The sequence below is a fragment of the Eumetopias jubatus genome, unplaced genomic scaffold (assembly GCF_037043125.1).
Source record: "Eumetopias jubatus isolate StellerSeaLion01/CBP00866 unplaced genomic scaffold, mEumJub1_p1.0 scaffold_15, whole genome shotgun sequence".
In the NCBI taxonomy this organism is placed as follows: Eukaryota; Metazoa; Chordata; class Mammalia; order Carnivora; family Otariidae; genus Eumetopias; species Eumetopias jubatus.
The window spans coordinates 74,321,024-74,387,871 of NW_028274821.1; the positions used below are offsets into that span (position 1 = coordinate 74,321,024).

At 43.9% G+C, this 66,848-nt stretch overlaps 1 protein-coding gene, 1 long non-coding RNA gene and 1 pseudogene across 2 annotated transcripts; 1 reads left to right on the forward strand and 2 right to left on the reverse strand.

Moving 5' to 3' along the window:
- Positions 1–15,410: 15,410 nt before the first annotated feature.
- LOC114212856 (rho-related GTP-binding protein Rho6 pseudogene) lies at positions 15,411–16,109 on the reverse strand (annotated as a pseudogene).
- A 3,723-nt stretch (positions 16,110–19,832) lies between these two features.
- ZFP37 (ZFP37 zinc finger protein) lies at positions 19,833–32,530 on the reverse strand. The gene is made up of 4 exons (XM_028107866.2): positions 32,399–32,530; positions 26,953–27,079; positions 26,414–26,548; positions 19,833–21,455 (listed from the first exon to the last, which is right to left on the reverse strand). The coding sequence occupies exons 1-4, from the start codon at positions 32,528–32,530 to the stop codon at positions 19,903–19,905; spliced, it is 1,947 nt and encodes a 648-aa protein (XP_027963667.1). The 3' UTR covers positions 19,833–19,902.
- Positions 32,531–48,165: 15,635 nt separating this feature from the next.
- LOC148162445 (uncharacterized) lies at positions 48,166–51,009 on the forward strand. The gene is made up of 3 exons (XR_015766859.1): positions 48,166–48,251; positions 50,298–50,425; positions 50,524–51,009. It is a non-coding gene; the product is annotated as an uncharacterized LOC148162445 (long non-coding RNA).
- The last annotated feature ends 15,839 nt before the right edge of the window (positions 51,010–66,848 follow it).

The window sequence follows — 66,848 nt, forward strand, 5'->3', positions numbered from 1 at the left end:
TGGTTAAGCATCTGACTCTTGATCCCATCTCAGGTCTTGAACTCAAGGTCGTTAAGCTCAAGCCCCCACTGGGTTCCACACTGGGCATGGAGCCTACTTAAAAATGAAAAAAAATACAAACAAAAAACTCTAGAGAACAAATAAAGTGAGAGGGGAAAGACATAAGATTGGAAAAACACTGATAATTGCTGAAAATATAAGAAGAAACACAGGGGTTCATTAAATTGTTCTCTAAATTTTTGTGTATGTTGGCATTTTCCCTTAAAGAACTTATAAAAATTAAATACAACAAAACCATTGTTTTTAAAGTTTAAACTAAAATAAAAACAATAAAATGTAAGCAATATTTAATTTGGTCAATTTATTTTTTTAAATACCTACTTAGAAATAAGAAGAAGAATAGAGTAACTTATGATCAGTTAGTAATAAAGTATTACTTTGTTTTTACTTATTTTTCAAACCATGATTAGGTTCCACCTCAATAAGAGAATTCAATTTTTAAATTTGATGTTGATCAAATCCGACTAAGATGTATCCGAAAGACAGTGGGAAGATGAGAGAAGGAAAGTAATCAACTAAGAGTGCTTGGGTTTCGGGCTAAGCAACTGGCATCCCACTCAAGTCCAGAAAATAAGAGCGAGCAGGTTTGGGGGGAGGAGAGAGGTGGACTCTACTTGTCCAACAGTAAAAGGACAAATGATTTGATTTAAAAATGGGCAAAGGATTTCAATAAACATTTCTCCAAAGCAGATATGCAAATGGACAATAAGCACATGTAAAGATGCTCAACCTTACTAGTCAATAGGGAAATGCAAGTCAAAACCACAAGGAGATACAACTTTACACCTAATAGGATGGTTATAATCAACAAAATGGAAAATACAATTGTTACTGAGGATGTGGAGAAACTGGAACCCTCATAAGCTGCTGGTGGGAATGTAAAATGGTGCAGCTGCTACACAAAACACTTGGGCAGTTCTTCCAAAAGTTAAATGTAGAATTACCGTATAACCCAGCAATTCCACTACTAGGTGAAAAAAAAAGACCCCAATAATTGGACAACACCAGCTGAAAGATAAGATGGATTCCTTCATGTCAAGGGAGAGAAACTACAATTTTAACCAGCCCAAATGACCATGGGAAACAAAACCAGTTAGCATACCATGAGGTGACAAACCTGCACAAAAGTCAACAAAATCCATAAAATCCCGTGCAACACATCTTACCATGTTCTCCGTGGCTCTGCCACAGCCTGATGTTGCCACCAGGAATAGCAGGCTGTATCCTGTTTGTCATTCTACTCCTGAAGTTACAGCTTAGGACTGCAGTCTGACCAACCCAGTAAGGGCACAGAACTTGCAGTTTTTGCCTATTTAACCCCAAACATAAACCTTCCCCTTCAGAGCACACTTTTGGTTGTAGCTGAAGGCTGCGATCTCCCTGGTTTACACACTGTATGGCAAGAAAGCTTTCCCTTGCCTCTGACTAAATCTCTGCATTCCAGGAATTTTGGTTTACATAGGTATATACCCAGATTTGAAAACAGGTACTCAAAGAGATACTTGTAGGTAATTCACAGCAGCTTTATTTACAATAAAACCAAAAGGTAGAAACAACCCGAGTGTCCATCAGATGAAGGGATAAACAAAATGTGTTTATATAATGGAATATTACTCAGCCATAAAAAGGAATGAAGTTCTGATACATGCTACAGCATAGATAAACCTCAAAAACATGCGAAGTGAAGTAAGTTAGACACAAAAGGACAAATTTCATATGATTCCACTTCTATGAAATATCTAGAATAAGCAAATTCATAGAGCCAGAAAGTAGTTTTGAGTTTACCAAGGGCTGTGGGGGTAAGGGAAAAATGGGAGTTATTGCTCAATGGGTACAGAGTTTCTGTTCGGGATGATGAAAAAGTTTTGGAAACAGAGAGTGGTGATGGATTCACAAATTGCAAACATAATTAATACCACTGAATTGCACACTTAAAAATGGTTAAAATGGCAAATTTTATATTTCACCACAAAAATTCTATTGGCCCAAATTAACTTTAGTTAAAGTTTCCTTTGTGAGATAACTCCCCCTGGTGTAGTTTCTATCTGTGACTCACACCAGAGAGTAAACTCACGTTAGTTCGGTTATTGTACGAACAGTACCATAATGTGATTTAGAATGAGAAATACATATTTGGTCTTTGTAGTTCCTAGCATAGAGCTCCTAAAACCCTTGGAATTTCCTGTGATGAAGGTGATAAAGGTGCCTTTTGTTATGATAATGACATGGCTTTTGGAAAGCACCTAAGGAGGGGGTGGCTGGTCACCAGGGGCACCAACCAAGAGTAGACAGAACTTTCAGTCCCACTCCTGATTTTGCGGGAGGGAGGTGGGGCTGGAGGTTCAATCCATCACCAATGGCCAATGATTTAATTGATCATGCCCACATTATGAAGCCTCCAGAAAGACCCGAGAGAGTTCAGAGAGCTACCAGAATGTTTCCACGTGACAGATGCCAGGTGCCAAGCCTTGGACTCCATGCTTCTTTGTTCAGGACGTTGTCTTATGTAGCTCTTCCTTGGCTGTTGATTTGTATCCTTTAATATCCTTTGTAATCAACTGGCAATCGAGTGTTTAAATTGGTTTCCTGACTCCTAGGGGCCACACTAGCAAATTAATAGAACCAAAGGAGGGGGTTGTGGGAACCTCTGATTTATACCTAGTCAGTCCGAAGCAGAGGCAACAACTTGGACTTTTGATTGTCATCTGAAGTGAAGGGCAGTCTTGTGGGACCGAGCCCTTGACCTATAGGATCTGACACTATCTCCAAGTGGGTAGTGTCAAAATTGAGCCGAATTGCAGGACAGCCAGCTGGTGTCAGAGATTGATTGCCTGGTGGTACGGGGAAGAAACCCCACACATTGGAAATGGGTGCAGAATTACAGGTACATAACCCAGTATTCCCCAAACTTTCTTTTTTTTTTTAAAGATTTTATTTATTTGACAGAGAGACACAGTGAGAGAGGGAACACAAGCAGGGGGAGTGGGAGAGGGAGAAGCAGGCTTCCCGTGGAGCAGGGAGCCCGATGCAGGACTCGATCCCAGGACCCTGAGATCATGACCTGAGCCAAAGGCAGATGCTTAACGACTGAGCCACCCAGGCGCCCCCTCCCCAAACTTTTAAAAATCAGAGACTGGGTACTGTGATATGATAAGAAATACATATTTTGGTCTTCATCCCTGGCTCCTAGTCAGAATTCCTAAGACCCTTATAATTTCCCAAGGAATAAAGGTGTGGCGAGCATCTTTTGTTCTAATATTTGTTCTTTGACTCTGGTTCCTGACACAGAACTCCTAAAATCCTTAGAATTTCCTGGATGACAGGAGTGTCTTTTGTTCTAATGAGGTGACTCTTGAGGAGACATTTTTCAGTTAAAAAAAAAGTGCAAAGTATATATAATATATACCTTTTTAAAAAAACATAAATTATTTCAATACTGAGATATGGTCATTAAAAAGATATGTAGGTAGGGGCGCCTGGGTGGCTCAGTTGGTTGAGTGATTTCAACTCTTGATTTCAGCTCAGGTCATGATCTCAGGGTCATGAGATTGAGCCCTTCGTGTCAGGCTCTGCACTCAGCAGGGAGTCTGCTTGAGATTCCGTTTCTCCCTCTCCCTCTGCCCCTCCCCCCACCCATGCTCTCTCACTCATCTCTCTCTAAAATTTAAAAAAAAAAAAAAAAAAAAAGATATGTAGGTAGTTCTTTTCTCCCCATACCTCAGGGGATCACCTTGTACATCTAAGGAATGGATGCTCCCCGCTTTGAAGACTACTATACTGAAACTGTGTGCTACATAGTGGGTATAACCAATGGAACATGAGAGATAAAAATTAGATATATATCTTCAAATAAAAACATTTAAAACCATATGACAATCACAACCACTAAGATGCTTGCCAGCAATGTTTAGCTGAGTGATAAACCAACAGAAATGAGCAAATTCACTTGATTTCCACTATCCATGAAGCATACTCACTTGATATACACTTTGAGGCTCTCAACCTACTGCATTTTAAAAAAAATATTTTATTTATTTACTTGAGAGAGAGAAAGAGCGAGAGCACAGAGGGAGAGGGAGAAGCAGACTCCCCACTGAGCAGGGAGCCCGATGCAGGACTCGATCCCAGGACCCTGAGATCATGACCTGAGCTGAAGGCAGATGCTTAATCAACTGAGCCACCCAGGCGCCCCAACCCATTGCATTTTAAAGGAAAAATATTTCATTATTTATTGGTTAAAAACTGCAAATTAAAATTGATACTATTATGACCTTTAATAATATTAATTCCTTGGACGAATTTCACAAACTTTTATTCATGGATCAAGACAGATTTTTTGACAGCTATGTACCTGGGCCCCATGATTTTACTGGCTAGAAATTGAATTCTGCCTTGTTATGATGCCCTGTAGTTATTTTGAGAAATGACTTAAGAAACAGCTATAGGGAGGCCTCCTATGGAATTTATCATGGGTTGGTAAATGTTAAAGACCCTGGGGCGCCTGGGTGGCTCAGTTGGTTAAGCGACTGCCTTGGGCTCAGGTCATGATCCCGGAGTCTTGGGTTCGAGTCCCGCATCGGGCTCCCGGCTCAGCGGGGAGCCTGCTTCTCCCTCTGACCCTCTCCCCTCTCATGCTGTTTCTCTCTCTCTCAAATAAATAAATAAATAAATAATCTTAAAAAAAATGTTAAAGACACTGCCTACTACATCATATGTATGCATCAAGAGAATAATTTCAAGCCTAAATGCCAAAAATTCTTTACTTCCCTCAAGAAAATACCATATTTACTGTGTTATATAAATCCTATCATTGTAGATGATATGCTCAACTTTAATAACTATAAAAGACCCTATAACTTGTATGATTATATTTCACACATTATTTGGTCTAGATTTTCTATTTTATTTTCCCAGATCTCTATTTACATTTTTTCATTTAATTAATTCTTTTAAACTGCCTCAAATACAATGGAAAATAATATGGGATATAAATAACTCACCTGAGAATTGGTCATTTTCTGTTGCTCTTCAGAAGGTGCAGATATCTGTAAAGACAGAGCTGGGATAAAAAGAAGACCACCTTGAGAATCTAGGCCTGCCCTGTGATTCCCAGAATTAGGAGCCTAGAAATTCCTATAACCAACTACATAAAAGACTACCTTTCAGAAACTGCCCCTTTCAAAGTTTCCTTTGAGGGACCACAAAAGATTATGCTGGGATAACATCAACCTATTACAGTTCTGAAAGCGTCAGGCTATGGTATGTTTTATCTTTGTGGATGTGTATCCCATTGTATGTTTAAGAAGTTTCTCCTCCTTTGACCCCATAAATCTATAATTAGATATTTATCCTAAAAAAAAAGGCATGAATGTACATAAAGATATATCTGCAAGGATATTCATCACGATGCCGCTTGATCACTTAAAAAGTAGAAACCACCTAGATGTTCAACAATAGGGATTGGTTACAACAGTTATCAAAGTATAGAACACTCGACAGCCATTAAATTATCTTAGAAAAGTATTTACAGATTTGGAAAAAGGGTCTTGTTGTATTACAAAGCAAGAAAATAGGGTATAAAACAATAAGTATACTGAAAAGAAATATATTCGAAAGAAAAAAAAGTGTGTGAAAGGACATACATCAAAATGTTATGGTTACCTTTGGGTGGTAGAATTACAAGTGATTTCTATTGGGTTGTATTTAGCATTTTCATTTTCCAGTTTTCCTAGAATAAACTGTTACTTTTTAGCAGTTATTATTCTACTGACCTCTTAACCCAAACTCGTATCAAGGAAGTTCTAAAAGAGCACAATTCACTAGCTCAATAAATTAAATAAGCTGTAACAGTCACTCTCATCCACAGACTTATAGGACCACTTCAAATGTATAGACTCAGTTCAAATGTCACCTCCTCTAGAAAGCCTTTTCAAATGTCTCCTGGATAGACTCAGCCATTCCTTCCTCTGACTTGCCCATAGTGTCCAACACTCTGATACTGGGTTTTCCTGATAGAGGTTTAAGGCAAGGGATGATGAAGCCTGAACTAAGACCATGGCAGTGGGAATGGGGAGGACAAACTGGTGAGATGTCAGGGAGGCAAAATCACCAGGATGAGAAGATTGATCCAACCATGGGGAGAAGGGTGGGGAGAAAACTAGATGTCTCCAGGATTTATACTATGGCCATCTAGAAGAAGAGTGACGCTATTCATAACGATGAACATAGTAGGATGAGCAGGTGAAGTATGGAGAAGGAAGATGATATAGTCTATTTCCATCACGTTAAGGTTGAGATCCTGTGAGTAAACCTCACAGAGATGTGGAGACAGTTGACTACTGTGAATCTGGAGCATGTTAGTAACATCTGGGCTGGTGCTATAGACTGGCAAGTCATGCCTTTAAAGGCAGAAGCTGATAGAATGAGTGTGGTTGAAATTATCCAGAGAGAGCACATGGATAGAAAGACAGGCAAAGGGAAAAGGCACAGGTTTGAGAAAGGCTTTTTGAGAGACTTCGGCTTGAAGTACTTGGCTAGCTCCAAGGCAGTAGTAGGGAATATAAACTGCCTGAAGCCCATTCACCAGATAGATCCAAGGGTGGAAACAAAACCTCCGGGGGGAGGATGGGAACTCTCTCCTGACCCTAATATCCTTACATGCATAAAACCCATACAAGAAAACCCAGCCCACAATATGTGTGGAGTGCAGCCTGAATGCAGACTATTATTATTCAGGGCTGGAGCCCAATCACTGGTCGCAAGCCATCTGCTCCCCAAGCTACCAAATAGGCTCCTAACAGTAGCCCACTACAACCCCCACACACTGATCCAAAATAACCCTAAAGATGGATATCTGCCTTCAGGACCCAACCGTAGATTTCTATGTGACCCCAATCCGTGACTCTGAGAGACGCAGAATCACACAGACACGCCCAATCACTAGTCCCACAAATTCCCAATCAGCCGCTGAACCTCCTCTGAGTCCACTACCGGCAGCACCACTAAATACCGATCTCCACCTGGCGGCAATCACTATTTTGAGCGGGGCTGTTTAATTAATAACCACAATTAAGACGAAAATTACGGACCGCTAGAGATGCTCAGTCGCTGATCAAACATGATGCCCTTACTCCCAACACCGCAGCCAGTGACTGAAACTTCCTTTCTGAGAACCGGACCCCTCAACTCCCAGCCTCGCCTGAAGGGCCCTCAGCTGAGCGCTAGGGCCGCCCCCTCCCGTCGCCAGGGCTGCGGACTCTCCGGTGTTAACGGCGGAAGCAAGGGCAGCTCTCGACCTGCTTCTATCGCGATACTTACAGGGTGTTTAGTTCGCCAGAGCCGGGGGGATTAAAATGGCCGCGCCTAGTGAACGGAAACTGTGTCGGAGTGGGAGGCGCCATATTTCGAGTAGATGTTGGCGCCGTACAGCAGAGAATGCTAAGAGAAAGGGAAGTTAGAAGTGGGATACGGGAGCTGCTGAAAAGATGTACTGGGACCATGCGGGAGCAAAAACATAAAGTAGGAAAAAAATCCCAGGTCTTGGAGGATGGAGTCAGGGAATCTCTCCAGCTAAGATGTGTAGAAAATGGAAACTCAGCGCAAGGTGCAAAATAAAGGTGAGGAAGTAGGGTGGGGAAAGAGGAGCCGCTCCTGTTACTAAGCAAACGAGGAGCATGAGTCTCAGCCCGAGTCAGTTGATCTACAACACATTGCCTCACTTTCCCAATGTTAGGTATAGTAATGATAATAGTATGCGTACTGAGGTAGGTTATTTAATTTAGGTTTTAACTGAGGTGGAAAAGTCAGGACGGAGCAGTATTCTCCTTGAGAGATAGCACTGGGAGAGGGAAAGTCAGAATGCTTTCATCTGGTGACCTCCAACCCGCCATCCTGGAAAATGAAATTCACATGTCCTCTTCTGGGAATGCTTTCCCAGACTGGGATGGGCAGACTCTGCCCCTGCTGAAGACACATCAGATAGCAGCAGAGGGGAAATGATTGAGGATAAACTCTTGTAGGATGATTCAGAACCCCTAGGTGTTCTTCTCAACCTGGTCTTGAACTTGCTCTGTGGCTTTGGGCCAGCCCCTTGCCCTCAGGTCTCTCATTTGTAAAGTAGAAGAAGATCGTGAAATACTCGTTTGGGTATTTCAATGTTTGCTGACATAAAGAAGAAAATTTCAGCGTCAGTGTCAATGAAAAGCACTTCAGAACGCATGCAGTTTTTTAAAAATAATAAATACCATATAGTAGCATTATTAATGTAAAATTAAATAAGGAGGCTAATAGACTGAGGTGGTTCTAATGCCTTAGCAAACCCAAACCTAAGCCTGTAATGCCTCAAGGTTAAGAAATCAAAACCTAAGGACAACCACAAACGAGGCTTTCCCAAATAGTACAACTGCTTAAACTATAGGCAATCAAATAATTTCCTTGCTTTGCTTCTAGGTCTTTTCTATAAAAGTCTTGCCTCTAGCTCTTGTCAGTGGAGCACTTCTTACCACTTGTGGTTTGGTGCTGCCCAATTTGAGTCAGTTTTAAGCTCAAATAAGCTTAAAAATTTTAATATGTCTTAGTTTATCTTTGAACATTACTACAAAATATCCAGCCCTAACTGATGCTGAACGACACTATGAATTAATTCTCAGCGTTGACTCAGCTCTTTAAGTCGGATACAGTGGACGTCATGCTTCTGGAATGTCCTCCCCAACTTTATGTCAGGAAAAGTTCTATTTGTGCTTTAAAGTTGGGCTCCAATATCCTGTTCTAAGTTTTTGCCAGAGCCCCTTGGCATCTGTGCCTTCCTACAGGGACAGCTGTGTATGCTTTCCTGTGTCCCAATCATCACTGCCTGGTGCTGGGGTTTGCAGTGTTTGTGTCTTTTCTCCCCTGGGGTCTGACAGCTACTCAGGGCAAGACTGTCAGAATCAGCTTAGTTTCCCTTTTTTTGTTTAATACATATTCATGTCTACTGAGTCTTCCACCATAATGTAAAGCTCATTTCTTCCTTCACTCACACACATTCATTATTGTCATGTTTGGTAATGCAAGGAAGGAGCTCAGAGTCTGAGAGTGACAATGTAGTATGATGAATGATCTGACAGAAGCATGACTGGTGCTGTGGGCACAGTAAGAGGTAACTAGCTAGGTTAGGGACCAGGTGGTAGTGGTGGGGGTGTGGGAAAGGGCTCTCACGATACTAAGGACATGATTTTAAAACTTGAGTCTTGGGGGGCGCCTGGGTGGCTCAGTCAGTTAGGCATCTGCCTTCGGCTCAGGTCATGATCTCAGGGTCCTGGGATCAAGCCACGCGTCGGACTCTCTGCTCGGTGGGAAGCCTGCTTCTCCCTCTCCCTCTCCCGCTCCCCCTGCTTGTGTTCCCTCTCTTGCTGTCTCTCTCTCTCTCTCTGTCAAATAAATAAATAAAATCTTAAAAAAAAAAAGTTTAAAACCTGAGTCTTGGAAGGGGAGCAGGAGTTTGTCAGGAAAACAAGGTGAAGAAGGGCAGTCTCAACAGAAGAACAGCAGTTATATACCACTTCTTACATGCTTGATAGCAGACTAATCCCATCCCTACATCTTTGTTCAGGTGGTTCCTTCTTTTAGGAATTCCCACACACTCCTATTTTGGGGGTAAATCCCATGCCAAAACCAAGCGAGGTTCTTATGCTTTGTGAGGCCCCAAATTAATAGCTCTTTTACATGTATAATCTAATTCAGGAGTCTGCAATCTACAGCCCTGAGGCAAATCTGGCCTGCTGTCCGTTTTGATAAATAAAGTTTTACTGGAACACAGTCATGCTCATTCATTTACATATTGTCTGTGGTTGCTTTTGTGTTTTAATGGTAGAGTTGAGTAGTTGTGACAAAAACCATATGGTCTACCAAGTCTAAAAGACTTACTATCTATTCCTTTACAGAAAAAGTTTGCTGACCCCTGATCTAATTTAATGCTAAGGGAGAAACCATTATTATCCCTCTTATACAGAGAAGGAATCTGAGGCACCAAAAGGTCACATAGCAGGTTAGTGGTGTAGCCAAGATGTAAACTCCCAAAGTCTAACTCAGAGCTTATGCTCCTAGCCACTACACTACACTTCAATGAATGTCTTTTGAATATCAATTAATTTCTGTTGGTAAAGAGACAAAGATATCAATATAATCTGTCATCCAACCCAGGACAGCTTTGACAGTGAACAGAGGTGCTATTAATAACTATATCTGGACAAGGGGCACCAAACCTCTTCTGGGCAATCTGTGATGTGGGATCACCCTAGAGATAGGAACAGAGATACACAAGATAGAGCAAAATACATAGATAAAATAATGAAAGATGTTTTATTTCATAATCCAGATAAGTGTACTTTCTTGCTTTAGAGTTGTACACATCTACATTAAGAATACTTTCTGGTGAATTTTTATGTTACCCTCATTAGCTTATGATACTTCATCTTACTTAAGCAATGAAAATAATTCTTACTGTCCACATACTCCAGGTTAATCATGTTGTGTGGGGGGTGGGGTGGGGGGTGTTCTGTTTAATATTCCACTCTACTCTCAGCTGGCTTATAAGGTGAGAGGAAACATGGCCAGACAATCCATGAAAATGGTATAATGCACATCAGGAAAAAAAATGTGTAGAATCTTATGTGCAGCAGATGTGTGCAAATGTGTGATAGCTCTTTACTTTTATACAGATTTATAATATAAATACTGCCTTCAGTCAATCCAATATAATCAAAATTCATCTAAAACTGGTGGTTCTTATAGATTATTATAGAAAAGAGATGCAATCAATCAGGGAAAGCGCATACAATGGAAAAAACAAGACACCTAGGGTGGAGCCCTGGAAAATTTCAACTGGTGAGGGATAAAAGAAAGAGGAACTGATGATGGGAAAGGAAGAGAGAGGGAGGGAGCAGAAGATCAAGAAGAATGGTGTCAGAGGAACTAATGGTGAAATATTTCAAGGAAGAGGGAAGCATCAAATGTCAGATGCAACCAAACATCCACTAAGATAAGGACAAAAATGTCCCTTGGATTTAATAATTAGCAAGGCGGTTTTTTTTAGAAATTTTGTCACGGTAATGATGAAGACAGAGCGCTACCGAATTGCACTGAAGTATAAATGTGAACTGAGGAAGTAGAAACACCAAGGTAACACCAGTTTTCAAGAAGCTTGTATAGTAAGGGAGAGAAAGATGAGAATTCAGGTTACAAGCTGGTGTTTTTAACACACAAGAGAATTTAAGCAGGTCAAAGACTGAATTATTTCCAATGAAACACAGGTCTTCAGACAATTAAAAAGACACAGATCAAAAATCCAATGGAAAAAAGGACAGGTACCTCAATAATAATCAAAGATATGTTAATTAAACAATGAACTTTTCCATATTGATAAAATTTTTTAAATTGATCTTATCCAATATGAAGAAATCAAGTATGGAATTATTCGCACATACATGTAGATGGGTGGCAGACATTTGGCAATACTCTCAAAATATAATATGTGCCAAAACAACTTTAAAAAAGAAAAACAAAGTGGAAGGGATTACTCTCTTTACCTGGCTTCAAAACTTAGTATAAAGTTACAAGAATCAATTTAATGTAATATTGGCATCAGTTTAATGTAATAGATAAATAGATAAATGGAACAGAGAGTCCAGAAATAGACTCTCACATACATATTCAGCTGATGTTTATTTAACCCTTGGTACTGGTGGTATCAGTGGTGGGGAATGGACACCATGTGGAGTTCGTGGCAAGCCACAGTAGGAGAACAACATAGGCTCCTCAAATTTTGGAGCAAGGCCAGGCCATCTGCGGTGGAGGATTAGATGCTTTTGTAAAACATCTGCTGGCAGGCTATCGCACCCAGGTAAAGACAGAATGCATGACCATGCGACACTAAATGACTACTCCACCAGAACTACCCAGTATGGGGTAGAACCTGTCAAAACCATCAAGTCATGAATTAAGTGGGTTTAGAAAATATCCATTTTAGGATACAAGTGGAACATTCAGGAACAGCAGGTATAAGCAAGCACATGGCATCCACCACTGTTACATCAGCATCCCGTGCAGGAACTTCAGGTTGATGCCTAAGTACTCTGAGCTCTTTGTGTTCAGGAACCAGCAGGCAAGAGGAGGGAGGTATCACTATCTTAGAAGAGGTGAATAACCCTGACGTCAGTAGAAAGTGAGCTGCTATCACACAATGTGGACAGGGAAGAAAACACAGAACCCATTGATCCACTTGGTACCCTTGCCCGATTGTGCCGTAAATGTACAGGTTCAGGTCTGAGAAGGGCATAATGGCCAGTGTCTTATGTCAGCAGAGGTAGCTGAGAATGGAAAGTGGAGAAGTGAGATGATGAGTTATCTGTTATAACCTTGGGACCACTATAGCAGCTTGAGCTATAGTTTATCCCACTAATCTCTTCTGAGAGACCATGACCTGAGCTGAAATCAAGAGTCAGACACTCAACCGAGCTATCCAGGTGCCCCTATCTTAACTAATTTTTCTGTCTAGCTGTTCTATGAGCTGCCTAGAGCAGGATGTGAAAATCTCCAGTTATGACTGTGGAATTTTTTATATCTCTCTTCAGTTTTTTCAATTTCTGCTTCGTGTATTTTGGAGCTCTGTTTTAGGTGCATAAATGTTCATGAACCTTATGTCTTCCTGAGGAATTAATCCTTTAATCTTTTTATATTGGCCCTCTTTATCTCTGTTAATACTTTTATTGAGAAGTCTGTTTTGTCTGCTATTAACATAGCCATTCATGCCTTTGTATGTATTTGTATATCATTTCAGTCCATTTAATTTTAACTTCTTTGTGTCTTTTTAAAGTCTAGACTTTGTACAGAGCATAAAATTGGGTCTTGCTTTTTTTATCCCATTATGAAAATCTCTGCCTTTTCACTGGAGAGTTTAGTTCACTAACTTTTTTTTTTAAAGGATTTTCACGTGTTTTGTTTTTTTTTTAAGATTTATTTATTTATTTTGAGAGACTGAGAATGAGAGAGAGAGAGAGAGCACATGAGAGGGGGGAGGGTCAGAGGGAGAAGCAGACTCCCCGCCAAGCAGGGAGCCTGATGCAGGACTCGATCCCGGGACTCCAGGATCATGACCTGAGCCGAAGGCAGTCGCTTAACCGACTGAGCCACCCAGGCGCCCTAGTTCACTAACTTTTAAAGTAATTATTGCTGAGAATGGATTTAGGTCCACCATCTTACTATTTGTATGTTTGTCTCCTTTGATTTTCTTCTTCTGTATTTCCCTTCCTATTTCCATTATGAAAATTTTAAAATACTTTTTAGAGGTTCATAAATTTATCTGTTATATTTTTGACTATACCTCTTTGCTTTACTCTTCAGTGGTTTCTCTAGGGATTGCTCTATCATCTTTGACATTCATAGTCTACTTGAAGTTGCTATTGTACCAAATCACATAAAATTTAGACACATTCCTACATTATAGGCCTGCCCCCATTCTTCGTGCTAGCATTGTTACATGTATTGCATCTAAATGCCTTACAATCCACATAAGACAATGTTATAAGTTTTGTTTTAAACAACCCTAAGGGGGTGCCTGGGTGGCTCAGTCAGTTAAACGTCTGCCTTTGGCTCAGGTCATGATCCCAGGGTCCTGGAATCAAGCCTTGCTCAGTGGAGAGCCTGCTTCTCCTTCTCCCTCTGCTGCTCTCCTAGCTTGTTCCTCTGTCAGATAAATAAAACCTTTTTTAAAAAAATAAAAAATCCTAAATATTTTAAAGAAATAAAGAGGTTAAAATAGTCTTATATTTACTTACATATTTCCCATTTCTCATGCTCTTCAGTGCTTCCTGAAGAACTGAGTTTCCATTTGGTATCATTTTTTTCAACCTGAAAAACATTATGGTCTTCTGGGGATAAATTCTCTTAATTCTTTTATCTAAGATGTCATTACTTCACCTTCATTTTTGAAGGATACTTTTGTTGGATACAGAATTCAAGGTCAGAGGGTTTTGTTTTGTTTTTCCATACCACTTTAAGGATCTACTGATCTACTGTCTTCTGGCCTCCACAGTTTCTGATAGTAAGTCACCAATCATTAGAATTGTTTTCTATCACATATGGGTTGTTTTCCCGGGGCTTTCCAGATTTTATTTTTATCTTTAGGTTCTGGCAGCTTGTTTAGGATGTGTTTTCCTCACACTTAACCTGCTTAGAGTTCACTGAGCAGTGAATCATGGTTTTCTTCACACTTAACCTGCTTAGAGTTCACTGAGATTCTCAATGAGTACATGTATATCACTTACCAAATTTGGGGAAATTTCAACCATTATATCTTCAAACATTTTGTGTATCCCACTCTTTCCTTGCTCTCCTTTTGGGACTTCAGCTACACATATTCAAGACATTTTGTTATTGTCCTACAAGTCACTGAGGTTCTCTTCCTATCTTTTCAATCATTTCCCCCTCACTTTGTTTTTTTTTTTCTTTATATGTGTTATATTTTTCATTAATAAATAGGTTTTTCTTCTTTAAACACAGAACGTAGAACAGACTGAAACACTCCCCCCGCCCCCCCGTTCCAAAGACAAGAGTCTATATAAAACAAATGCCAGCTGTCGTGCCCTGAGGGCAGAAAAAGTCTGGTGACCCCCCCCACCCAGCCCTGCCCCCGGCAGCACCACCACCCCCACACTGCGAGAGAAGGGGGTCTGGGGCTTCTCCCTTGGACCCTGGGGACTTAGGTGAGAAGGTATGAATGTATGATGTCAGCTCTCCATGAGGCACGGGCTATGCAAAGATGAGGTTTCCTTCTCATTGGCTCTGACCAGCTCCCGGCCTTCTGACTCCCGTCATGAAGCACCTGGGCTCGGCTCCCACGGGAGCCGCCTCTTGGCTTCCCCACTCCACTCCTGCGCGGCTTCCTCAGACGGGACGGGAAGGGCTCGGGGACCCCGCCCCACCCCTGGCCCACACGGAAGCGCTGTGTGGAAGAGGCATGATGCTGAAGGTGAGGCTCCTGGAGGCCCCCAAGCCCATGAGGCCAGCATGCCCCCCGCACCCCCACACCTTTCCTTCCTCTGGAGTGGGGGCGGGGGCGTGGGGGTGACACCGGGGCAGCCGCCCCCACCACAACCGAGTGCCTGGCTTGGGGTGTGATGGTTCTTTCTCAGGGTCAGGTCCTCAAGCCGGGCCTGGCTCTTTCCTCGTGCCATTCCTGTCTCCTTTCAGGGCCTCCCCATGGCCGTCTGAAAAACGCACGTCCAGTGTCCTCAACTGTCCCATCCTCCCTCTCCCTGTGCCTCTGCCACCCAAGGGAGGAAGTGGGAGGTTGCCTCCCTTCTCCAACCCCCACTTCACAGAATGGAACAGCTTTTGGCCTTTTCCTTCTTGAAGGTAGAAGAGATGAGTTCGGAACGACTGGGGAGGTGAAGCAGTCGCGTGGAGAGGCTGCGGACAGGGCTCTTTGGGGGCACCGGGCTGGGCTTGTTCAGACACACCATGGACGCCGTCCGGAAGATGCTGTGGATACTCTTTTCTGAGGTGAAAGCCGAGCCTTCCAGGTAGGTTTCCGCACCCAGCGGCTTGGCTATGGCACAGCCCTGCTCATAGGAGAGAGGTGCCTGTTTCTGGTGGGACAGCTCCATCAGTGTGCTCAGGTCTGTTCGCAGGTCCGTCTTACAGCCAATAAGCAAAACACGGGCGCTAGGACAATAATCTAGGATTTCCGTCCTCCACTTCTTAAGTGCAGTATCCACTGTCTCCGGTCGGCTGAAATCAAAGCATAGTAATACTGCATCCGAATCACTGTAGCAGAGTGGACGGACATTGTCATAGTAGGGAGATCCTGCGGTGTCCCGGAGACCGAGCTCCACCCTTTGTTCCTCGGTCTCCAAGCAGGCTGTGTAATTCTCAAACACGGTGGGCACATACGTCTCGGGATAGCAGTCCTTCGCTAACACCCGTAACATCGCAGTCTCCCCGCACTGCACATCCCCCACCAGAACGAGCCCACATCTGGCCACGACTGGCTGCGGGGCGCGTCTCTCCTTCATGGCTGTAGCCTCCGCGGGACTTGGACTCAGATTATTCAGAGAGGAGAGGGTTGCGCCAGGTGCGTCGCAGCACAAAAAGTCCCTCCCCCTCACTTTGAATCATTTCTACTGAGCTATTTCAAGTTCAATCACCCCTTCCTCTGTCATTTTCATTCTGCTGGTAAACTTACCCAGTGAAATTTAAATTTAAGACATTGTATTTTTAAGTTCTAGAATTTTCTTTTTGTTTTTCTTCATAGTTTCTATTTCTTTGCTTAGTTTTAAAAAAATCTTTATTCACTGTGAGCATATATATCTTTATTTCATTAAGCACCATTATAATAATTATATTAATTATATTAATTAATTATAATAATTATATTAATATCCTAATATATGTTCATTCCAGCTTCGGGGTTCGTTGTCTCTTTTCTTGAAATGGGGTTGCAATTTAATTCTTTGACTGTCAAGTAAGTTTTTCTTATATCCTATATATCATGAATGATAAGTTGTGGAGAGTTTGGATTCTATTTCTCTGAAGAGTGTTAATATTTTGTTTTATCAAGTAATTAGCATGGTTGAGCTCAAACTTCAAACTAAGTCTGTGGGGCAGTAGCACAAATAAAAGCTCAGTTCTCTTGTTGAAGCGTTAGGCGTCTGTGCCAAATACGCATAGTTCAGGGGTCAGTCAGATATTTGGGCAGAATTTATTCACAGAATTTGGATTACCCCCTCTTTGAGTCGCTCTTTTCTGGGATTCTCCTCTCACTTTCCAAGTGGCTGTGGTTGCCCTGAAGTCAGTCCTGTGGTTTTTCATCTTAAAAAGACTGCATGTTTTCTATCAAATTACATCCCCTGCCCCTGCCACACCAACTTCAGTGTGTCCTCAGGCTAAAAGCTGTGATCTAACCTCCTATATTCCCTTCTTCCAAGTTTCAACTCTTTCCCATAATCTGCTTTTGTTCACTCTCCAATACCTTCAGGTCATTGGTTGTGTGTGTGTGTGTGTGTGTGTGTGTGTGTGTGTGTGTGTGCGCGCGCGCACGTGTGTGTGTATGTGGTTTTGTCAGGAGTTTATAACTGTTTTCTGTGGGAGGGTCAGGATTAGTAGGACTCTACTTGGCCATACCCCAGTAATGAAAATTCATTACAACAAAATAAATTCAGGAAAATAGAAAAATTATTTAGAAAAACATAAAACTTACTCTTAAACTGACAATCCTGAAAAAATCACTGTCCACATAATGATGGTGATATTATGCATTTTCTAACATATGTATTTGTGTATATAAACATTATCTTCATGTTAAAGAAATATCTCAGAAACATTTTTAAATACTTTTTAAATTCACTTCAACAATGATTTAAATCAGTTTCTCAAAGTGTGGTCCCCAGACCAGCAGCACCAGCGTCTCCCGGCAAGTTATTAAAAATGCAAAATCTCAGCCACCCCCCCACCCCGACCTGCACAGAATCAGAAACTCTGTGGGTGGGGCCCATTTCTAAAGTCTGTGTTTTAACAAACCCTCCCAGCAATTTTGATACATTTTATCATTGACTTAGACTCATTTCTGTATGTCTATTTTCTTTCATCCTTTGCCTCCAATAATCTTTTAGACATCACTTCCTCATTTATTGATGCTGACTTTTAATTCCTTTCTTACTGTACAGGATGACTTTCAGCATTCATTTCTACTACTCAGGCATACTGTCCAGGTATGGTACTATTATGGGTTCTCCAAGAGGTGTGGGGAATTTAACATAGCCATAACATGCAACTGTTTTATCCTTCTAAAAAGTGCAAATTTTCCACAGCTCTGGACAGTGAGGATTCATTCAGTGCATAGTACCAAACTTCCACGTGGTTATAAGTTACTGATGGAAAATGGCTTTCACATTGCTCTTTCCTTCTCTGAGAGTAAATAAGTTACTTGGAAATGAGGTTCTAACATCCATGAGTTGATTTTTCAATGCATGTGTGCACTACATGAATGCACACACACATAATTTCATTCTTAGTACTTACATCTGTTAATTCTCTGAAATGAGGAAATCAGGAAGGCAGGAACTTGAATGCGAAGTATTTGCAAGGATGGCACTTAATCACTTATTTGTTGAGGGTCCATCATTATGCTAGACTAGTATCCAGGTGAAATATTTATTGAGCAGAATTGACCACTAGAAAAGTCTTGCTTATTGACCCATATGTTTGTTCTGAAGAACAAACGAGGAAACGTAGTCAATGTGCTGTGAAAATGTAAAAGGTGACATGCATGCCCAATATTATTACCTTATATAACAAAACCATTTTTGTCCTTATGTCAGTTTTTGGTGTAACAATTTAAAAACAATTCAGTTGTATTTTTTTATTTATGACTTATGAGTAAAAAATAATAATAGTAAATAGGTATGCAGTAGAAAATAGGTCTCATGTGGAAACCCAAATTGATTCACAGTACCTTCTGGAATGCATGCTTAAGAATGACTCTGAGGCCAAGTCTAGGTTCACTCAGAAAAAGTGCAGTGATCCATTAACAATGTCTGCTATTGAGCAGAAACAGGAAGTAGTGGTATTTGTTGCAATACATTTGAAATCCCAGATTCAGGTGTTTGTATATAAGTGCTCTGAATATGTGATAAAATGGAGTGACTGTTCAGAAGATCACTTTCATTCACCTGCAATCACAATTTATCTTCAGTCTTTTAAAAATATGGCATATAGAAGAAACATGGTGCTAAATTATAGTTGTAAGTCATTATTTTAATAAAAAGATGTGTTTGATAGGAAAAGTCTTTGTGAATTCAATATCAAGTTTAATACCATATCCTCCGATTCATCACCCTTCATAATAGGCATAGACACTTTCACTTCATCAAACAACACCATGGAGTGAGCTCAGTGAAAATTTTAATCAGTGTTGATGTATGCATATTAAAAACATTTTAATTGTGAAAATAACACATGTACATTATTTAAAATTTCAAACAGTATATAATAAAAAGGAGGTCTCCTTCCCATCCTAGCCCCCATTCCTGTACTCCTCTGCTCATGACAACCACCATAAAGTTTCTTCTGTATTTTTTCAAACCAAGTCTATTCACATACAAATATATGTATATATACTTACACACACACACACACACACACACACACACAGGCAAACACACCCTTTTGTACATAAGTGGGAACATACTACACACACAGTTCAGCAACCTGCTTTTTTCACTTAACAATTTTATTCACTTAACAATACACAGGTGCTGGTAGGGAATGATGTCCCTATCCTTGGCTGCTTTATTTTATTTTTTTCTTAATTTTGTGTTAATATTTTTTACATAAATAACTTTTAGAAAGTATGCAGCTGATGTAGAAGCTAACAAAGACATTAAGGAAGAGCTAGGTGATAACATCAAAGATGAGCCTCATACCAGTGGCCAGACACACTTATATATGGAAATTAACAGGTATGCAAATTCAATTCTCAGATGTGGAGCTTAAGTGCACATACTCAAGCAACTCAGGAATTGTCAGCATATATAATTTGTTTCTCTTTTGCTCTGATTATTCAGCTCATTAACGATTTTTAAAGCTTTATATTTTGGTCTGAATATATAAATAATTAATAATTATTTTTAAAACAATATTTTCTATAAAAGGTTGGTATCATCCATTGCTTCTATGTAAGATTCACTTTCAAACTCTCTCATGTGTAATTAGGTATGACTTCTTATTAAAAGCCTTCTAACATCCTTGAAATTCAGAATCCTACTAAGGTTAAATAAAACCTTTAGTTGAATTAAAAGACTTCCCACATTAATTTGACTCATGAGATTTTTCTTCTGAATGAGTTTTCACATGTTTGGTAAGGGATGCGTTTTGTTTGAAAGCTTTTCCACATTCATTACATTCATAGGGTTTCTCTCCAGTGTGGGATCTCTGATGTATAACAAGTTGTGACTTCACATTGAAAGCCTTTCCACATTCATTACATTCAAAAGGCTTCTCCCCAGTATGAGTTCTCTGATGTACAATGAGGTGTGACTTTTGGCTAAAAGCTTTCCCACATTCATGACATTCATAGGGTTTCTCCCCAGTATGAACTCTCTGATGTTGAGTAAGGCCCTCAATTTGTTTGAAGGCCTTCCCACACTGATTACATTCAAAAGGACTTTCACCTGTATGAGTTCTCATGTGGTAAGTAAGAGAAGAGCTATGTCCAAATGCTTTTCCACATTCATTACATTTATAGGGCTTCTCCTTAGTATGAGTTCTTTGATGTATAATGAGGTGTGACTTCTTGCTGAAAGCTTTCCCACATTCATTACATTCAAAGGGTTTCTCACCTGTATGAACTCTCATATGTTTAGTAAGGGATGAGCTATACTTAAAGGCCTTTCCACATTCATTACATTCATATGGTATTTCACCTGTATGAGTTCTCACATGTTCAGTAAGAGATGAGTTATACCTAAAGGATTTTCCACATTCCTTACATTCATAGGGCTTCTCACCTGTATGAGATCTCACATGTTGAACAAGATTTGAGCTGTGTCTAAAGGTTTTCCCACATTCAGTACATTTATAGGGCTTTTCCCCAGTATGAACTCTCAGATGGTCGGTAAGGGCATGTTTATGACTGTGGGCTTTGCCACACTGCATACATTCATATGGTTTTTCTCCAGTGTGAGTTCTCTGATGTACAACGAGGTGTGACTTTTGGCTAAAGGCTATCCCACATTCATTACATTCATATGGTTTCTCTCCAGTATGAATTCTCTGATGGTCAACGAGTCCTTGTTTATGGCTGAGAACCTTCCCACATTGATTACATTCATAGGGTTTAGCTTTAGTTTGAGTTTTGTCACACTTAGTAGGAGACGGGCTATGGCTGGATGATTTCTCATGTTTCTCTCCAGTTTGAATTTTGTCCCGTTTAGTATCGGATGAGCTACGATGAGCTAATTTCTCATGTTTCTTGCCAGCTTGAGTTTTGTCATGCTTATTAGATAAGCTATGGTTGGATAATTTTTGTTTCTTTCCAGTTTGATTTTTGTCTTTCTTTGTATCAGGTAAGCTATGGCTGAATGATTTCTTGTGCTCTTTAGCTATGCTAGGTTTCTTTTTTGCATAGTTTCTTATACGACCAGGTAAGTCTGAATTCTGTTTCAAACTCTTTCCATGTGAATCGAATTTAAGCTTTTTTTTTGAAGGAACATGTTTTGTACTCACACTTTTTTCCCCCAGTGAACTACATTCATGGCCTTTCTTCTTAGTCAGACTTCTTTTCTTGAATGCAACTTCCTTAAGGAGTTTGTTTTGAGATTCCTGGTGGTTTGCTAGCTGGTCATTACCTTGCTGGACCTCGTCTAAAATGGAATTCAATAAGACATTCTTGTGAATCTTTGCCCTCTCATATTTTGGAACACAACTTATAAAAGAAATGTCCTATTGTGGGGGCTGAATCTTTACTCAAGCCTAGTATCCCAAAGTGAGTGAAATATCAAGTGCAAATGTCCCTAAGCTCTTGGGCTTGGGGGGAAAGTGCTGTAGGAAAAACAAGAAAAGTTAATTGACAATAGAAATTAGACAAAACTTTGCCTGTTTATAAATATGACCTTGCAACCTGGGATGGAAGATGAAATAAACACAAGGAGCAGCGACTAGGTAACAGATGAAGTTAGAGGAGCTTGTGATTGTAGTTGATATTTTTTGAGATTTCTCCTCAGCCCAAGCTTCCCAGCTTTTATAACAGCCAATCCATCCATAGCATTTGGCTCCCACAGCCTGTACTATATTAAGTCAACTCTCCATGGTGACAGTTGGAGACACACCTGGCCCAAGCCACGGTGTCCAATAAGAGTCTTCTTCCTAAAAATTTCAACTCTAGTTAGTCTCCCCTGGGTTTTACAAGGATATAAGACAAGAAATAGTAAAGTCATATCTTCCCTGTGTAAGCAGAAGGTTCATCAGTACAAAGAACGAAGCATATATCCACAGGGAAAGAGATGTAAGATCATGTGTCCTCAAAGAGACCATTTACATAACCCCAATTGCTGATGGCTTCCCAATTCTAGTTCTAGTCCCTGGTAGGGTCTGGCTGAAGTATCAGCTTTTAGGTTACAAGAGATAAACATATGTCCTTATAATAAATTCCTCTATTTACTTAGGCCAGCTCAGGTTATTGTTATTTGTCATTTGTTATTGCACTCCAAAGAGCCAAAATAGAGAAAATAAGGTAAGTCCATCAAGAAATACTGAACAGCTTATAGGCGACTAAGGGAATAAGCGGGAAAGTGTGTTACACTGCCACCACCAATGATCAATATAATAACAACATGCCTGTACTAAACAAAAACCCTCAAAACCAAAATAACAACCCCGCAATTTCTCTGTGTTCCCTGCTGCTTTTACCATGATAAAAGTAGTGCCATGATAGTAATGAGATTAGCAAACAAACTTTATAGCATTTGGATTTACAATGTACACGTGTGCTTGTTTTCCAACAGTTTGCTATGGAGCATGCCTTTGCTTCTGCCAGGTCACTCTACTAATTACCAGTTATAAATTTTAAGCTTATTCCCAGCTTTAAGTGATTGCTCACATCCTTTCCTTCACACATTATACAATGACATATTTTAAGCTATCTTCCCAGTGTGTGTTGCTTCTATGAAACCACCATCCACACTGACAAATGGAGGCAACCATGTTTGAACCATATGATCCAACCCTTGGGTGAAAACAATTGACTGGACAGTGGTAAACAGATGGCCCTACCTAGACCAATAATATTCTCGCTCCTAAGTATTTAGAATTGAAATCCAAAGAGTTCTTTTAGCTAGGTATGGATACTACATGTTTAAAAATTCAAAAACTTAAGAGTTGAGACTACCATTTTGAGGTGACTTTTTTCAGTTATGTGCATGGAAAAGCAGAAAGATCTTTAAGGTGGGAATTAAACAGACTCAAAGAGAAAAGCAGATATGAGTCTCTAAGAAAGGAAGAAATAGAAATTGAACAGCTGCCTTGGTTGTAAAGGAACATTACATGGATAAAGTGAAAACTGGGCTCAAACAGAAAAGAGTCATGGTATTCGAATATAAGCCAGGAAATACTATTCTTTTCATCAAGGATTCTTAAGAGATTAGTTCCCATGGAGTAAAAGATCAATTTTTGTAAGTAGAGATATAGCAGGGAGAAGTAGAGCTTCCAGCTGCTTTTTCATTTAGGAAATTTTAAGTGATACAAACATTTTGGGGGAAAGAATATAACAAGAGCATGACAAAGACAGATTCTTCCAATGCCCAAGGATGCTGAAAAGGATGGAGGCAAATCTCTTTCTGGGAAGAAAGGGATCAAAACTGAAAACTATTCACAGTGCTCACCATAGCACATACCGTTCCCAGTGTGAGTTGTGCAAGACTGATGAATCACATACCTGTACCTCTGAAACAAATAATACAATATATGTTAAAAAGAAGAAGAAGATAGCAGGAGGGGAAGAATGAAGGGGGGGGAATCGGAGGGGGAGACAAACCATGAGAGACGATGGACTCTGAAAAACAAACTGAGGGTTCTAGAGGGAAGGGGGTGGGCTGATGGGTTAGCCTGGTGATGGGTATTAAAGAGGGCACGTTCTGCATGGAGCACTGGGTGTGATGCACAAAAAATGAATCATGGAACAGTACATCAAAAACTAATGATGTAATGTATGGTGATTAACATAACAATAAAAAATTTTTTTAAAAAAGCTCAAAACTACACCCCTTGAGGTATAACATTATAGGAACCCCTTATGATGATGGAAATTGGCCAACAGGAAAAGATATAAAGCGCTATGAGAGAAATTTACCATGAGGGGGTGGAAAAGAAAAGAACCTGAACTAGTGAAATGGTATAATAATAAGGTAATACGAGGAGAGAGTTGGGTGTGACAGAGCATGTGATTAAAGCTGTAAGCTTGTCCTGAATCTGAGACAGTAACTAAAACATGAATTTTAAGCTAAAATGACTGTAACTTCAGGAACTGAAGTATACAGCTCACTACACTCAGCAAATCATTGGAGGGAATAGAACAGTCATTCCTTGAAGAAACTCCAAGTACTATATAAGAACCTGAACCAAGAAGAAAGTCACTGCAGCAATGACAAAGATGTATTAGATGACTCAGGACTATTTTTTAGTTGTAACACCAAGTATCAGAGAGAAAAGTAAACATAGCCAAAACTGGAGCCACTAGTGGATGAATCCAAAACTCCAGGAGGTCTCCTCATTTGTCATTTGAAGGACTAGTCCCTCTGGTTTCAGGAAATTCATGGAGTCTTGGAAAATTCAGAGGACACTTAAAAATACATTGTAAACATTCTGCTATTTGGGGGACTATAGGGATATAAATAATAACTGAATATTTTAGTGTTCGGTGGCAACATATAAGAGGAATCTAAGAAACAAAAAATGGAGCCAACAAATCAGCCTAAGAATTGGAGCAATTTAGGTATGAGATAATATACACCTCATTTGGGTGATGTCTGTGAGAACTGAAGAAAACAAACAAACAAACAAACCAGGAACTGAGGCAAGGACAGTAAAAGAGAAGGCAGAGAGCAGAGATTCACAGGAACTCCATGGTACACAGGCCTAAAATCAAAATAGACCCTGATAAAAATAGGGAGGGTGAAAGAAAGCTCTAATTTAGAAAGAAATGCAAAAAGACACAGCTTTCCATTTCTGACACTGTGAGATTGAACTTTCCTGGAAGCAGGTGAAATATGAGTGCAACATGAAGAAACTGGAGATTTATTTGGACAAGTTAAATTTACCTTAAAAGTCACCAGTATAGAATAAATAGCTTGATTCTTTCAAGGGCCCTACCTAGACCAATAATATCCTCGCTCCTAGGAATTTAGAATTGAAATCCAAAGAGTCTTCGAGGGAAATACGATAGAAAAAAAAAAAAAAAAAAGACCAGATAGTAGAAGACAAAACCTTAGGGACACTTCAGCAAAGTGAGAAGGAAGAGAATCTGGTGAAATAAATGTAAAGAAACACTTAGAAGAGAAGACCAGATTCAAGTGGTGTAATTCAAGCCAGGTAGGCAAGAATTTTATGCTGACCAAAACTATTAAAATATGCGCTGGAAGGGAAGCCAGAAATTTACATACAGGCATGAATTCTGTGGGATCTGACTGCATAGGGTAACAAGTAAATGGAAATAATGATGCACTATAGACCACAAGTTTAGAGCATTTCACAGTGAAAAGGAGGGAAATGGAAAATAATTAAAGGCAGGGGAACATCATGCCAAGAGATTTGGAAAGAGGATGGATCTAAGAAGGTTTGAACATATAAGGAGAGAAATGTGATACCATGGAGTCCCAGAGTTTGAGTGGATGAAGGGAAAAAACTGAGGATATTAGGAAAAAAGAAGATAATAAAAAACAGCACTGCTTCAAATAAGGTAAGCTGTAATGGGATTCTGAGAACAGCTAAGAGGGGTTACTGCTCCTTCCTGGAAGCTGAGCGATGGAGAGCATGGATGAGGAAAGACAATAAGGAAAGGTCAGCTAGGCATTTGAGGGGCTGGTACCAGAGGTTCAGAGCTCTGGTTTTCACCTTTTTTCCTACCACAATACTCATGGTGTGGCAGACTGTATTACTGTTCCTTGTGGAAAGATTGTACCTCCCAGACCCATTGCATGGTCCCTTGAATCCTCCCTGTGGAAGGATTACACATTCCTACCTGTTGAACTTAGGAGTAGCCAGGTGATCTACTCTAACCAATTAACCAATGAAATGTGAGCAGAAAGAGATATCTACCACTTCCAATCAGTGATGTTAAGAGTCATCAGTGGTTCTACTCATTCTTCTTTCCTTCTGCCACGAGACCAGAGTTTGCCAAATAGGGACTGCTCTTTCAGTATAGGTCCAAAGGGTAAGGTGGAATGGGGCTATAGCATGAGCAAGAAACAAATCTTTCTTGTTGGAAGCCACTAAGATTTAGGGGCATTCCTTAATAGAGCAGAACTTAGCCTAAGCTAACTGATACAAGTGGTATAAGCAAACTCCCATGAGTAACACTGGCTTACAACTATAATGACCCTCATATGAGAACCTCACACAATGAAGAGGTTCATAGACAGAAGAGAGATTAGAATCTCTAAGGTTAGAGAATCTTTGTAGTTTGAACTCCTCCTCCCCAAGAAATTCTGATATTTTTCAACTGCTACTCCTGGTTAAGAGAAAAGGGTCTAAGATCTTGAAGAAGATTTAAAAAATAAATTATTCATTGAAGAATTCCGAAGTTACCACGAAAAAATTAGAAACTTACTTCCATTCGTTCCTATTTGCTTGGGTCTTGCTATTTCACTGGGACCACATTGTCTGGGTCTTTTGCCCTTCCCCAACCATGGCTCTTCTCCTTTTTCCAACTTGGAGATCATGTCTGGTTTGGGAGCTTGATACCCTGCTCGTGAGAAATGGCAGAAATTGAGCGTTAGGAAAACAAACACCCCAGAAATCAAGCCCTAATATTTGGACTTCAGAGCCTTGAGAGGATAAGGAATAATGGCTTCTAAGGAGAAAGAGAGAGAGGGAGGGAGGGAGGGAGGAAGGAAGGGAGGGAGGGAGGGAGGGAAGAAAGAAAGAATATATGGCTTCTGAAATTTCACAATGTGCCTGCCCATGTACCCTAAGTAGACCTTCCATTTTGGAGACAGGGGCACAAGTATCCTGCCTCATACCCAAAGGGATAAAAACTCTTTGATTCATAATAGCCAAGGCCAAACTTATCAAGAACTTCAGAGAGATTATCACAGTGGACATGTATTACAGTGGACACATTTTGAATTATGAAAGAATTGTCCTTACCCATTGAGGCAAGGTTGCTGTAGTTCTCCAGCATCACATCCTTATACAGGTTCCTCTGAGCAGGATCTAGCTGCTCCCATTCCTTCTGGGTAAAGGCCATAGTCACATCTTTGAATGTTACTGATCCCTGTAATAGCAATATTCCTATTCAGTCTAATGTTATCCATATTATTGGGTGATTTGGACAAGATAATAAAGATTTGCTCTTACCTCAACCATTCAATGTTGATCATGATGTTATATAGGATACTAATTCTTTACCCAAGTCTGCATTTTTTTGAGAGACAAAAATCATATTAAAAAATGTCCCTGAGGGGTGCCTGGGTGCCTCAGTTGTTAAGTGGCTGCCTTCGGCTCAGGTCATGATCCCGGGGTCTTGGAATCGAGCCCCGCTTCAGGCTCCCTGCTCCGCGGGAAGCCTGCTTCTCCCTCTCCCACTCCCCCTGCTTGTGTTCCCTCTCTCGCTGTGTCTCTCTCTGTCAAATAAATAAATAAAATCTTTAAAAAAAAAAAAAGAAAGAAATGTCCCTGTTATGGATTGAATGTCTGTGTATCCCCAAAATTCATATGGTGAAACCCTACCCTCCAATGTGATAGCATTAGGAGAGAGGGCCTGTGGGAAGTAATTAGAATTGGATGAGTACATGCAGGTGGAGTCTCCATGAATGGGATTAATGCCCTTATAAGAGTCGTAAGACAGCTTGCTTCCTCTCTGCTCTCTCTGCCAGGTGAGGATATAAACAAGAGTCTGCAACCTGGCAGAAGGTCTCACCAGATCCCAACCATGTTGGCACCCTGATCTTGGGAGTTCTGGCCTCCAGAACTGTCAGAAATAAATTTCTGTTGTTTTTAAGCTACCCAGTCAATGGTACTTTGTTGTAGCAGCCCAAAATGACAGTCCCATTTGCAAATCTGTTTATTCAAGAGGATAAAAAAAAATCAGAGAGAAAGAAAATTACCAAAACCAAACAGAATCAGTCTATCTTTTCTTCTATAACAAAAGACGATGGAATAGAGTTTTGAGGTAGAAGAACTGAGACCCTTGATTTATATAACCAGTGAAAAGATCATTCATGTTTGGAAGCAAAAATAATGTATTTTAGGCATGTAAGGATGCAGAAAGTGTATCACCTATGTGCTTTAGAAATAAAGAGAAGGAAAGGGACAGGGAAAGAGGAGGAGAAGAAGAAAAGAAGTGATTTTTAAAAGAAGGAAATTGCATCAGAATAAAGATTCCAAGATTGGGAAAGATGTAATATACAAGAAAGGGCTATGAATAATAAAACCAGTCAAATGTCTAGTTACATCCAAGTAACTTGATAATGTTGTACAACTGTTATAAAAGTATCCCTTAAAATCAAGAGGTGTGTTGTAAGAAAAATAAGCAGGAACATAACTGGTAGGGTTGGGAGATGGGGGAGAAATTAAAGCATGTTCGAGAGTCTCCTCTTATTAGGCAGGTGAGAGGAGGATGACACAGCTACTGGAGAATTTTGCCACTAACGAACACACGTTCAAACATATTTGTTTCACATTGAAAAAAAACCCTTACCTCCACAAACCACCAATCAATTAGCTGCATGTGTCACTAATCTATAACCTCACAGACCTCCAGTCACTGATTTCTAATAAGCCCCATCACTGAGGGCCACTGGCCTCTCAATCACTGATGTAATTCCAAAATGACTGATCCCAACAAACTTCCCAATCACTAACAGCAACAGATTTCCCCAATTGCTCCCCAGACACTCCAATCACATATTCCCAGGGGTCCCTCCACTACTGATGCCCGTGGAACACATCAATCTCTATCTCTGCTACGACCCCAAATTCCTACCCTATCAATCCCCAATCACTGACACCAACAGAACTCCACCACCAGCAGCCTTTACAGAAACCCTAATCACTGCCAGCAAACTGCACTGTACCTTCAGCCTCTTTGGCCAGTCCCTTCCCCTGCTCCCTTTATCTGAAATCTACCAGTCTCCTGAGAATCCGGCCCCTTACCGTGCTCCCCGGAGGAGGTTGTTTGTTTCGGCCCAACCGAGACTCGGGTACCTCATGGTCTGACGATGAAGTGAATGATAACTTTCAACCCTTTTTCATACGTCCTTCAAAATCCCTATCATGTTTAGAATATCACGAGACTTTCAACCATGAACTCTCTGGTTCAATGATTCACTTGATAAACGCACAGGACTCAGCGTATAGTTGGACCCGTAGCTATGATTTAATACAGCTCAGGAACACACAGCAAAATCAGCTAAGGAAATGGTGTATATGGGGTAAAGTCTACAGAAACCAGGCACAAGTATCCAAGAGTCCTCTTCCAGTGGAATTAGGCAGGACATACTTGATTCCTCCAGAAATAAGTTGTGAGAATACGTGTGAAATGTTGTTTCCCAAGGAAGTGCATCAGAGACTCGGTGGCACTCATAGGCATCCTCTGCCTGGCACACACAAAGATCCTAGGTTCCCAGAAGGAAATCAGGAGCTCGGCATAAACCACATCGTTTACATAGTTTAGTCACAGTGAGCCACTTTTATCATTTCTGGAAATGATAGGAAGCCACCTGAAGTCTAAGTTCTCAGACATCAGCCAAAGGTCAACCTTGCAAGCAGGCTTTTCGAAGGATAGCTGTTTGGGGCCACTTAAGTCAACTTTTGTGCACATTCTGCCTCGTTCACTGAAAATTTGAACACCACGCTCCTCCTCACTCTAGCTCCTGCACTCTTGCTCCATCGACATAGAGGAGTCCACAGCCTGGCCCTTCTCTTTCCTGACTCCAACAATCTTTTCTCACACCCAAACTCAGCCACCTACTTATCACCCATCCTTTCCTTAGACCTTGCCACATGCCACAACAGCACCTCTCTACTTAAAACATTTTACCCTCCGACCACTGTTTCCTATGCTGTCAGCCTTTTTCCTCTAGCACTCCCATGCCAATAATTCTCCAGATGCATTCGGCCCCCATAGCATTGATCTGAATCACTTTTCTACAGTCTTCCATCACCACACGGCCTTACTTTTCTTCTATCTTGTTTAGATTCTTTGTTCTTAACACCATATGCACTCCACGGAAAACAGCTTTAACGTCCTTGCCCCTTTTCTTCTCCACTGCACTTACCTAGCAAAGCCTCAAACTTAATCAAACCCAACTCTCCTCTTCATCTCTGCCTGCAACTTTGTAGCTGAACATCCCAAGAGAGAAAAATCAAACAACTGTGTTGCCTGGACTCACTTTAGGTTTATAACACATATCGCAATTGGGCATCCAATACCAGGAGTTTCCTATTCCTCTTTCCAAGATGGTTATTCCAAACATTCTCCTTTTTATCTCGGAAATCTCCAGCATCTACTCCTTCCCCACTCTCAGCTGATAAATTCATCTATACTTTCAAAGAGAAAGTAAGTGCGGGGCACCTGGGTGGCTCAGTTGGTTAAGCGACTGCCTTCGGCTCAGGTCATGATCCTGGAGTCCTGGGATCGAGTCCCGCATCGGGCTCCCTGCTCAGCGGGGAGTCTGCTTCTCCCTCTGACCCTCCCCCCTCTCATGTGGTCTCTCTCTCTCATTCTCTCTCTCAAATAAATAAAATCTTTTAAAAAAAGAGAAAGTAAGTGTAAATGGACAAGAACTACCTTGCCTTGTTACCACCAATTCCACCAATCTGTTTCCAAAACCCCTATCATCTGTCTCTTTCTGTTAAAATGGAAGAAGTGTCCCTTTTCTCACCTAAGGCTAGTTTCTCCACTTAGGCTCTAGATCCCATCCTCAACGGCCTTCTCAAGGAATTCACCCCCTGCAATTAACCTCTTTCTCTTTTGTACCACCTATTTTTCCACTTCTACTCAATCATTTCTATTGACATACAAAGTTGCTTTAAAATCAATTCATCTAATGAAAACCATCTCTTAATCTCATGTCCCATCCAATGTCAATTTAATTGCTCCCTTTACCAGCAAAACTCTTGGTGTGGTCGATGCTTGCTGTCTCTACTTCATTACCTCCATTCTTTCAACCCATTCCAACAGGATTTTACTCTTATCACTCCACTACAAAGCTCTAATCAATCAAAATAATCATTGAGCTACATCTTGCCAAAGTCAAATTCTCTGCAGTCATGTGTCTGGGACTCACAAAAGCATATGACACAACTGTGACAACACAACTAGCATTGTCTTGAAAAGCTTTCTTCTTTATGCTTCTTTGACACCACCTTTACAATTTTCATCCTACCTCAGGGACTACGCCTCCTCATTCTCTTTTTTTTCCTGTCCTCTACCAAACCTCTAAATGTAAGAGTGACCGGGCACCTGGGTGGCTCAGCCGGTTGAGCGTGTGCCTTTGGCTCAGGTCATGGTCCCAGGGTCCTGGGATCGAGTCCCACATCGGGCTCCCTGCTCTGCGGGGGGCCTGCTTCTCCCTCTGCCCCTCCCCCTGCTCCTTCTCTCTCTCAAATAAATAAATCTTTAAAAAAATAAACGTAAGAGCGACCCAGAGCTTGGTCCCTCTTTTCTTCTCTATCTGCCTTCTCTCCCTAAGTGATCTCATCCAATCTTATAGCTTTAAATACCATCTGTACGCTGAAGCCTTTCACATATGGATTCTCTAGCCCAAACCTCTCCTAAGTTTTAGATTCACACATTTAACAACTACTCATTCTCTACTTGGACATGTAACGGGCATCTTGACGTGGCCAAAACAGAACCACTGTCATCCACTCTGGCTCCCATTTATATCCATCAAATCTGGTTGTCTCCAACACAGCCCTTTCTCAGAAAAGGGAAGCACCCTTTCTCCAGTGCCTCAAGCCAAAAGTCTAGGTGTAAATCTTGATTCTCCTCTTCCCTCATGTTTCTTATCAGTTCATCAGTAAGTCTTACTGGCTCATCTCCCGAAGTATTCTGAATCTGGTTTTGTATTTCCCTGCATTTCCCTATTCTAAACCATCATCATCTCTTCTCTTCAACTATTGTGATAAACCCCTATCGGACCTCCGGGCACCTCTGCACACACACACAAGGACAATCCAGTAACTCCCACAGGCACTATAATCGCTTGGCTCCCATAGATCACAAATTGTCACACACCTCCCCAGTCTTTGACACACCACAGAGCCCCTATACCTGATCCCCAGAGCCTTCCGGACTCTGGCTTTTCCGGGAGTGCCACTGACTCCCCGCCTCACTGTCACCGCACATCTCCCCAAACACGGATTTCCATAACCTGTAGCACCCGCGGACCCTGCAGGGCCCCCATCACTGCCCCACAGATCCCCCAGAACGCCGACACCCCTCCCCCCCCCGCCGCCAGAAGGCCCTCCAGCATCGCCTCCGATTCCCAAACCGCTCGTCTCAGAGCCTACAGTCACCCTCCAATCACGGACCCCCAATTAGACCACCTCGGACCACCACGCCGCCCCGCCCCGCCATCGCGCTCACCGCCGCGCTGCCCCCCGGCTCGGACACAGCCATCTCCGCTGGACGCCCGGCCCCCTCGGCCGTCCCCGCCCTCCTCCTCCGGCCCACGCTCTCCCGCTTTGTGAAGATCGGCTCGCAGGCGGAGGCCGACATGGCGGCGGCTCGAAGCGCGGCCTCAGCGGGTCCGGCGGCTGCCATGGCGGCGCCCCTGGGTATCGCGGCCGGGCGCGGCCATCTTGACCGAGGCTCCGCCGTACAGCGGGGGTCCGCGCTCCCGGCGGGCGCGCAGGGGGGTGGCCCGGGGGCTCGGTGGAGAGAGAGTCCTGAGAGGTGAGCTGCGAGCCGGCAGAAAGCGTGCTCAGTTCCTCACTGCACGGTGCCTCACGGTGTCCGACGCCCAGAGGCTCGGCCACGCGAAGGCAGAATTTGGAGTTGCCTTTCCGAATTGGTCACTGCAGCCTGCAGCCGGGAAACCCGCAAGCGTGAAGCCCAGCGAGGACTCCAGACAGCCAGGATAATAAGAGAGCTCGAGGGAGGAAAGAGAAAAAGCCCGATCACGGAGACACCACTGTTTTATAGGGAAAGAGCACTAATCGCTCAAATATATGTCTTTACATGTACGATATAAGAACAATGAGAAAAAAAGGAAGCAGCAGGTTCCATGAACACATCACTCCTCCGTGAAAACCCACGTCTAATGGAGATCAAACGGAACCCAATAATCAAACAATTGGAGCAGAAATTATTTCTCAATGAGCTGTTTGGTGTATTGACGCCGTTCATTTAACAATTATATGTTGAGCTTTTACTGTGTGCAGACTAGGTTGCTGCGCTGTGCTAGATAACGGGGAAAGAGTGGAGACCCACATAGACCCAGCCTGTGTTCGCCCTGCTGGAATTTACAATGGGGCAGTAGGCTTGTGAAGTTATTCTAAATATGCTGTTCCTTTTTCCAGAGTCAAACAAACCCTGTTTCGCACCTTCCACTTAGATGAATAAAAGGACTAGGTATCCCTCAGTCAGCAGCGGCTGCATCTGCGGCCTTTGTCCTCTCAGTCTTCAGTCTGAATACAATTCTCAGTATATCTTCACTGAGCTCAAGACTCCCTAGACCACCTAATTTCAAGACAGTTTTCTGCCTAGTCTCCCCAACCTATTATTGAAAATTTTTCCTAACAATTATTTTTTGCTGTTGCACAAATCACAGTGGTACATTTCTCATTTATTCTCAAACTATCCCAACAATGCTTTCCCTAGTCTTGTGACATCAATTCTAGAGCCTAGCAAAGTATGCTGTAAATATTATGACAAGCAGAATGCTAATATGGCCCCCATTATTTCTGCCCAGCCCCCCCACGCCCTGTGTTACACCATTATGATATTCCCCTCTCTTTCAGGAACCTGTGATATCATTCCCATGATAAGATCCCAAATCAATTGATTTTGAGTTCATAAAAGTGGAGATTATCCTGGGTGGACCTGACCTAATCAGGTGAGCCCTTAGAAGAGACTGGACCTTTCCTGAAGTCAGAAATTACAAATATGATGGCGCCTGGATGGCTCAGTCGGTTAAGCGGCTACCTTTGGCTCAGGTCATGATCTCAAGGCCCTGGGATTGGCCCTTTTCCTCTGCCTCCCACCCCTGCTCATGCTCTCTCTCTTTCAAATAGAATAATCTTTAAAAAAGAAAGAAGAGGGGCGCCTGGGTGGCTCAGTTGGTTGGGCGACTACTTTCAGCTCAGGTCATGATCCTGGAGTCCTGGGATCGAGTCCTGCATTGGGTTCCCTGCTCAGCAGGGAGTGTGCTTCTCCCTCTGACCCTCCTCCCTCTCATGCTCTCTGTTTCTCATTCTCTCTCTCTCTCTCCAATAAATAAATAAAATCTTTCAAAAAAAAAAAAAGAAATTACAATATGAACAGACCTGTGGAGGGGCCACGTGGCAAGCACCTGAAATCAGCCTCTGGGAGCTCAGTCCTCAACAGCAAGGAAATGATTTCTGCCAACAATCTGAGGGAGCTTGGAAGCATACCTTTCTCTAGTGGAGCCTCTAGATTAGTACACAACCCAGCCAATACCTTGATTTCAGCTTCGTGTGACCCTGAGCAGGGAATCCAGCCATGCCACGGTCAGAATCATGACCTACTGAAATTCTGAGATAATAAATTTGTGTTGTTTTAATCCAGTAAAGTTAGTGATAATTTCTTATGCAGCAATGGAACACTAAGGACTCAGTGAAAATTGAAGGCTAATTGCTTGATTGAGATCTCTCTTTGTCTTCTGGGGACACAGCCCTCTTCCCTGAGTTCCAGACCGAGCATTCTTCCACCCTCATCTTCTAGGTGGGAGCAGTTGCTTCCCATGCTCCTCAAATATAGTCCTGACTTAATTGACCCTGATATTACAGTCCTAAAGGTCCAATATTTACGTGAAAGAAAATAGCTGTCTGCTCTCTATCTGCTGACAGCTAGCTCAGAAAGAAAAGAGGCAGGCCAGTGTCTCCAGGCTTTTCTTTAACATAGTATTCCCTCACAAATGGAAACAACTCCCACCACATCTATGAACAAGAATGCCGTACTAATTGTAACAGTTCTCCAAGACACCTTGATTCTAGTATTGACCAGTCATCCTCAGATACCGTTTGGGAAGCACAGAATGGAGAGAAAGAACTGGAAAAGCATAGGAGAAGTAGGTTGAGGATATTCCTGCACTGAAGAGGGGGGATGGGAGCAAGGAGGAGAGACCTGCCAAGAGAAAATGAGGGAATAAAGTTGGTAGGTCAGGGGTGCCAGACTGGCTCAGTCTGTAGAGCATGGGGCTCTTAATTCCAGGATTGTGAGTTCAAGCCCCACGTTGTAGAGATTGCTTAAATAAATAAACTTAAAAAAAAAGTCAGTTGGTGAGGAAGGGATGGTTACCAGAAACTTTTCAACTTACAGTTCCATCATTTCTGCACATTGCAGTCAGTCAGTTTCCTCCTTCAGATTAATTGGAAAAGACAAAATCTTATACTTGAATTAATTCTGTAAAAACTTTAAGGATCAATGTGTTGGTAATATATTTACATGTGAATTTTTGTATATGTTAAGACATTCTCAGATGAGTAAAAAACTTGTAATATCAAAGAAATCCCTAGAAAATTGTCTCTGCTTTGGATCAACTCTATTATTTCCTTTGCTATCAGCTGACCTTACCGAATATACAGTTTTAGGTACCCCAGTTTCTAACTCTGTCTCCTGTATTAGCCTGTATTTTGACTCTTGACTATGTAGAACTTCTTACGACAGTCTCTAGGAAGTGTCCTACGAACTGATCTTGTGTGGGGCTGTACCAGGAAAGGAAAGAGAACTGTGTGGTCCTACATATCAGTGCTTTCTCATTCATTCAATACTTCAGTACCCAATGAGTCCTTACTGCGCATCTAATCGTACACCAGGAACTATGATAGGCATTGTGGATGCAATGATGAGAAAAAACTTAAACACAGCTCCTACCTTCAGGGAGCTGAGGACCAGGGGAGGAGACCACTATTCTTCCAATAAGCACACGATGAAAATGTAAAATGATAGCTATGAAAAGTGCTTCTAGGAAATACACAGAGTGCCAGCAGAGCTCGTAATCTAGTCTCAGCAATTTTGAACCTTTCCGTGATAGCTAAAGATGAATAAGAGTGGACTCAGACAGCATTTCAGCTCGAAGGAATGGCATGAGCAAAGGCCAGGGCACCTCCCAGCCCTCACCCTCACCCCGAAGAACATGGAACCTTCCTGATCTCCTCTGAGAGCCCCTCCCCCCCCCCCCCGGGTCTTCCTAGATCTCTGCTCCTCCATCCTTTTACTAGGGGCCTCACCCTTCTCCTTTCTCTTCAAGGGACAGGGTTCCCTTGCAGGGAATGCCTCCATATTTTCTGTGTCAAGGACCTCGACTCTCAAAGTTCTCATCGCCTGGGCTCTTGCCCTGTCGCCCATCCCACATCACCCATGTACATCACTCTCTTTTACTCAGAGTAAGAGGTGGAGGAAGAGTCCAGGAGTGGTGTGCCACGCAGGTAGGAAACTTTATGGATATGCCGGTAGATGAAGCATGTGACATGTAAATATGTCCAAAGCAATTGCTTCAAAGAAGAGTTGATGTTGGGGGGTGTAAGGATTGCAAAGTGGCAAGCTATAAATATCCTATGTCTTGACTGGGATGCTGGTTATATGGGTGTGTGATACATCTGTGAACGTTTTAGTGATGTGTGCACTGACAACACTGGGCATTCTAGGGTTACAAATAAAATCTCTTTAATCTTCGTACAATGAAGCCCTGAAATAGGAAAACCAAAGATGAATGAAAGATTCAAGAGACGAACAGAATACACAATCACAGTAGCAAAGGTTTGAAGTAGTAATAAATTTATTGCAACATATGTAAACGTGGTAATCCATAAGGAAGGGAACGCGTGGTGTTCACTTCAGCATCGGACACCCTGCGAATCCCCTCACATCTCCAGTTGCTCCTTTGTCCTAATAGAAGCCCTGCTAGAGGTCAGCTTCCAAGCGTTGGTCCTGAAGAAACCCAATCTCCAGCAGCGCCCCCCCCCCCCATAACCCGGCGCGCGGGACAAGTGTATTTTAGTTTTCAACTAAAACGGAAAAACACATAGGGACGAGGGGGCACAAATCCCGTCACTCCTGCGATCCGAGGCCACCAGAGGCACAGAAGGGTTTTGCTCTGCAGGCTCATCTTCGCGGGCTGTCTTCCGGAAGCCTGGCCCGTGTCCCTGAGCTGGGGACCGCGTGGCAGTGGAGCTGTGGTCCGACCGAAAACCGTTTCGCGGACCGGCGGGTCTGGGCCCGGCTGAACGGGAGCTGGTCGCGAGCTGGTCGCGGCGGTGCGCACCGTGCGGCCTCGGACGCCTGCCCCGGAGTGGGGCGCGCCGATCGGAGCGGCTCCGGGCAGAGCGGACCAGCGGGGAGGCGAGCGCGCCGTGCGCCCCTAAGGCCAAGGGCTGCGCGGCGAGTGGGGTGTGGAGCCGGGCGGCAGCCCAGTGCAGGGTGGCGCCCGCGTGCGCCAGCTGCCAGGAGAGCCAGGCGCGCTGCGAGGCCGAGGGCTGCGTGCAGCGGGTGGGCACAGGCAGGAAGGCGCCCCCCGGAGCCCGCAGCTCCTCCAGGGCCACCTTCAGCGCGCCCACCCGGTGCCAGAGCCTGGTGGTGACGGCCGCCAGCGGATCGCGCGCCTCTGGCCCCAGGTGGAGGCGGCGGCGCTTTGGGGAGGCGGGACGGGCCTCGCGGCTGTCGGGGCGGCGTCCTGGGCCGGTGGTCCTCACTGGCGATCTGGGCCGGGGGATCCTTCTGTCCTTGAGGCGCCTCGGAGAGTGGGCAGCACCTGCGCGGGAGAGAGAAGGAGAGGGCTTTCGGTGAGTGCCCAAGGCCCAGGGGGCGATCCTTTGCCAAGGTCGCCACCGCCCCTTCCGGGGCTGGACTGTCCCACCTCCATGACCACCGCACCCACTACGACCCGGCACGCCCCACTCTGGTGGCCCCTTCCAGGATCTGGTGGGAACCGGTGCCCAGTCTTGCAAGCCTTCCTCTCAGCCCCATAGTGCTTTGGGAGCATCTGGCCAGTGGCTGTGTCTGTCTCCTCCCCCGGGGTGCCTGGTTTGCCCCGCCCCCCTCCCATCCAACACACACACACACACACACACGCACACGCACACGCACACGCGCGCGCGCACACACACACACACAAGCTCCATCCCCACCCCTGCAGAGGCCCAGCCCAGACACCCACCTCTTCTGCCAGGACGTCCTTCTCTAGCGCAGTCAGGCTGGTCCTCTCTTCTCCCTTGGGCTGGAGATGGTCCTCCCCAGCCCTTCTCCTCCCACTGTCCATTTTCTTTGTGGCGATTGTCAAGGGAGCCACCGGGGCTTCTCCATCGCTTGTGCCTGGAGCGCTTGGCCACCTGGCTCTGCCTGGTGATCGCTGTGGGTGGACAGGAGAGGGGTGAGTGATCTGTGACCTATCTCTGAAATCTGGAGTCCAGTGGACTAGAGGAGGTTCCAAGTCTGACCCTGGTCCCTAACGGCCCCCAGCCCCAAAGGCCGGATTCCTCCAGCTGCCAACGGCAAGCTCTCCAGGGCCCAGGCTTTTCTGTTACTGGCTGTGTGCCTGAGCTGCCTGGCACACATGCTCCAGCAACCCTACCCTCCAGTCCAGACCCCAAGGATGGCTCAGCTGGCAGAGCCCTTGACCACAAGGAAACTGACCTTCGCCTTGGGTTTCCCTCACCACTTTCAGCAGTGGGAGGGTCAAATCTTCCCGGGTATGAAAATTAGTAAGGGGAAAACTCGTTTAAAATGGGGTCAGGAACGGTTCCTCGCTGAGTGTCGAGCCTGCTTAAGGTTCTCTCTCTCTCTCTCTCCCCCTCTGCCCTTCCCTCCTCCTTCACGAGCCTGTTTTGGAGCACCTGTGTGCGTTCTCTCTCTCTCTCTCTCTCAAAGAAATAAAAGTAAAAATAAAAAAATTATAATAAAATAAAATGGGGTTGGGAGGCCAGAAGGGGTCGTTCTCACAGCACAGCACTGGAGGCCGATCAGGAAGAATCATCAAATACAAACCAGGAGAAAAAGATGAACGTTGCCTCTCCTACAAGAAATGGTTTAGGCCAGCAACTCAGCCCATGAGAAACCCTCATCACCTTGAACCCAACCTTTCTCCCATGAACTTTCCTTCAAAACAGGCCCACCCAACTTCCTCCTTCTTCTCCATCAAATAACGTTCCTCTCTGTTTGTTGGACTGGCCTATGGATCTGCCAGAGCTTACAGGTCCTAGACTACAACGCCCTGCTATTCCCCAAGAAACTCATTTTGCTGGTAAAATGACTGACTTTTATTTTTAAGGTTAACAGGGGGCCTGCTGCTTTGCCCAGCCCAGTCCAATCTCTTGTGTCTCCCAAACCCTCACAACCATCATGCCAAACCCCTTTCCCCAGAAGAGAAGCTGGACCCCTACCTCCTGTGCTCTGTGAGCCCTCTGCATTCTCCAGGATGCCATCGTTCCTCTGGCTTTCACAGGAACCTGGATCTGCTCCTTTCTCTGCAAAGGACAGGTCTGCCTTGGAGCGCATCCCTTTGTCATTTCTGTGGGAGCAACCTTGGCTCCCAGGGGGCTCCTGGCCAGGCCTCTTGCTGCTGGTAGCCGCTTTCATTTCAGCCACACGTCTGGACGCCTGAGGACCATCAGACACCTGAGGACCGGAAAGGCCACTGACCAGGCGGGCAGAAGGCAGGCCCTTTTTATGTTCCCCGGGCCGCCCAGCCCCCTCCTCCTACCCAACCAGCACGGGACCACACCCAAGGCAGGGGAAGTCAGGGGATTACACCGGGCCTTCTGTGGGCTCTTGGTCCTTAAGCTCTTCAGGGGCTGGTTTCTGAGCTGTCTTCCTGCAGCAGTTTGCAGACCCAGTCGGTTCTGTGCTGCATGTTGACTTTAAGGAAGGTACAATCTTCTGTTGTTTGCTTCTGCTTGCTTCCTTCGTCTTTGTTTTAACAGTTCCATATGTTCATTCGTGTGTCAGCATGGTGCGCCCCCTATGCCCGAATCAGCAAAGTGTTGGTAAAGGTATGAATCCACAACTTCTAAACGTGACATGTGGTGAGCAGAGGTCAGCACTTAGGGCCCTGGGGCTGAATGTGTGCCTCTGCTGTTTTGTAACACTAATTTCATTGGAACATTAATTTGCAGCATCAACCACTCCCCGTAGGTGGGATCTGGGGTGGCAGTCCTGCCACAAGGGCAGAACCAAGTAGTGGCCATAGAGGATGCATGTCCGACAAAAGACAAGGTTGGTTCTTCGCACCAACACTGGTGGCCTCGGATCGCAGGAGTGACGGGATTTGTGCCCTCTCGTCCCTATGTGTTTTCCTGTTTTAGTTGAAAACTAAAATACACTTGTCCCGCGCGCCGGGTTATGGGAAGGGGGGCGCTGCTGGAGATTGGGTTTCTTCAGGACCAACGCTTGGAAGCTGACCTCTAGCAGGGCTTCTATTAGGACAAAGGAGCAACTGGAGATGTGAGGGGATTCGCAGGGTGTCCGATGCTGAAGTGAACACCACGCGTTCCCTTCCTTATGGATTACCACGTTTACATATGTTGCAATAAATTTATTACTACTTCAAACCTTTGCTACTGTGATTGTGTATTCTGTTCGTCTCTTGAATCTTTCATTCATCTTTGGTTTTCCTATTTCAGGGCTTCATTGTACGAAGATTAAAGAGATTTTATTTGTAACCCTAGAATGCCCAGTGTTGTCAGTGCACACATCACTAAAACGTTCACAGATGTATCACACACCCATATAACCAGCATCCCAGTCAAGACATAGGATATTTATAGCTTGCCACTTTGCAATCCTTACACCCCCCAACATCAACTCTTCTTTGAAGCAATTGCTTTGGACATATTTACATGTCACATGCTTCATCTACCGGCATATCCATAAAGTTTCCTACCTGCGTGGCACACCACTCCTGGACTCTTCCTCCACCTCTTACTCTGAGTAAAAGAGAGTGATGGACATGGGTGATGTGGGATGGGCGACAGGGCAAGAGCCCAGGCGATGAGAACTTTGAGAGTCGAGGTCCTTGACACAGAAAATATGGAGGCATTCCCTGCAAGGGAACCCTGTCCCTTGAAGAGAAAGGAGAAGGGTGAGGCCCCTAGTAAAAGGATGGAGGAGCAGAGATCTAGGAAGACCCGGGGGGGGGAGGGGCTCTCAGAGGAGATCAGGAAGGTTCCATGTTCTTCGGGGTGAGGGTGAGGGCTGGGAGGTGCCCTGGCCTTTGCTCATGCCATTCCTTCGAGCTGAAATGCTGTCTGAGTCCACTCTTATTCATCTTTAGCTATCACGGAAAGGTTCAAAATTGCTGAGACTAGATTACGAGCTCTGCTGGCACTCTGTGTATTTCCTAGAAGCACTTTTCATAGCTATCATTTTACATTTTCATCGTGTGCTTATTGGAAGAATAGTGGTCTCCTCCCCTGGTCCTCAGCTCCCTGAAGGTAGGAGCTGTGTTTAAGTTTTTTCTCATCATTGCATCCACAATGCCTATCATAGTTCCTGGTGTACGATTAGATGCGCAGTAAGGACTCATTGGGTACTGAAGTATTGAATGAATGAGAAAGCACTGATATGTAGGACCACACAGTTCTCTTTCCTTTCCTGGTACAGCCCCACACAAGATCAGTTCGTAGGACACTTCCTAGAGACTGTCGTAAGAAGTTCTACATAGTCAAGAGTCAAAATACAGGCTAATACAGGAGACAGAGTTAGAAACTGGGGTACCTAAAACTGTATATTCGGTAAGGTCAGCTGATAGCAAAGGAAATAATAGAAGGTCTCAAAAGTGGAGACAATTTTCTAGGGATTTCTTTGATACTACAATTTTTTTACTCACTAAGATATTGTCTTAATATGTATAACGTGTAGCATTATACAATCCACACACTGATCCTTACAGTTTTTACAAAACTGATTCCAGTGTAAGATTTTCTCTTACCCATCTTGACAGCTGAGGGGGGATATCTGGTTGTGTCCGCACTCTGCAATCTGGGCGCACACACTCCTTCACCGCTCTCTGAAGTCAAAGATGGTGGGGGAGTAGCACAAAGTCTGGTTTACCTATGGCTTTGGGTGGAGTCTTAAACTTCTCACAAAGAGAAGCTTCTGAAGATCAGGTAGTATTTTCATTTGTTCCTATGGAAATGTACAGAAATTTGTTCTTGGTTTCAAGAACAAAAATGAAAAATTTAAGTCATTGCACCTCTGAGCAGGAGCAATGAAAAGCCTCAAAATGGAGTGGTGGAAGAAGGCTACTACCCCTCCCCCCACCAACTCAGGCCCCGTCATGTGAGCAGCCTACATGAGCCCTCAGGAGGATCTGGACGGGACACTTCCATGCCCTGAGCCCCCAGTCCTGGGACACCCTGAATACTCCCAAACTGGCCCAGACAATATGGAGCACCTGGCCCTTAGAAGAAAGAAATACTGCTAAAAATCCTCACTAATGATAAACAGGTGCTTCAGAGGACTGCTAACATGAGGGCAACAGGGTTTGTTACATGTATGCAGACATTGTTTCTAGAGATTCCACCTTGGGGTGGATGTGGGTGGGGGGATGATTTCAGGCGGCTGATGAAAACATTCCCAAACCCAGCGGGCAAAGCGAGGGTGGCCTAGGCTCTGCTGTCTTTGACCCATTGCCCCCAGGGACAGCTCTGATGGCTAGTGGTGTGGGGCTCTGCACCCAGCCTGTCGAGTCTTGGTTTGGATCGGGTCCTTTTTGTCCTTCCCTCTTTTCAGAAGATGAAGAAGCTGAAGGAAACCCCTATCTTGTTTTTATTTTGTCCTTGGGTAGAAGCGCTGGCAAACGGGGCTTTGTATCCCCATGCGTTTCTGCTGATTCCCGGGCCTGGGCACAGAGATGCTTCTCTGGGAGGCAGGAGACCCCTGGGGAGCAGGAGGTAGTTGCCTCAAACACAGGTGATGATCCTGGGACCCCCTGTTCCTGACGTCTGGACTCTCTCTTGCACCTTCCCCTTGCCATTTAGGGCTTCCAACCTCCAGAATTCGTGCTTGGGCAGAATGGGGATTTCAGGCCCTGTCCCCGTCTAAGGAAGGAACAAGCCTGGTAATTACACGGACTTTGTGTATTTTGGTGCTGTGAGCACACCCTTGGGTGGACTTTTCCCACTGCATCCGCTGCACAAACAACCAGTTTTGTGATGTAGATCTGATCGTGGACTGAGTTGTTCTTCACAGTGTGAACATCCCACTTGTCCTAGAACCACTTCTGATTTCTGGTGGGTCTGGGCTCTGCCAGAGCTGGACACACTCCTGGCTCTGTGACCTGCACCTTCTGGCCCCTCTCCTGCTTTCCAGTGGTGAAAACAGATGCTCTCACTGTATTTTGAATATGCTACTTGTGGAGATTGTGACAGGTCATGGGACACGTTCTTCCCCAGATTCTGTGGGTCTCTGCTGTCCTGGGCAAGGGGCCCTTCTCCCTAAGGTGCAAGGTCCCCAGTCCTACCCTTCCTCTTTGCTCCTCTCCTGCTAAGGGTCTCCTATTCCTGGATCTGGTCGTGGTCTGAGGGTAGATGGGAAAGGCAAGTAGGGGTGGTGATGGTGGTGATTCATACCTTTACCAACACAGGGCTTGAACCCACAACCATGAGATCAAGAACTAAGCTGAGATCAAGAGTTGGACACTTAACTGACTGAGCCACCCAGGTGCCCCAACATATTTATTTTTAATTACATGATTATATGCATATGTACTGCAGTTGTAAAATACTGTGCATATTATAAAATATACAATAATAAATTTTTGAAAGAAATCTGAACACAATTTTTTAAATTATTTACATTTAAAAATTATTACAGGGCTATTATCATTTGCCGTCACAAAAGATTACGTAAAAAATAAGAAAACTATGCCGACATTAATAATGTTTCAACAAGAAGAATGATGGGGAGTGCTTCAGTTTCTCTCTTTGGATTTAATTTTTGAATTTAGAGCCTGGTGAAGATAAATATGTTCAAGTAAGAAAACTGGCTGTTTTTTCCAAATCCAGTGTTAGCATACACATGCAGGAATTATAATTCTTTTTAAAGTAGACTCCACGCCTGGCATGGAGCCCAAAGCAGGGTTTGAACTTAGGACCCTAAGATCAAGACCTGAGCTGACCCAAAAGAGAGAGGAAAAAAAAAAGACCTGAGCTGAGATCAAGAGTCAGACGCTCAACCCTCAACCACTCAACCAACTAAGTCACCCCGGCACCCTGCCAGAATTATTTTATGTTGAAATCAAGTGAAAAACAAACATGGCTCACTATAGAGCTTTGATGCAGGATACTTAGCACCTGCTGTAATTGAAGTCCCTCCCTCGCCTCCACCTGAATATCCTCCTTCACTGCCTCTTAAACTTGAACATGCATCAGAGTCACCTGGGGGTTTGTTGAAATACAGAGCATTGTCCCACCCGTGGTGCTCTGACCCAGTAGGTGTGGGCTGGAGCCCAATGTGTGCATTTAAAAAACATTTTTTTAAAGATTTTATTTATTTATTTGAGAGAGAGGGAGAGAATGAGCAGGGGGAGGGACAGAAGGAGAAGCAGACTCCCCACTGAGCAGGGAGCCCAACCCCAGGACCTGAGATCATGACCTGAGCCTAAGGCAGACGCTTAACTAACTGAGCCACCCAGGCACCCCTCAATGTGTGCATTTTTAACACATCCCCAAATAATGCTGACACTGCTGTTCTGACCACACTTCGACTACACTCACCTAGCTGGTAGAATATAAAAGACAAAGGCGCTGTCTCCTGAGGACTCATCTCACATGGTCCTATGATACCCAAACAGGAATGAACATCCTACACAGGAGGCATTTGGCAAAGATAGTTTTTTGTCTGTCATATTAGCACAGATTAGACAGTCATTTTGCTGCTTGGCAATGCTCTATGTAGAGCCTATGAAAACTACAACCCCAGATACTCCCATGAAACTGCACTTTAAGGAAAACTGGTCAAAGCTTTTTTTTTTTTTCTCTCTTTCTGGTGCTCATGTGACATGGGTGAGTGAAAGCAATGCTCCTATCATAGCAACAACAATGAGACCCAATATTGTAGACACAGAGTAAACCAAAACCCTGAAAGACATAAGATTCCAGAGCAAGTGGGGAGTAGAAATGCTTGGTAGGTAAAGAGATTCAGACTCCCGATAGAAATGCAAGTCTGATTTCTATAACCAGTTGTGAGGCGGTGCTCGGAGGGTTGGTACACCTCCTATACTGACTACGATGTCATTCAATTTTTGTAGCTATTGCTTTGTTTTGTTTTTCAAATTAGAGGTTTATTTTGTTCCATCCAATTGAGGCAGGGTATATCAGGTCGGAGTTATTCTGCTTTTAGTTGGCCAAAGACCAATTGGCCAAGGACAAAGGTTCTTTTTGTGGTCTTATTTCCTGGGTGTTCTCCCCAGTTTCTTAAGGGGCCTGAGGTCTGTTCCATGGGAGACAAGACTTGAAAGAGAAAGGAAGCTATTTATGCAGATGATTTGAAAATTGGGGGCAGAGGGGGGGAAGATATCTCAAGGGAAATGCTAGAAAGTGTCTTGTGTAACCATCCTACCCAAGGGTTAGTGTAAAAGTCAAAACCTGGGTGTTGAGAACTTCCTAGATATTGCAAACCTGCTGCTTCCCATGCCGCTGTGAGCCGTAAGTCCACTCTACAACTTCCTTCTGCTCAAGAACATGCTTATGGTTCTGAAACCTTGGGCTGGAAATGGGTCACAGCTCCCACTCCTGGGCTCCAAGCAACCCAACCTCACACAGAACAATCTGCCCAGCCTGGTGCTGGGATCTTTCTTCCTGCCCCTGCTAGCACCCAGTCATGGCTCAGCAGCAGGTGGAAGTAGGGCTGGGAGTCAAAAAAAAATATTTCTATTATTTACTATTATTTTGGCTATTTTGGTGACTTTTAGGAGGTTTTGACAGATAGGAATGACAGTTCATCTTACCCTTCTCCTACACTCAAGATTCTTTTTAATCTTTGCTTTATTGACCTTTAAAAAGGATATCTCATTTTAGTTTGCATTCCCTTAGATTCTTAATGGGCTGAAATTTTTATTAGCTATTTCTGAGCCTGCTGTTTTGTATTATATTATCTCTTCATATATTTCCATATCTATTCATAGTTTAGTTCTTTATACATAATAGCAGCTTGTCTTTATTGAGTTGGAAAACTATACATTAGACATTGTACTAAGTCATGTGATTTTAAATCTACTGAAACTTACGACCATGTACTATTGGTTTCCACATATGAGCCACGTGAGGTGCAGAGAGATTGAGTAACTTACAGTTTTCCTCTGTACCTGCAGCTGAAGACAGACTGTCCTTGTCACAAAAATATAAAGAAATCCTGCCTGGAAAGAGTTCTTTTGAGCTTTGCTAGGAAAATTAAAAGGAGTTCTGATTAGATCACACATGCATGGACCTGCCTTCTGCTCACTGGGGTGAATGTCTGTCTTGGCCAGTGACTGATTTGCTCTCTGAGATTCAGTCCATTGATAGATAAATGCATAAGGAAGATGTGGCATATATATGTATATAATGGAATATTACACAGTCATAAAAGATGCGATCTTGCCATCTCTGAGATGTGGATGGACCTACTCAATGCTCAGTGAAATAAGTCAGACAAACAAAGACAAATGCCACATGATTTCACTCATATGTAGAATATTAAAAAAAAGAAATGAATAAACAAACAAACAAAAAGCAGAATCAGACCTATAAATACAGGGAACAAACATGGTTTTCAGATGGGCAGATGGACAAAATGGGTGCAGGGGAGTGGGAGATACAGGTTCCAGTTATGGAATGAGTAAGTCACAGGAATAAAAGGCACAACATAATCAAGCCTATCATTTAGGTGTTATTGGAAGCAAAGGAAAGTTTGTATGTTGTTCAAACAAATAATTTTGTGTTTATCTGTTATAGCAGCTAACTTCGCTTTAACTGACAGAAGTCTATAACAAAAGTGCACACCAAAGGAAGTTCTCCATAAAAAAACTACTTCAAATTGTGGAAATAGCAAATACTCCCTGAAAATTTGCAAAAGCAAATGGTAAATGCAAAACCATAAAGTTGTTTAAGAAATACAAACCATGTTTTCCTCTAAACTTTCTTGTGGAAACTGAAGGTGTATAAGCAGGATTTGGGCTGCTGGTATTTTAGAGTTGATGCAGAACTACAAGGGCAGATGGACTTCTCATGCTTAGCAAAGAATAATAAAGAGTATTACAAGTTCTACTTTCCTCTTTATTTCCTGATTTTTCTCCGGGATTTGTTCAATGAGAGAAAAGCACATTTCACTTTCCCCTCTGACAAGTTCCAAAAACACACTGGCTGTATTACTTCTGCTTCAGAGAGCTACTGGGTTCTTGGAAGTTCCTCTAGACTATTCCAAAAATGTACAAACCTGATGATTTTCTACCTCCTCCATCTTCCTCTTCTTCTTCTTCCTCTTTTTTAGATTTTATTTATTTGAGGGAGAGAGAGCACGAGCGGGAGCGGGGGCGGTGCAGAGGGAGAGGGAGAAGCAGACTCCCCACCAAGCAGGGAGCTGGATGAGGGGCTCAATTCCAGGACCCTGAGATCAGGACCCGGGCTGAAGGTAGACGCTTAACTGACTGAGCCACCCAGGCGCCCCTACTTTCACCTTCTGCTCCCGCTGGTGATCAAAACTGGAGAGTAAATTATCCAGAACGGTCTTATGCAGGTAGTACTGTAGTCTGTCCAGCAGGTTGAAAATTGTTCCAATGGTGGAAACAGGTGTGTGTATCTCTGGATTTTGGGATCCTCTCTTGCTCATGAAACTTGAAGTCGGTCCTGACATTGCGGCATGACTTAGATCCTTTCCAGATATCTCAAAGCCATGAAGGTTTTCTTACTTTTCAAGCCATAGCCCCAAGGCATGTCCCAGGAAGGAGAACAGGCAAATCAGGAGCAGAGCATCCCATGAGGCCATCGGCAGAGACCGGGGCCAGGAGAATTTCCGGGATTCCGCGAGACGGCCGCGAGGCGGCGCGCGGCCACCGCTCGGTCGCGAGCGCAGAGCGTCTTTCGCTGCTCACCAACCGCCCCAGAGGGCGTCCGACTCGCGCCGAGACCAACTGGCGTCTCAGCGGGTGCGGGAAGCGCCGCGTCCTGGGTCCCGGCGATGCGGCGACACTTCCCGGGCGGGAAGCCGGGCTTGGTTTGCTGCAGGTCCCGTTGCTCGTGGGGCCGCCGCCCAGGCTGCGAGACCCGCCGGGGCTGCGCAAATAGTGAGTTAAGAGCTGTCTTTCCCCAGTTCCCCCGACTGCCGTGGGGGAGCCCGGCTGGGCTGACGTCTCCCCAGACTGTTCTCTGAGCCCAGGGCCGTCAGTTTCGTGGACTTTCTCCATCGTTGTATTCTTGACTTTCTCAGATAACATTTAAGCGAGACACTTATTTCACGTATCCATTTATTGAGGCGTTTGGAGGCTCGAAAGAATCACGAAGTACACTAATGTTCCTATTCGGATTATTTCTGGGGAGAGATCCCGACCCAAATTCAGAGAAAGGGAAACTTGTCCACGATCGGGGTAAAATACACAAATATTGGGACCTTTCATTTGTACGAGTTGGGGATACCTCCGGTGCCGGGAAAAGCCATGTGGTGTAATCACTTTTTGGGGGGTGGGGGGCCGATAACAGATTTTACAAGCCTTGTGTCCACTGTCATCCTTGTTCCTTATCACATAGCTGGTCACTAGCATTTCTATGTCCATAGTATTAATTTCATAAGTTGGACCATATGCAAGTTTCTCTTTCATTTCAGTAAAGTCTTTCTTCTGTTGCCATGACAGTATCCGTAGTGTGAACATACCCTATCATCTGACCCATTTCTTCTTCAACAAGGACGTTTGTTGTGCAATCAAAAATAAGGAAAGCATTTTGCTTCTATTTTCTCTACGGTATTTCAGATGGAACACGATTTCTTAGTAGCAGTCTACATTTGTGTTGAATGTTATTACACAGATAAGGTGGGGGGGGGGAGAAAACTATAGCACCAAACACATGTGACGGTCCCCGCCTCTAGAAACAGGGCCATTAAAAGACTGAGATTTCATCCCAAGATTACAGAATGCTCCCCTCCCCCACAAGGTAACACCATAGTCCAAGGCATCCCCTCTAAGAGCAAACAACAGCCGGAAGAGCCACAGGACACAATGGAGGCCCAAAGTCACAAGGAGATGACCATAAGAAGGACACTAGAGGCATTGCAAGTTTCTGGAAGCTACAGTGACAGAAAACATTAAAAACAGCTCAACTCCTAGCCAGATTAATGTTAAGCCCTCACACAGAAGGCCTATTTACCTCAGCCCACGTCACCCAATACAGCATGCTTGGCTATCAACAAAAAATGATCGGGCATGCCACAGGGGTGTTTATTCAAGAGAAAAGCCTGAATATCAGTGAGAACAGTGAGCTTGGTGGCATTTGAATTTGCCCTATTCTATCCTCCCCCTGGTTCCACAGTGGCTTGAAAATCAGCAGACTCACCACTAAAGTCGCTGTGAAAACCAGCAGCCGAGCAGCCATAGGGGAGGACAGTTGGATTTGGAGCACCCCCACCCCCCACCCCACCCCCGCCCCGCAAAGGCCCATCTCCAGAGGATTGTCACTCTTTGACCTATTGTTCAGCTCCCTGGAAAGGCCCCATTCACAGGGCTTGTCTTTATTTCACCCAACTCAGAGCTCACTCAGGGAGGAAAAGCCCCTGTCCTCAGGGAGGAACAAGAGGCTAACCAAAATCTTAGAAGGAAAATTCGAGGAATGAGGTGTCCATAGGAGGAGGGCTGAAAAGCATTTATGCATCATGGGGCTGAGGAGGGATCCAATATGAGCCCCCCAAGCCCCTCTACTGATTAGGCAAGAAGCAGGACACAGCCACGGCTAATGCACCTGATTCCAAGCGAATGTACAAAGATCACAGTGGAGCAGCTCAGCCCCGCTGGGGGCACCTCTGCATACTGACAAGATCCTGCCCTTTGTCACCAAGTGGGGTTAGAAGGCAGGCAGGCACCGACCCCCCTTCCCCAGAGAAGGCGATGCCCAAACTGTACATTTTTCTTGGGCTTAAAGACAAACCCCACAGGCAAATGCTTCAGAGATGGCATCACAGTGTCCTTCGGAGGAGTGTGTGCACGCGTGCGTACATGTGCAAGATTGTGATTCTTGGGCATGCCAAGCCTCTTCAGGGACTGATCATTCCACCCCCCTCCTCCTTCCTCTCTTACCACTCATGCTGCTCCAAATTTTTCCTCACTGTCCTCATTTTTCCCAAGGTGCTCTGTGTGGCTGCAAGCGGGACATTTTCCCCACGGATGGCTGGTGGATCTTTCTGACCTGCGATAATGCCATCAAGCTAGCCAATGTGGAGAGCCTCCATGGAAAGATGCTTCCCTTCCTCAAGGTATTGAGCTCAGTGGGGAGTCTTCATTGTCAAGTTCAAAGTTAAACCAAAGGCATTACTAATACCCATGACCTATCCTGTTTGTAAACCCCACACAGATGGACATAGGAGGATCAGAGGGGACTCCCCCACCCTGGAGGACATCCATTTGCACCAGGACAGGATTCTGCACGATGTCATAGAGAACAGTGTAAGGAGGACAAGGACACTCACCGGGGAGGGCTAGCCCAGCCTGAAAACACTCCTACGGGCACAGTGTTTACGCTCAAACACAGGACCACGTGCATTTTGTGAGATGGAGCCCTGCACTCCACAGCATCCTTGTCATTCACCAGCAGGTGACTTTGCCTCCCCAAACCATTTTCTCACTCTCTGCCTCACTTCCCCAAGGCACTCTGTGTGGCCGCAAAGGGCACATCCCCACCAGTGAGTCCTGACTGATGCTTCTGACCTGCAGTCATGCCCTCAAGCCAGCCAATGTGAAGAGTCTGCTTGGCAGGGGCGCCGTTTCCTCAAGGCAAGCACTCAGCAGGAGACCTCATTGCTCATTGTCGAGTTCAGAGTGAAACCACAGACCTGGCAGTTACCTACACAGCACTGGGCCTCTCTAGGAGCTGGGTGGGTCAGCCTGGAACCCACTCCGGCCTCCCTCCCCACCCCCACCCCGCTCAGTGCGCACCCAGTGCCCCCTCCCTGTGGCAGTGGACATTGTTCCTTCTGGGGGTGGGCTTGGCAGGGAGCCGGGGGCCATGCGGAAGCAGAAGGGGAAGCGTAGTATGTGTTCCCAGCTATGAAGTAACTCCCCACTGCAGTGCTTGGGAAATAACCTGCACTCCTTGTGGGTATGTTGAGATTCCCTGTAAAGCTGTAAATGTCACGTGCTCCTCACTCTGGGTTTGGCCAAGAAGACCTCTTCCCGCTCTCCCCATGCTTTCCCTCTTGTTAGGGAGAGGAAGAGGGGTAAGGGGTCTTGCCTTACCCTCCCACCCCCACCCCACGCCTGGGGAGTTCATACCAGCCAGCCCAGGTCACTCCCCACATAGTCACACCCTGTGACCCTTCGACTGGGTATCAGAGTCCTCGCTGGAGCTGGGAGAGGACAGGGCATTCTGGAACCTTAAAGGGGCCACTGAGTAAGAAACACCTGTCTTGGCCAGGTGGGGAGGAGCCACCACAGCCTCCTCCTAGTCTGCTCCCCACCTCACAGCACAGAGCTGGTGTTTCTGGTCCCTTCTGTGCTAAGAGAACCAGAAGGGGAGGAAGGGGATGTGCCGCAGGTGGCAGGCCTCCAGCAGGGTGGCCAGGGCTGGTGGGGGGCAGCTGCTCGCTCTTCCTCATCTGGGGATCCTATTGTCTCCTGCCATTGAGTAGGCAGGCCCAGTCACCCCCAACTCCTCCAAATTGTGTGAAATGGAAATCTACTTGCTCCTTACCCATCTTGAAAGCTGAAGGGGGATGTCCGGTTGTGTCTGCCCTTGGCGATCGGGGCACACACACCCCTTCACAGCTGTGCCAAATGAAGGGTGGTGAGGGAGCAGGACAAAGTCTGGTTTATCTGTGTCTTTGGATGGAGTCTTAAGCTCTCGCAGAGAGAAGCTTCTGAAGGTTATATAGTATTTTCACTTGTTCTTATAGAAGAAAAAAAAAATGAAATTTTAAACTAATTGTGCCTCAGAACAGGTACAATGAAGTATCCTAGATGTGTGCAGATGTGCACCACCTCTGTTGCTTTCTCTCTGCACCCCTGGTCACCTTTGAGAAGCCAAAGCAGGCCATCAGGAAGAGCCAGAGTTCACGTCTTTTGTTCTCTGAGCCCACAGTCTGGTCTACCCTAAACTTATATCCTGAACAGAGCGAGCATAGAAGACAGCACTCTGGCTGTGAGAAGAAATACATAAATTAAGAAACAGCAAAAACTTTTGCTCATGGGAAAGAGACCGTCCTCTTCAAAGGATGCCAATGACAGGGCTATTAGATTTTGACTGAGTGCATGCAAACACTGCTTCTGGAGATTTCCCTATGCACAGGAAACGGGGGATGAATTTCCACCTAACTTGATGGAAAAAAACCATCATCCAAAGCCAAGCCTGGCCCCGTTGGGAAAGGGGCCTGAGGAACCCGGTTTCCTTCGTCTAGACTTGTACATCTTGGCTCAGGGCAGAAGCTCCCTGGGGGTTGTGGAATAGACTAGACCTGACAGATTGAGCATTGAATCTGAGTTTTGTGGTAACCTCTCTCATGGTTTCCATTTCCCCTGCTCGACTAGGACTGTTCTGGCCCTCAGAGGCTGCTTGAAGGCTGCATGATGGGGCACTTGTCTCTCTCCTCTGATCTGGGTAGGAAAGAGCCTTGTAGAGAACAGGAGTTCCAGTCTAAAAGCTCTTCCTGAACCCAGACTTCCTCCTTGTTCTGCCTTTCCTTGCATATTGGGAATCTCTGCTTCCATCCGGCTTTCTTCCCTAGGGTCAGTCCCAAGGCCAGCATGCACCGCTGAGACCCAGGGATCCCCAGGGTCCATAGCATCCACTTCACCTTCATCTGGGCCTGTACTTCATGGGGCTGGTTCTGCCATGGGTTTTTGCAGTAGGCCTTCTTGCCCCTTGCCTTTTTTACTGGGACTGAAGCCACTGAGAATAGCTCATTCTCTTTTTACTCATGTTCATTTGGAAGGAACCTGTGTGCTCTATGGCAGGACTGGCAGAATCTCACTCACAAGGATCTCACTGGCCTGGGCAGAGTGGCTCTTTCTTTTGACCTGGGTGTCCCACAGTCCTTTCTGCCTCCCAACGTGCTCTCCGTCACTGAGGCACGGAGTGTCATCTCGCTCAGCTCTTGGGGCTGCATTTTTTTTTTTCTGGCTCCTTCTTGCAGCCTGAAGCTTAGCCTGCTCCCACTGATGCTGGCCACTTTCTCCAGCTTCCCAGTTGGCACCCAGCATCTGGAAGGGTGCAGATTCTGATTGGCCTTGCTCTGGGGATGAGACTCAGAGAGACCAGGAGCCAGGCCATCTGAGGCCTGTGGCTACAGCTGGGACTCTGTGCCCAATGGAAAAATTAATGTAACCAAGTTGCTGCTCTTTAAAAGCATGGTTTTCCTAGATCTTAGCAGGCCACGTCCTTACTGGTGTGGGATATTGCTTGCTTACTGAAGTCCCTAGTCACTCAGATCTCATCTACCTTATGGCAATTTCCCAGGCACAGTCTCCCAAAGTCTCCCAATCATTCTTGAGGAGCATGGTGCTGTTTGAACTTGACTATTTCTTGATCTTCTTGGCCCCTGAAATTCGTAAATTCTTTGCTAACATTTTTTTTTCCTAAAGAGGAAATTCAGATATTCACGAAATGTGGCTGAACTGGACTTTGGTAAACTCGTAGTCTTTGAGGTTGGTGTCATGCCTTGGTCCCTTGAGCCTTATGTATACTCAGAATATCTTTTTTTTTTTTTTGACCTTCCATGATTACTCACTCTTGAAATGCCTCTTGATTATGGTTGAGGAGCATTGGGGTCTTCTCCCTCTATTTTTTTCCCAGGACATACGACCATGGATATATCATAAAGCCATCTCCACTAACTTCTTCCTGCTGTGAAAACTGAGCTTAGAAGAGATGCTTTCCTTCTTTGGTGAGGCTGACATTGACAGACTTCAGCATTCAATGTCTGACATGTTTGGGAGAGAAGAGGCAAGCCAAGAGGGGTTGTCTGGAGTTGACCTCCATGGGACAGTGTTCAGTTGGATTGGAATTGACTGGTGATAGTGGTGTAGAGAAAACTGGTGGTGAGGTATGACTGCACTGTGCACAGAAAAGAATTAACCTTGTCCAAAGGAAGGTTTGGCTCATGCCCCCAATTCCTAGTATATAACCTCTAAGCCCTTGGACTGTCCTGCTTGATATGTTTACCTGGGGCCTTGGGCCATGCCAGATAGTCTATACTAACAAAGTAATTTATGTTGGGGGCCTTGGGCTATATGGTATCAGCTTGACTCTTGGAGGAGCTGGAGACAGAAGTCAACCTTACTGGTGATCAGCCATGTTTGTACGACTGATCTCCAGTAAAAACCCTGGACACCAAAGCTTGTGTGAGCTTCCCTAGTTGGCAATATTCCATGCATATTGCCATATGTTGTTGTTGGGAGAAGGATACACCATCCACACAATCCCAAACTGGAACTCCATATCTGGAACTCTCCTGGACCATGCCCTATGCACCTCTTCCCTTTGCTGATTTTAGTTTGTATCCTTTCACTGAAATAAACCATAACTGTGAATATAACAGCTTTTCTGAGTTCTGTGAGTCCTAATTCATTATGAAACCTGAAAGTGGTCTTGGGGACCCCCAAATTTAGGAGGTATGTGGAGTGGAATTCACTAAAACAACCCTGGCTGGCTCAGTGACATGTGGTAAAAACATGATTTGGGTAAAGGAAAGATGAGGAGGCAGAATTTGATGAACCTTTGCTTTCTGAATGGCCAGTGGGTCACCTATGGTATGAAATTACAGCTGCACCGTTGTCAGTTACTGGAGACAAAAATTATCAGTGTAATTTAGAAACAATAGATCCAGTTCCCATGCAGTTAGCTCATTGGATACATAAGGAAATGCAAAATAAGATAACAAGCTAAATATACAATCCCTTGGCTATTGCTATAGCTAAAATGAAAATAAGAGTTTGGGGCAGATTCTGATGCTGGGCCAAGCATGGACTTTGACTGATCTAAGCTACAACTACTAGCATCAGGGCTGCTACCAAAGGGAAAATGACAGATAGCTAAGGAAATTAGAGTGATTGACAAAAAAATGGGGAAGACAAAAGAGAGAGCTAAGGGAATCATCATCCCAGCAGGATGGAAATCTTTGAAGAGTCATTAAGAAATGGATAACATTTCTGGTGGGCATGTAAAATGGTGCAGCCACTGTGGAAACAATTTGGCTGTTTCCTCAAAAGTTTAAACATAGAATTACCGTATAACCCATTCCTACATATATACCAAAAAGAAAAGAGAATATATACCCACAAAGAAACTTGTATATATGTGTTTATGGCAACATTAGTCATAATGGCCAGAAGGTGGAAACAACCCAAATGTCCATCTATGGATGAATGGATAAACAAATTATGGTTATGTACACTAAGCAGAATATTATTGAAGTGAATAAATGAAGTACTGATACATGCTACACCTTGAACGAATCTCAAAAACATTATGCTACATGGAAGAGGCCAGACACAAAAGTTCACATATTGTATGATTCCTTTTATATGATGTATTGAGAATCAGTAAACCCATAGAGAGTAGCTTAGGGTTTACTAGGGGAAAGGAGAATAGAGGGATGAAGAGTGATTACCTAATGGGTACCTGGTGTTTTTATTGGGTGATGAAACTTCAAAACTAGAGAGAGCTGGTAGTTTCACAATATTGTGAATAAACAAAATACCACTGAATTGTACACTTTAATTGTATGCTGTATGAATTTCAACCTCACTAAAAGATTTTTTATTGGGATGAATAAAGGGGTCATTGATGGGGTCAAAACAAAAGTCTTAATACAGCATATTGGAAGGTTGAATGGACCAATGGGAACCCCTATTGGTCTCCTGACATTAAAGGGCCCTAAATAAATCTGCTTTATTCTCCCGAGTTTGGAAGAAATTTAAAAGTCAGAAGGCAAAGATGACAATGAGATGCCTGACCTAAAATAGCCTGGGGCAATGGTCCCACAAACTAATTAAGATAAGGACTGACAAAGAGGCAAGGTCCCTTGGCCTAATTTCTTACTTGAGATCCAAAGCCATATGCACATGTAGGGGTAAAATGGCCAAGAGGTGCAGAAGAAACTTTTCTGGGACTTCTTGGCATAGGAACCCAATGCACTATGATTCCAAATCTGTTAGTCAAGTCCTAACAGTGAGTTTAGGTTAGATTGGAAGATATGGGGATGCAATGGCTGATGGGATTAAGGTGAAAGTTTAGATGAAAATGGAATTTTCTAAAAAGGGAGCTGGGGTTTTCTACATAAAGTGTCTGGAGAAAAATCAATATATGTACAGCATATATTATGTTAATAATGTATTTATTTAATGTATTTTATTAATATTTTATGGGTTTTAATATATGTGTTTAGGGAAATGCATGTACTCTTTTTTTTTTTAGATTTTATTTATTTATTAGACAGAGACACAGCGAGAGAGGGAACACAAGCAGGGGGAGTGGGAGAGGGAGAAGCAGACTTCCCGCGGAGCAGGGAGCCTGATGCAGGGCTCAATCCCAGGACCCTGGGGTCATGATCTGAGCTGAAGGCAGACACTTAACGACTGAGCCACGTAGGTGCCCCAAAATGCATGTATTCTATAGGAAAAGTTATAAACTTTGAATCTCTGGTGTTGGGAAAATTGGACAGCCACATGCAGAAGAATGAAACTGGACATTCCCTTATACCATACAAAAAAACAGACTCAAAATGGATGAAAGACCTAAATGTGAGACAGGAATCCATCAAAACCCTAGAGGAGAATACAGGCAGCAACCTCTGTGACCTCGGCCACAGCAACTTCTACCTAGACACATCGCCAAAGGCAAGGGAAACAAAGGCAAAAATGAACTATTGGGACTTCATCAAAATAAAAAGCTATTGCACAGCAAAGGAAACAGTCAACAAAACCAAAAGACAACCAACATAATGGGAGAAGATACTTGCAAATTACATATCAGTTAAGGGCTTGTATCCAAAATCTATAAAGAACTTATCAAACTCAACACCCAAAGAACAAATTATCCAATCAAGAAATGGGCAGAAGACATGAACAGACATTTCTCCAAAGAAGACATCCAAATGGCCAACAGACACATAAAAAAAGTGCTCAACATCACCCGGCATCAGGGAAATCCAAATCAAAACCTCAATGAGATACCACCTCATACCAGTCAGAATGGCTAAAATTTAAGAAACGACAGATGTTGGCAGGGATGCAGAGAAAGGTGAACCCTCCTACACTGTTGGTGGGAATGCAAGGTGGTGCAACCACTCTGGAAAACAGTATAGAAGTTCCTCAAAAAGTTGAAAATAGAGCTACCCTATGACCCAGCAATTGCACTACTGGGTATTTACTCCAAAGATAGAAATGTAGTGATCCAAAGGGGCATGTGCACCCCAATATTTATAGCAGCAATGTCCACAATAGCCAAACCATGGAAAGAGCCCAGATGTCCATTGACAGATGAATGGATAAAGAATATGTGGGGGATTTATATATATATATATATGGAATATTACTCAGCCAACAAAAAATGAAAATGAAATGTTGGCATTTGTAATGATGTGGATGGAACTAGAGGGTATTATGCTAAGCAAAATAAGTCAATCAGAGAAAGACAATTATCATATGATCTCACTGATATGTGGAATTTAAGAAACAAAACAGAGGATCATAGGGAAAGAGAGGAAAAAATGAAACAAGATGAAACCAGAGAGGGAGACAAACCATAAGAGACTCTTAATCATAGGAGAAAAACTGAGGATTGTTGGAGGGTAGGGGGGTAAAGGGGTGGGGTAACTGAGTGATGAACATTAAGGAGGGCATGAGATGAAATGAGAACTGGGTATTATATAAGGCTGATTAATCACAGACCTGTACCTATGAAACCAATAACACCTTACATGTTAATTAAAAAATAAAATGTAAACCACTTAAAAAAAACTTTGAAGTGTGGTTATGATGAGTATTTGATGGAATGTTGCCTGTAAAGTCTTCTGTATCAAGAATAAAGCTTCTTCATTGACAACCTGGAAAAAAGATAATTGGAATGTTTAAACAGAGACTTTATGGGACGCAATTGTGTCTCCTTTACCTGAGCATATGGGAATGAATACTATGTCTCACGGGGGAATGCTTCCCCTGCCTAGTATTATAAACCAGAAGGCATGCAAATTTGTCCTTCAGCCAATGTTGATTAAACATGCTAAATGGGAACCTATGGGAATACCCAAGTAGGGTACATGTTGTTAATTTGAAACAATAAAGGATACCTGATGGACAAAAAGAGTTTATCACTTTATAGTGACATATTAGAAAATGTAGTACAGGTACCAAAAATTTTCCATAGAGTAGACTTGTATGGACCACAGACTGAGGCTGTTATGAGTACCACCCAGCAGCAACTACTGAGATTTGGGACCAGAAATTTCCAGACACTGTGGTACAATGTATGCCATTTGAGAGACAATTACTTGCTTACTTAATTGAAACTTCACTTATGAAGGACATAAAATAATCAAAACCTGAAATACCCATAAATGTCTTGGGTGATGTTGGAGAAACACTTTAATGGGGGAGGGCAGGGCCCAAAAGAGTTCCATAATAAAATGGGAAGGTTTATGCAGGAACATACTACTGGGGGATGTAAGGAAGTACTCATCATATTCATAAGCAGGTAACCTCTTTTCCCCTAAAGGAAGCACCTAAGGAGGTGCTGAATCCCATGACTACATGGGCAATGCCCTATGAATATGTCTCTACTGACCAACAAAGATTTGTTTGGTTCATAAATGTCAGTTCCAAGTTGAACAAACAGCATCATGTTTGGAAGACCACCACTCTGACTGAAGAAAGTAAAAACATATCAGCTTAGCAGACCGAATTGTATATTGTTTCCCCTGTGTTTGGGTTTTGCCAACTCTAGGATGGAGGTTAATGGCTTGTCCATGTGGTCAGGCAGATGGGCAGTGAAAAACTAGACAACTAAAAGATTGCCAGGATGGGGCAGAGACCTAGGGAAATCACTGGGAATTTAAGAAGTGCATTAAAGTAATATATATCAATACCCATCAGAAGAACACCCTTCCACGACTGTAAGGTGAATGGAACTGGCAAGTCCATATTCTGGTGCACTCAATTGAGTTGGCCATCACGAGGGAGCTGCAGCAACGCAGAGATGGGCTGATTGTTGACATATTTCTCTTGCACCCTACAATGCACAAAATGCCAAAAGTACTGCCTACCAGCAAGAGAGGCCCACTAAAGACACCTATGGGGCAGATTTCTCAGGAGGAAGCCTCCATTCATTGCTGGCAAGTCAGACTGACGCTGGTAGCCCTGGAGGCTACAAAAAAGGTCCTGACAAGAGTAGACATTAGACTTAGCTTTGCATACCCAGTAGTAGATGAAAATGCTCAGAGTACTAGAAAGGGACTGGAACAGAAAATACTGTACCAATTTGGACTGCTAAGTTACATTTCTTCAGATCAAGGAACACATTTTACAGCCAATAATACCCAAAATTGGGCAAAGGGATACTACATCAAATGCAATGTTACATATCATACCCACAGTAAAGGTTTAATAGAAAATTGGAATGAGTAATTGAAACATTTGTTATCTAAAATGGAGATAAAGACTTGAAGAGCTGACTTATATGCATTCATGAGGACGTGCTTACACTCAACATGAGAGGGACCAAGGGAGGATCCCACTTGACAGATTCCTCTGCTTTGCTGAGGGATCCAAGGCAGAGGAAGTTGGAAAAGGATGCTAGTACAACTCTATAGTTTTCAGCACATCACTTTAATTTTCCTTTCCCCCTTTTTTCCTTTGCCTGGAAGAGGCATTATGGAAAGAGCAGACTTTGAAGCCAGTATCCTCACTCCCAACTGTGAAGGCTGCAATTTTCTATCTGTGTAACACTGGGCAAGGGAACCTCTAAGCCTGCTTCCAATTTCTGTAACATTAGGATTATAGTAGCAATTTCATGGTATAGTTGTGAACGTTATCTTAGTAACATATATACTGAACATTATTGTTAAAGAGCAGACAATTCCTGATAGAGCAGGGAAAGGGTATTCAGATCCAAACTATCTCTGCTTGATGAAACTTCTTTTGTCCCTTTCAAGCTGGTATCTGAAAACTAGCTTGTTGCGGTAGCTGTCCGTGGTACTGATCTCACCAGGCCTGGCTTCACAGTCCTCTTGGGAAGTCCTGCTCGGTAGTCTACCTGTGTCATTCTCCTGGGGTCAGAATGATGTCTCCATCTCAGCCAGAAGCCTTGCCCTGCAATCAGTGTGCTGACCCCACCCCCTCTCTGCCCATATCCTGCCTGCCATCTCAGCCCTTTTGTGAGCCTTCTGGAATAAGGGCGGACTCAGAGCCATCATAATGGGATAGAGGTTCTCAGTATCCATACTCTTAGCTCTGTAGAGTTAGAATGGGGCAACTCTCTGGTTTGTCCATGAACTCCCCTGCCAGAGAGAAGTGCCAGGCTCCAGCTTTAAACTTCTGCAGAGGAAACTCACCACTCCCCCCAAAGCCCAGAAAGTGTTTAGCTCCTGCCAGAGCAGTGGTTCTCAACTGGGGGCAATTTTATCCCTCAAGAGACACTTGGCAATGTCTAGAGATATTTTTGGTTGTTACAAATCAAAGGTGGGGGCATTTCTAGAGGATAGAGGCAAAGGATGCTGCCAAACATTCTGCAATGCATAGGACAGTCCCCTACAACCAAGAATTATCTAGCCAATTGGGCCCAAAAATTAATGCCAACATTGAGAAACCTTGCCCTAGGGTTTGAGGCAATTTGAAGTGGTGACTAGAACTTTACTGGATATTGAGGTCTAGCCCAACGTTCTTTATTTGCCAGCTATTACCTTGGCTAAATCACTGAACTACTCTGAGCCCTATTTTCTTTTTTTTAAGATTATTTATTTTTAGGGAGAAGGAGAGAGAGAATCTCAAGCAGACTCCACACTGAGTGCAGAGCCTGACTTGGGACTCAATTTCATGACCCTGATTTCATGACCTGAGCTGAAATCAAGAGTCAGACACTTAACCAACTGAGCCACCCAGGTGCCCCCATGAGCTTCATTTTCTATGTATAAATGTTTAGGTTCCTAGACTAGAAGGCCTCGAAGCCCCTGCCAGTTCAAACGCAACATGTCTTCATAAACACTTGCTGAGTACACCACTAGGAACCAACATTCTGTGATACTATGAATATAAAATATAAGGAGATGCATAAAATATCAAAAGGAAAGGAACAGAATGGAAGGGGGGAGCTGATAAAAGGTTACTACCCAAATATACACAGAATTTATGCAAACATAAGTGTGCAGATAAAATACAGCTTGTAGATTCTCAAGTGGTGAGAAAAATATCTTCGCTAGCAATTAAAGAGATATAAAATGAAATAACTGTATTACTTTTGCTAATCTTACAAAAAAATCAATGCAATGTCTTCGGGACTGTGAGGGAAAAAATACACTTATATATTCCTCTGTCTCCCTCTGAACAAACTTTCACCCTGGCACTATAAAACAGCAGCTACAAAACTGGTTCTGCCGCACAATCAAATGATTCCATCACAAAGAGTATATTTGAAGCTTATTTTTACATCTATAAAGATTCATGCTAGCCTTTGGACTGGAACTAATACATCAGCTCTCTTGGTTCTTGGGCCTTTAGACTCAGCCTGGAAGGAGACCCTCAGCTCTCCTGGGTTACCACTTGCTGATTTGTCTGCAGACCCTGAGATTTGTCAGCTTCCATAACCATGTGAGCCAGTTCCTTATAATAAATCTTTTCCTGTGTGTGTGTGTGTGTGTGTGTGTGTGTGTGTGTGTGTGTGTGTGTGTATTAATGGGAACACACCGTTCTAAAGTACAGAACAAGGTGCCACATTATTGCTTCTCCCCCTTATTCACCAAACAGTAAGACACTGGATTTAAATAATTTGTTTTCAGAATTAGGAACAAACCTCCTTATCACACCTTCCTCTAGCCTCTTAAATTAATCTTGACTATCACCTTCAGAGTTAATGGGGGCCAAAGGATATTAAGATTCCAGAAGGAAAGAAAGACCATCATGGATTGTGAAGTCCACTCATCTGTGAAGAGTGTATCTCTTTCCACGTGTAGGTCTCTGCCTGAGGCAGTCAGTATTCCTCATCTCTCCCTGTACAAGAAACTCTTTTGTTTTAAAGATGTATTTCTTTTTTTCCTTTAAATTTTTATTGTTATGTTAATCACCATACATTACATCATTAGTTTTTTATGAAGATGTATTTATTTATTTCAGAGAGAGAGAGAGAGAACGTGGTGGGAAGGGGCAGAAGGAGAGAGAGACTCTCAAGCAGGCTCCCAACTGAGTGCAGAGCCTGATGCGGGGCTTGATCTCACAACCCTGAGATCATGACCCAAGTGAAATCAAGAGTTGGACAAATAACCAACTGAGCCACCCAGGCACGCCAGAAACTATTTTATAAGGAGCAGAAAGAGGTTGCTTCCAGGAATGGTATCTTTCAAGTTCATACAATTTGGAGATGGAGGCCTCTACCACACTGGTTTCAGTAATTTGACAAGGACAGGCCAACTTAGCTGTGCCAAGAGGGGGAGAGCATACATCACAGGAATATTTGAAATTACTTCTCTTGAAATCATATTTGCATGACCCTCCATTGCATCAACCCTGAGGGCGAAGAAACAGACCTCTTTACTCTGCCTGTAGGTCAGAGAGAGAGAGAAAGAGCTAACACCCCCAAGGAAAAGGTACTACTAAAGGAATGAGCCTAGAAAGTATCCCTCTGCTCCCTGAAGTCTCATTTATTTGATGTGGCAATCAGCCTGTTGCCCATTCAGAGGACTCTTGAGTAGAGGAGTCAAAGAGAATCGGGCATAGGCAGTAAATGAGGCAAAAGCAATGAGAAGAGAAGTGGGAACCACCAAACACAAAGAAAAGCAGACACTGAAGTGGAGTAAATGGACATAAACAAGGACCAAAGGGCAGTACTTATCCACACTCCCAATATGAGAGTTGGAGGTCCGTACACATGGTGGTGGGTCAATAGTGCACATTGTAAACCACAGAAGTGGACTGCCTAAGAAAAAGTGAGTCCCCACTTACTTGCTATTCTGGGGTGGACTTTGGAAGGGACTTCATGGAGGAGATTCAGGCTCTGGGAGGGGATAGAGGAAACAGTTTCCAGCCCAGACCATTTGTGGCTCTCTGACTTCGCCCCATTGCACCGGGCTCTGAGCCCTTAGGTAGCTCTCATGGTATTTCTCTCCCTCCTGCCAGGTGAAGCTGGCCATCATCTTGGTCAGCTGCCAGGTGCCCATTTTGGGAAACCAACAAGGGATCCAAAATGGGGCTCTGAAATACTGGATGTACAGCAGACTTCCTATGTACAAGCTGGTGAGGAGCATATAGTCCATTGGACGCTGAACTGCTACAATTACCGAAATGTTCTCCAAATGCCATTTGGTATATGACACTGCAGGTTTGGGCATGTATGCATACTCTTGTCCACGTGTTCATTTGTATGAACGTGCATTTACTACACGTGCATTTACTACACTTATTTATTTACACTTGTAGAGACATCTTAACGTGTGCGGACACGAGCAAATGGAAATTGATCTTGTGCACACAGATTCTCTGAGGTCACAGAGCTTCTCTGCTTCTCAAAGTAAATCCATTCTTGTGTGAGGTGACCCTGTTTACATCTTTGGCCATAGCCAACTGGTTGTTGGTCCAATGACCCCTGGGGCTGTCAAATCTCCAACAAAGCTCATCCCAGATTGATGTGGAAGAAGGGATGGCTGCCTGGGGTTCCATGGACGGGGAGGAGGCCATCATTGCCTCTATCAGTCAGGGCATTAACATTGGTGCCCGCCAGGCCCCTAGGCAGGGCAGCCAAAATAAGCCATTACTGAGCATCTAGGCCATGCCAGCACTATTGTGAGCCGCAGTGGTGGTCTTTCCCTTTTGTAAAGCCCCCATGCCTTTGTTTCAGTTTTCCTTCCTGGAATGCCTATCTATGATCAGCGTTCAGGACTCAGGGACACTGCTGCATTCAGGAAAGCTTCTTTTGTCCCCACCTACCCTTCTCTAATAGGAGACTAATTCAAGTTGGAATTAGTCACTGCTTTCCCAGGGCTTCTCTAATTCATTGTTTCTGTGTTGGTGCATTATAATATAGTCACATGAGTACCTGCCTCTCTGGACCACCGACTATAGCATAGGGAGACCTGATGTACGTCTGTCTTTGTGTCTGCACCAGCTGCGGTAGTACAAGACAGGTAATAAGTCCCCTTGATCTGAAATAGCTCCTCAAACTTGGGCAGTTAATGCGCCTGTGACTGGGAAATGGGGAGTACTCTCATCCTTCCTCTGATTAAGGCAGGTAACATTTAATCAGTGTTGGGCACTGTGCCAAGTTCTGGGGTTATAAAGGTACAGAAAACACATTTCCTTTCTTCTGGGATCTCAAGGTCTGGAGAGAAATACAGAAATTTAAATACACAGTTTTAATGAAGTTGGGTACAGAGGGAGGGTGCAGAGGTTTCACATACTCAGGCCTCAGAGTGACAACACAGATGCTGTTGCTCACTGCTCAGTGGTCCTTTACCTGATGTCTGGGACACTGTGGGACCTGGGGAGGGCCAGCAAGGTGATGCAGCTTCTTAGCCAGCTGCCCAAACACGCTGGGGCTTGGGGCTTCACTCTTTCGCCTGGGTGGGGAGACAACTGTTTTAATGGGAGTCAGGAAGGTTGTTCTTGGCTTGGCGCAGCCCAGCACCCAACCCAGTGCCTAAGGGAGGAAATGTCATTCCTATCAGACCTGGTCTCAACTCCCAACCCTGGATCCCCAGATTCCTGGGGAATGGCTTTCTCTGGCCTCTGAGATACATAATGGAGATGGATAATCTGAAGGCTATTAGGATGGCTATCATTAAAAAAAAAAAGATAACTAGTATTGGCGAGGATGTGCAGAAAAGGAAAGGTTTGTGCATTGCTGGTGGGAATGAAAATTGGTGCAGCCACTGTGGAAAATAGTATAAATTTCCTCCAAAAATTAAACTTAGAACAACGATATGATCCAGCAGTCCCACTTCTGGATATATATCCCAAAGGCTGAAATCAGGATATCGAAGAGATATTGCACTCCCATGTTCATTGCAGCAATATTCACAATAACCAAGATATGGAAGCAAACTAAGTGTCGGATAATGAAAAATGTGACATATATACAATGGAATCCTACTCGGTCATTAAAAAAGAACGAAATCCTGCCATTGTGACAACATGGGTGAATGAACCTGGAGGACATTATGCTAAATGAAGTAAGCCAGTCACAGAAAGACAACTACTACGTGATACCACTTACATGAGGAATCTAAAACAGTCAAACTCATAGAAGCCAAAAGCAGAATGGTGGTTGCCAGGGGCTGCCAGGGGGTGGGGGTGGGGGACAGGGAAGTGTTAGTCAAAGGGTACAAACTTTCAAATATACAAAATGAAGACTTCCTAGGGACCTACCATACAGCACAGTGCCTATAGTTAATAATACTGTATTGTATACTTTTAAATTTGCTAGGAGGCTACATTTTAGGTTAAAAGCTCATTATCACAAAAAATAAAGAATTTAGGCAGGAAGAAACTTTTGGAGGTGATGCTATGGTTGTAGCACAGACTGTGGTGATGGTTTCATGGGTGTACTCTGGTCCCCAAACTCATCATGTTGTCTACATTCCATATGGTTTGCGCATGTCAACCATACCTCCCTAAAGTGGGTTTTGTTGTTGTTGTTTTTTTAACAAAAAAGCATGTTGCTTCACTAAGTGGTTGTCAAATCCCAAATATTTCTACATTATCTTGCCATGAAGCCTATTTTTCCAATAATAAAACTAACAGAACTTCATTCTTCCATAAGAACTATTGTCAAAGTGATTCTTTCTACATCCCCCAAGATCATTCCTCCTCTTTATTCAGAGAACTGTCATGCAGGAACTGTGACAGTTTTCTTCTTAGTGAGTCTGATGAAAAGTATGGATTCTCTCTAAAGAAATGACCCTGCATGTGCCACATAACATTTTGCATATAATTTCTGTGGCTATTTGACAGATGTCCTTGGATCCAGTTTTTTTTTTAAGTCTAGAAAAGGAACATTTGGCCTCTAAAGCATCTCAGAAGCTGAGGCGACAATTCTTTATTACACTGGTCAAGCCAGTCTATAGACAGTGATAATATCCCGCTCTGCTTCTTGAGTGATACTCCATATCCAGGGAATGTTCAGTTCAGACTGACCAAAGTCGACTGTCCCAGCAGAGGTCATGCCTTCAAATATCTCTTCCCTCACCCTCCTTGCTCCTCAAACATCCTGAGCCGGTCTTGACTCATTGTACCGGTGTGGGGTAGATGCAATGGAGAAGGAGGTGGGCAGGTGGAAGCCTTCTAGTGGTAAACAGGGCTGGGATCCAGCTTAGCTACCCCACCAGTGCTCCTGGGTTCTTGGCAAGCCTGATCCCTAGATCCCTGGCCAGCACTCCTCCCTCCCTCTGCTGTACCACTACCCTGGGCCCACCTAGAGAGTCACACTCGAGGAAAATGCCTCCTTAGAGAGAACCCAGCTTGATCAGGGACTCCCAGCAAACGCAAGAA

Bases quoted from the DNA above. Each gene is read 5' to 3' on its own strand.
- ZFP37 (XM_028107866.2), bottom strand. From the start codon at position 32,530: ATGTCGGCCTCCGCCTGCGAGCCGATCTTCACAAAGCGGGAGAGCGTG. The intron at 26,549-26,952 runs GTAAGGACAATT...TCTCACGAGCAG, and splicing joins CAGCAACCTTGCCTCAATGG to GGTATCAAGCTCCCAAACCA. The intron at 21,456-26,413 runs GTAAGTTTCTAA...ATTCCATTTTAG, and splicing joins GCAAATAGGAACGAATGGAA to ACGAGGTCCAGCAAGGTAAT.